Source organism: Centroberyx affinis, unplaced genomic scaffold (genome assembly GCF_046629955.1).
Source record: "Centroberyx affinis isolate AG114_WGS23_722 - 3 ecotype Tasmania unplaced genomic scaffold, CSIRO-AGI_Caff_v1 ptg000314l_1, whole genome shotgun sequence".
In the NCBI taxonomy this organism is placed as follows: Eukaryota; Metazoa; Chordata; class Actinopteri; order Beryciformes; family Berycidae; genus Centroberyx; species Centroberyx affinis.
In genome coordinates, this window is record NW_027278991.1 from 452 (window position 1) to 72,540 (window position 72,089).

The 72,089-nt window shown below is 40.3% G+C and overlaps 2 protein-coding genes across 2 annotated transcripts; both read right to left on the bottom strand.

Annotated features, from left to right (window-relative positions):
- Window positions 1–22,618: 22,618 nt before the first annotated feature.
- Window positions 22,619–54,218, bottom strand: tmtops2a (teleost multiple tissue opsin 2a). The gene is made up of 4 exons (XM_071515146.1): window positions 53,849–54,218; window positions 36,859–37,184; window positions 30,332–30,565; window positions 22,619–22,870 (listed from the first exon to the last, which is right to left on the bottom strand). Exons 1-4 carry the CDS (start codon window positions 54,216–54,218, stop codon window positions 22,619–22,621), a joined length of 1,182 nt encoding a protein of 393 aa, XP_071371247.1.
- Window positions 54,219–68,264: 14,046 nt separating this feature from the next.
- LOC139640945 (uncharacterized) lies at window positions 68,265–72,011 on the bottom strand. The gene is made up of 9 exons (XM_071515148.1): window positions 71,916–72,011; window positions 71,247–71,444; window positions 70,824–70,881; window positions 70,665–70,741; window positions 70,355–70,541; window positions 70,068–70,189; window positions 69,569–69,797; window positions 69,135–69,281; window positions 68,265–68,583 (listed from the first exon to the last, which is right to left on the bottom strand). Exons 1-9 carry the CDS (start codon window positions 72,009–72,011, stop codon window positions 68,321–68,323), a joined length of 1,377 nt encoding a protein of 458 aa, XP_071371249.1. The 3' UTR covers window positions 68,265–68,320.
- Window positions 72,012–72,089: the final 78 nt, after the last annotated feature.

Consider the following 72,089-nt stretch of genomic DNA (forward strand, 5'->3'; position numbering starts at 1 on the left):
AAAGATAAACTGTCCTTCAGCTAGACCAGTGATTCTCAACCTTTTTCATATCATGGACCCCTAATTTAGTCCACATTAGGGCCACGGACCCCCATTTGATTAGATTTTTCTCTCTGACCCAAATCTGAGAATATTTTTGTTGTTAGATACAATTTTGTCCAGAATTCCATGACAATCTGTATTGTAGGCAGATTGTAGTGAAGGAAAAGTATAGTTGCTTATAATGTTGACAATTTAAGAATTTAAGTTACTCCATGATTTGTTGATGATTTATTTATGATTATTTTCTATTGGTTGTAATTACGGGCTGTCAGTGTCACATTTTCAAATGTCACCACTATTGCAAAGTTAATATACCCATCTACATCAAACGTCAGCAATATATTAAGACTTCTTTTAGAGCTGCATAATATGAGTCAATTATTTTGGATTAAATTGTCAACTAGAACCTTCAGATTCCAAGGGTACAATGTCACTCCAGGATGAGATAAATGTAGAGAAACATTTGTTTTTGATCGTTTAGGAGAGAGAGAAGAGCAGGTCCTGTTTTTAGCAGCATTTAAATAGAGAAAACACACAAACAATTGATAGTCTAGTTACGCATACACTACTGATACACTACTCTACAGAAATACAACTATACAGGCAATACATTATTTTAGATATCATTTGTGATATCGTTTATTGAGGAAAAATGCAAGGCAAAGGGTTTGTGGGAATTTGGGGGATGTAAGGGGGTCGGGAGGTGTGGGGGGGGGTGGAAATGGATGTGTGTGTATGTGTGTGTGAGCACGGGTGTCAATGTGCTCACATTGAAGAATTGGAGGATTTGTTGGAGTCTGAGTTGGAAGTCGACTCCATCTTGTCTCCCTTGTTCTTCTTCTTTTTCTCCTTGCGTTTCGGAGTAAGGGCATCAGCGAGTCTACGCTTCTTCTTCTTCTTCTTCTTCTTCTTCTTCTTCTTCTTCTCCTTCTTCTTCTTCTTCTTCTTCTTCTCCGTCGCCTGGACTTGGGCCTGTTCCTGGGCCTTTTCCTGGGCCTGTTCATGGGCATGGACCTGGGCCTGGACGTGGACCTGTGCCTGTGCCTTTTCCTGGGCCTGTTCCTTGGCCTAGACTTGGGCCTTTTCCTGGGCCTGTTCCTCTGCCTGTTTCTGGGCTTGGGCCTGTTCCTGGGCCTGTTTCTGGTCCCGGGCCTTTTGCTGGGCCTGTTCATGGGCATGGACCTGGGCCTGGACCTGGATCTGTGCCTTTTCCTGGGCTTTTTATTTTTTTATTTTTTGCAGTGCATCCTCAATATGTTCTTTTGTTGTAAATATTCCAAATATTCCAAATGCTCTATTCTCATCTATATCCTATTCTTTTCTGCTGCAATGATCCAGTTTCCCCCGTTGGCAATTTTCCTAGAAGAATCAGTAAAGCATCAGGTTATTATTAAATTCTTCTTATTGTAGAGAAAAACAGGAAGTACAAAAACACAATCTACATGCTTTCACACACCTCACACACACACACACACACACACACACACACACCTGCCCTTACATCTTCAGCATCTTTATAAAGGTCTGATCCTCGCAGTATGTTCGGCCGCGGGGCTAAAGGTGCCGGATCTTCTCATTACATCTGGTTCCTGTTTTCCTCATGCAGATCAGGTTCGGGTTACATGCGGCCCGCCGGCAGGAGCGGCTCCTGTTCTCCCGCTGAGGTTCGAGTGACGCTCATGTCTCCTGTATTTAACTCTGTTTTGTTGCACTTGACTGGAAGCATAAACCGTAACAGGTGGCAGAAACAACATATGATAAAGTTCCCACAGCCTCCTCATGACCAAAGTATGAAAACAAGTCGATGTTTGCAGCGTTAAAGGCATTTCTGCGCCGGAGGCTTTTTCTGGCTCTAATAAATATTTGACTCGGTGTAAGAATTTAATGTTTTCAGTATGCTTTCCCCTCTGGCACTCTTCTGTACATGTTTCTGGACTGAAAATTACATTACACAATTCAGTGTTCCCCCTGATTTTTTATTCTTTGTATGGTGGAAAAACCTCTAAAACATTTAGACCATCATGGGACACTAAAACTAACATAACTCTTAGTTGGGTCAGCATCATATTGGCACTGGGCAGTACTGACTGTCTGATGTCTGTTTTTTACTGAAAGGCCAATCGGTCCAGTATATCGGCGGTCTAACCCAAACATCACTCATAGAGCTGCACCGATTAATCGATTAATTGATTAGTTGTCAACTATTAAATTAATCGCCAACTATTTTGATAATCGATTAATCGGTTTGAGTAATTTTTTAAGAAAAATAAGTCAAAATTCTCTGATTCCAGCTTCTTAAATGTGAATATTTTCTGGTTTCTTTACTCCTCTATGACAGTAAACTGAATATCTTTGGGTTGTGGACAAAACAAGACATTTGAGGACGTCATCTTGGGCTTTGGGAAACACTGATCCACATTTTTCACCATTTTCTGTCATTTTATAGACCAAACAACTTTATAGACCAACAGTTGATTAATGGAGATTAATCAACAATGAAAATAATCGTTAGTTGCAGCCCTAATCACTCATAACTTGTTACGTTCTAACGCCCGGGCTTCTTGTTCCACCTCTCCCTCTCCAGATCCTGGCTCGGCCCAAACACCAGTTCAACACCAGCTCTTTGTACCAGGATGTGACTCTGGTGGCGTGGGACCCCGGCTCCCTACTCCCTCGACCTGCCGAAGGTACGTAAGCTTTACTGCCCCCCACACACAACAACAGATAAATAAATGGACCTCCTGTCAATCTAAGATTTAATGTCACGTGACTTTCAGTTGGGCCAGTACTACTACAGCCAGCTGATACAGTAACTTCGAAAAACAATGAAATGGCATTCAGCTTGTGGCAAACATCCAAGAAAAATAAATCAGTCATCTAGTATTTTGAAGGTTTCTGGATTAACTTTACATTTAAATATTGTCGTATTCCAGGTATTATTCCCATATAGTAAATTAACTTGGCAGTGGACAGTAGCTGGCGTTAGCTTAACCGCTAACTGTGGACTGCTTATGTTACGTTAATATTACACCACAGTGAAGAGATTTAACACTCTGAATCCCCCACTTTTAAACTAGATGTTAACACTGTACATAATGTAATGTAGTTGTACAAACACTGTACAACTTGATGTCAACAATGTAAATAATAATGTAAAACATGACTTTCAACCGTTTAAACTACTGTAGAGCGTGATGTTGCGTGTGGATTTGATTACAGTTGAAATGCATTGTTTAACAGTAAAATGCATGAATAGTTTAATTATGTAACTCCGTCTTAAAAGACTCTAATTGACATGAATTACACAGCAGTGGTTCAACTCTTTCCGGAGACTGTCGATTTTCAGGTACGCTCTGTCATTTCTGCTCAATAAAATGCCGTTGGTCTTGTGTCAGCGCCAAGGCAAATTGCTGAAAATTGTTGCAGAAAGACAAACGATACTTGAAATCCTCCCATTTCCTGCACCTGAGGCCCGGTGCGAGGCATTTCTCGGCTCTGTCATACATCCATTACACTGTCAGGGATCCATTATCACCTCAGCTGTAATGGCACAGTGTTCCTGATGAACACTGCGGGAAGCCGTGAAGGTTGAGTGTAAGGTGAAAGGGTTTGTTTTAGCGCAGCATGAATTGATGCCTGCGGTTCAGGAAACTACATGACAAGTCATCACTGCAAAACATTCAGACGATACTGCAATGAACAATGAAAGGTTTAGTTTTGAGGTAGCCTACAGTGTAGGACATACTTTTGTCCATAACGATTCCCTGTATCCAAATCGACTCTAAGCTTTATATTCTTTTTACAGATGAAAAACAGTCCAAGACAAAAGTAAACCTCATCAAATGTTTGGTGATGTCTGCATGAAAAACTGGCTTAGTGTTAATGGCTATTGAAAAGCAATCTGGTGTTAGGAATGCTAGTCACAGGGGGATGAATCATTTTCTGTCAAAATTACATTCAAGTCTTTTCAAACTGTAGTTTTACTCGTTACATGCTTAATATTACTATATATGAATTAAACCTCAGTGGGCGAAGCCAAAGAACCACAGTTTTTGGGAGAGCAAGCTCTCAAGTTAGTTAACTGGTTAACAGGGAATCTGGATGAAACATAAATAAAAATAAAAATAAAAATATAAATGGCAATGACTTCTTTTTTTCATTCATTCATGATGTTGAAGGTCAACAGCTAGCTAACTAGCTTACCTAGATAGCTATAGGCTAGTTTGAACTTGGAAGGTCAGCTAGGCTAACTAGCTAACCTAGATAATAGCAGTTAGTAGCAGAGTGCTAGGCTTCATAATTTTAGCTTCCTCTTCTCTTACCTCTTTTTCACTGGGCTTCAGTCTAATGTTACTTAGCCAGAAAAACTGTAGTTCTTCGGCTCCGCCCACTGAGGTTTAACTCAACCAATCAGATTATTTTTGCCAGAAAAGCTCATGTTTGTAGAACTAAACCTGGCTAGGCTAATTTGTCAGGGAACCAGCGTGAACTCAATTTTAGAGCTGCAACAATTAATCGATTAGTTGTCAACTATTAAATTAATCGCCAACTATTTTGATAATCGATTAGTCGGTTTGAGTAATTTTTTAAGAAAAATAAGTCAAAATTCTCTGATTCCAGCTTCTTAAATGTGAATATTTTCTGGTTTCTTTCCTCCTCTATGACAGTAAACTGAATATCTTTGGGTTGTGGACAAAACAAGACATTTGAGGACGTCATCTTGGGCTTTGGGAAACACTGATCGACATTTTTCACCATTTTCTGACATTTTATAGACGAAACAACTAATCGAATAATCGAGAAAATAATCGACAGATTAATCGACAATGAAAATAATCGTTAGTTGCAGCCCTACTCAATTTTACGTCCTGAAACGAAGCTTCTCTAGTGATGATTAGGATCGGTTTACAAAAACTCCTGAACCTTCCTGGTATGAGACAAAATGCCACAGACAGTGACTCTACTGTCTAGTGTATCTAAGTCGGCTGATGACCACACCGTCTCCGGTCTGTGATGAATTGCGGTCAGGTCGTCTGCCTAATGAGGGAGCTATCCATGGAGCCTTGATGAGGAAGAGCTGGAGGATAATTCCCGGCGGTCGCTCTAATGGCATGTAAAAAAAAAACACAGGATACAGAGTTATGTTCTGCCACAGCCGAGGGAGAAATATGGCTTCCACCTTTTACAGCATTCAGGGTTGAAGCCGGTATATCTTAAGGCAATTTACAATTCAGACAGTGTATCCGAATTAACATAAAGTGTTTTATTGATTTTCCGTCATTGTGTGACTGGATAAGAGTGTGGACTGAATTCCTAAACGGAATGATTGATTGCTTGACTTTAGTTTCTTAAATCAATATATCAATAAATTATGAGTCAGTTTATGTTTTATTGGCATTGGACCAATGTTACCCGGGGATGATTTGTAATTGCGGAGATCATTGGTAATTCTAATCCCATACGGCTTGTTTGTTTTGCTGCAGACAGAGGTCCCCTAATAAAACCAACACTGTGTGAATCAAACGCTCAGTAATTTCAGCAATACGTTTTGTTTTTTTTGCTAAATGCTTTACTAAGTCAGGAAGTGCCAAATAGTAAACTCTTGACCTTATATAATTATTTCCAAGGCATCTGTGATTTCAGCAAGTTTCATTATCCTGTGTGAATGTGTTTCACAAAACACATTCCTTAAAGGACTAGTTCACCCAAAGATAAACATTTTGTCATTATCTCCTCACTCTCATATCAGTCAAAACACCAGTGAATATTGTGTCAATATAACACACAGGGGGTTTACTATCGCTGCTCCGTATCAGCCTTCTCCAAAAGAACTAAAGTGGCTGGTAACTGGTTCTTTAGTTCCAAAAAATGACCATAAAATGACTCCAAACAGCATAATCCAAGTGTTCTGAAGCCAAACGATCACACTGTGGATCCAAAAGTCCAGTATTTACAGTATTGTTTGAAGCTCTCTGATGAAGGACAATGCTGAAACACGTTGGAGTGTTGTAAGTGTTTTCAAATGTCCCTCAATGAGCCCCAGAAAATAAAAAGCTTTCAAAGAAGAGTGCCTTGGACTTTTGTTTCATTCATTTACAAACTCCAAACCAAAGAGCAAGTTTTTTTTTTACGCTTTTGTGTGACAAAAGCACATTCTTGTAGCACTCTCTGTTTTTCTTCTTTGTTCGGTTAGGGTTAGGGTCATTATCTTCTAGATTTTCTGCACTTTCCAGTTTCCAAAATCGTTTTTTTTTTTATCTCTAAAGCCGTGGTTCTCAACGTGGGGTCCGGGGACCACCAGGGGTTCTTGAGGGGGTTCCAGGGGGTCCCCAGCCACTTGATGAATTGTTAAATTTCAGCATTATTTAATTTACAAGCAGTTAACACAATTAGAGAATGTAGAAGAAAAGACTATTTTGATAATAGTTTCTCTGTTATCTCTCTACCTACATTGCGAATAGTCATGGAATTCTGGTAAAAATCATATCTGACAATAAAAATATTCTCAGATTTGGGTCCGAGGGACAAAATCTTATCAAATGGGGGTCCGTGGCTCTAATGTGGACTAAAGTAGGGGTCCATTGTATGAAAAAGGTTGAGAATCACTGCTCTAAAGAACCAGGACCAGGCCACTTCTGTTGTTCTGGAGAACCCTGACATGAAGATGTGCCAGCTAAATCTCTGTGTGTTGGCTAGTGAAGGACATGAGGATGAGTAGATGACAATTTTTGGGTGAACTATTCCTTTAATTACATGAGTTCCACACTTAATACTAGTCCCGTGGAGAGAGCGTTCTCCGACTCGAAGCAGTGATGCCAGAGAAAATGAATGGGGCAACTGGATGATGAAACAAAGTGTCAGTGCCTTAATAGATACGGTAAATCAGTAAAACAGCGGGGAACTGCACATTCAGGAACAGGATCAAGACGCATGTGCCTCATTTCCTCTTCTGGCTTTTTATCTCGGAGTGAAGAGGATGTGACAGGGAGGCAAAGCATCGTCACCGGCATCTTCCCTTCATGGTGTGCGCCGCTGAACAGTCTCTCCAAAGTCACAATATCGCCGCAGCCTTGAAAGCAAATAGCTGCTCTGGTACTTTGTCATGAGGCGGGACGACTGTTCGGCTGCAGGCAGGATGCTGCTCTGCTCACTTTTCACAGCGATAATGTTCATTTCTTGCAGTAAGTGTGAGTTATGAGTTTCTGCTTTCCTACAAGATCTATAAATTAGGCTGTTGAGTCGGGGTTTGACCAAACAGCTCATAGATTAATAAAGGAAAAGCGTACAACAGTAGCTACATACCATATAGTTTTGTTCATTTGTTAAGTATTGGATTTGCTTTTTCTGTTTTACTAAGTGGGTTTTAACAGTCTGTGGGCTTTAAATTCACACTGAAAAAATGCCAAAATTCATGTTTTCTTGTATTTTTATACCCAAATCTTGTTACTTTTACTTTACATTTTGACAGCTCCAAGTGCCAGCAGGAGAAAACATAATATTTGAAAGTTTGAACCACAGCAAACCGCAAGCTCCTCTGATTGGGGGAAATGTAAACTAATGAAGCCAGTAGTAAATGAGTTATTATAGCTCTAACTGACACTGGTATTCTCCTTTTAATTAGAGAATTAATTTACAGAATGCCAGTACTAACTGCACTGACTGGTGACTTTTTTTTATGATTAATAGTTTTTTATTGTTTTCATGATAAGCAAAACATATGCAAATATTTCAATCACAAATGACAATATCAAGTTGACATGGAATATTAAAATAAAATAAATGAAAATTATAATAAATACAAACACGACCACAGACAAAGACTAAAATATATATATATATATATATAGAAAATAAATCAGTGATGCACGAAATGCTTAAAAGTTTACAGCATTGCTTGTCAACCGATATTCTAACAAAATGTACCCACCCTTCAGTTATTCGCATTTTATATGATAATTTACTGCTATTTTTATGAGGTGGAAACGCCATTAACACTCAATATATGAGTGGTACCGCCCCCATTTCAAGTGATACTCCTCCACCTTATCAAGCAGCCTATATGATAACTGTTCAGGGCAGCCAGCTGACCAAGAGAAGTGTGCCACAAAGATGGTGCTGGTGCCGAGGAGGCTTTCCATTCTTTGACCAGAAGTTTCCGTCCTAACATAAGGGCAGTCTGGATCCAATCGGCGAGTGGTGGAATCAAGTTACTTAATGCAGAGGGGTCACCCGAAATAAACAGACTGGGGGAGAAAGGGATATCTAGGCCGATAATTTTTTCCACAATGATATTTATAGCAGACCAAAACTCCTGAATTTTTGGGCAACTCCAAAGCATATGTACTAAAGTACCATCTTTGTCAAGACACCTCCAGCACTCTGAGCTGTCGACCAAACCCACTCTATGCAGCCTGGATGGCGTCTGACTCGTGACTCTTTGAGACGATCAGAAGATCCTTCAGCAACCGCTACAGAGTTTCCCTTGAGCAAGGCAGTTTTCCCCCGTTCTGTGAAAGGCTTCAGCTGTATGAGAGCGAAGCGCGCGATGCTGAGTCGGCTCTCTCTGGATTAATGAGGGAATGAAGATGAAATCCTCAACTCTTCCCAGTCACGCAGTGCGCTGAGTAATGATTTGCTCACGGTTTTCACCGCTATAAATATGTTAATCCGCCATACATTTTGAGATCCATCATTTGCTGTGATGGATTTACTGGGATGTTTTCTCCACCCCTCTCTCTCTCTCCCCCTCTCTCTCTCTGCCTCTCTCTCTCTGCCTGTCTCTCTTTCCGTCTCCTGCTTTCACTTTTTTTCTGAGATTAACTATTAGGCGGTATTTATTGCTTCATTATTGTTTTTTTTGTTCTGTATGTAATAAAATGTGCTTCTGCTGCCTTGGCAAGGTTTCCTTTGGAAGACAAATCCTTTGATCTAACCCTGTTCAGTAAAATATGACTCTCACTCTCTCTCTCTCTCTCTCTCTCTCTCTCTCTCTCTCTCTCCCACTTTTTCTCAGATTGTCTGTTACATGTCAATGAGTTTATCGCTCTGTCTGTAAAAATAATACTGCGTTCTCTAGAAAAAAAAGAACCTTGAAACCTTATATAAAGGTCCAGACCAGCATACTGTACATGCTGGTTAACTGTCGCTCAGTTAAGTAATGGATAGATGTAAATAGGTATAAGTGGATGAATGAATGACTCAGTGGCCTCTGTCTGCTCTTGTTAAAGCTTGAATGTCTCTTTTATCTCAAGAACTGACGGTGATCATTTCTGTCAGGAGTTCCCAAACTTTTTTCATGCCAAGAACCCAAAGATCTTTACACTTTCAACCACAGAACCCCATTTTTTTGTCCTGAGGAACCCCATCTGATCAGAGCCGAAACGATTAGCAGATTAGTTGATTATAATTTTGATAATCCATTAAACGTTTTAGTCTTTTATCACGTAAAAACATCAAACATTTGCTGGTTGCAGCTTCACAAATTAAAAAATTTGCTTCTTTTCTCTGTTTCGTATCATTTTAAAATTAATACTTGGGGGTTTTCTTAGCTGCTGGTCAGACTGAGGAAGAAATTTGAAGAATCACTTTGGGCTCTGGGAACTTGTGATGGGCATTTGCCTTTTTTTTATATTTTATAGACTAAATGATTAATGGATTAATCTAAAAAATAGTCGATAATGAAAATAATCGTTAGTTGCAGCCGTACATGTGATGTTAAGTGTCTCTTCTGTAGCTGGGGAGACACAGTAAACCAATCTGATCAGATACGCTCTTTCATTGTGTTAACTTTTAGTGAATGAATTAACGCTGAAATGTAACTAATCATTATTTTGTTGGGACCCCCTGGAGCCCCCTCAGGGACTCCTGGGGTGCCTGGACCCCAGTTTGGGAACCATTGGTTTGTGTGATGTCAGTAGTCTGTCAGTAGGACAGAACTGGGTCAGTTTTGAAAATACATAGCCTACTTTAGTTTTGAATTTACAGGATCTGGACAGATAAAGTCAGTTAAATTGTCAATAACAGAAAAATACTTCTTGGTAGCTACTCACTGTGTTGAAAAAAGATGTTTTGAACTCGAAAAGCAGGCTTTCCAAACCTTTTTTGTTCGTATTTTGCTATTTTTTATTTTAGTAACTAGCCGAAACGTTTGTGCATGATGATTCTTCTGCATTTATAAAAAAAAAAATGAGCATAATGAGAACATAAAAGGTTTGGAAATCCTACTTCTTTTTGATTGCAACCCATCTTTTTTCGACCAAAGATATTTTACTGTTTTTTACGCACTAAACAAAATAAGGGTGAGGGCCGTGATTCCTTCTACAGTGTGTTCTCCTATGTGCCAAGCCCCACCCATCTGGCACTCCAAACAGGGTAAAACCAACGCTATTAATTATTTGCAAGTAATATAATAAGTCCGTGAAGTTGCCGCTCCACTGGCTTCACGTCACGCTGACATTTTCCAGTACAGTGCAGAGGTTAAAAGGAAAGAAAAGCTTTTCTTTGACCTGTGATGGAAAATTGATTGTGTGACGTTGAGTCTGCTGCTGTTTTGTGTGCAAGCCTCACAAAACTCTGTCTTGAGTATTATTCCAGTATTATTCCAGTGTTTAGTGTAGTGATATATGATGATATATTACATATTTTTATAACATCTTAATGTAATGTGAGGATTTGCTGTTTTGCTTCGTATCTTCTTTTAAATCTTTTTACAACACATTTTAAACAAAATGTCTTTTAACATCTTCATGCTGTGTGGGGCTTTCCGTGTTTCAGTTCCTTCCTTTGGTCACACTTGTACTGCCTGCTCTTACCTTTGTTTTATTCCTTTATCTATTATGTTTATGTGGTGTTTTACTGTGTTTATTTTATTTATTTTTATATTGTTTTATTGTAAAGCACCTTGTGACCTTGTTAAGAAAGGTGCTATAGAAATACATTTTAATAGTATTATTATTATATTACCTCTTCACTTCAGCGAGCTTGCTGTTCTACATCAGGAAAATGTGACCAAAGTGGAGAGAAAGATGTATTTTTCTATTGAACATGAGCAGTTTCATCAAACATTCATCAAAGTGCTTGGTGTCTGGAGCCTGTGTGAGAACAGACTGTGTGTGTGTGTGTGTTTGTGTGTGTGTGCCTGCGTATTTATAAGTTATATATCTGTTTACCAGTGTGCATGTAAGTGAGGGCTTTGTCCAGTCCTATAAAGAGATGCGTCACAAGAGGAGACTTGTGACACAGGTTAAAGGTCAGAATATTTTATTTTTAGCAGAGCAGCAGGAGGGCACATTTACAAGAAAGATGTCTAATCAATCATTGTACTTATAGAAAGGCTGCATTCATCCACTGAGGCTCTGACGCTGAAGCACTTGATCATTTTCCTGCACGCTGTCCTGCTTGTAGCTCAGTAGGTAAAACATGGCAGCAGCAGTGCCCGAGTGCCGGGGTCAGGCGGCGGTCACACTGATCCATCAGAAAACAGACGGATTTATTGATGATGGATTTGTGTGTGTCGGTTTGTTTTGAGCGTCAACACGGCGGCGAGGCAGAGGAACAGGAAGCTTTGCTCATAACGAAGAAAAAAAAGAGTAAAAAATGTTGTGTTTAAAGCCGTGTGTGTTTTTTTGTTACATGCGATAAGATACAGCACAGGAATATCAAAATAAAATGTAATAAATACAAAGGTGAATGTGGCTCTCTTCTCTTGTGTGGACATGAGCTTAATATGAAGACTTTCAATCGGGCCTCAGCCAATAAGATCGATCTCTTGCTGGGGGAGGGGGGGGCGTTTGATTGGTTTTAAGGTCCCTGGCACTTCATGCAATAACATAATAAGAACAGTAACACATTTTTTTTTCTATTTTTCAAAAGTAGAAAAAAATCCTACGCCAGGCTTTCTCTGTTTTATCTTTGTTTTGATCGGACCGTCGTCTCTGTGTTTGTCATTATTTCTTCCAAAACAAAAGTAGGAACGCCTCTGATTGGCTGACGAATCCGTCCGTCCAGAAGCTGTCAGTGGAAATGACAGACGCAACGTCCATCAAAACTAACCAGCAATACAAAAAAATGTGCTTGGAATAAATGTGTCCACCAAATGGTCCAGAAATAGAGTGTGTGCATGAAATCCAACGGAACAAAGTGGGATAGTTTAGTGCTTGAATTCTCGACTTGTTCCTCGGCTCTCACTGAGACAGAAATACTGAATTCCTTTCATTTTTTGCAGCTCATAACTGCAGATTGACTTCACGCATCCTTCAGATTCTGCAATTACACACTCAGCGTTCGAATTCAGGTTCAGCCGTCTGACATTTGTCAAAACGGAGAGGGCGGACAATTAAAAACGACAAGAACGAAAGGGCAGAAAGAAATTGTTTGGAACGTAACGATAAGGAAAGCATGAGCCGACTCTGATGACTGTGAAACACTTCTGACTGCCAGAAGACGGGATTTTACGTTTTCCAATTCCTCACAGCAACCCAGGATTATGTGAGAAGCATAAGTAGTAGAATTGGTTCATGTTTAGTGGAAAAAGTTTTTTCTGTTTTTGGTGGATTAAAGAGAGGAGCAGACTGTCATTTTTATTATCCCTCACAGTTGAATGTTTCCCATAAAAGATAACTTCTTTCAGTTTTTTATCCCTATTTAAGGCCTTTGTTGCTCTGTGAGTGTGTGTTTTCTATTTTGTTAAACGCACCTCATGAATAAGTTTGAATGAACTTTAACGACAAGTGTGGTGTGGTGGTGCAGGCGATCACAAAGCCGCCTCGCTCATTTTTCACCATCCTGAGGAAAACCTGTGACGGAGATTTGTGTTGATGCAGCAGCAGGTTTAAAAATGAACGATTTCACTAGCAGATTTCTTGACTTGACAAAAAAAATGAGACCTCTGTGATGTCTAAGTTCTGTCCACTGTCATGTCTCACCCAAAGCATGCAGATTTCCAGTCCTTGAATCAAACAAGACCTTAAAAGTCATTGAAAAGTCCATGAATTTGATTTGATGTCCAAGTGAGTGAGGGAAACCTGCTGAAAAGCCACTTTCATCTGATATCTCCAAGCCATACATATAATATGTTGATTAATGACATTATGCAACACCTTAAAGTAGAAAAGCTCAGGCTCACTCTTCATGGCTCCACTGATCCTTTTTTCAAGACTTGTATTTATAGATTTATTTCACAAAAAAACTCATACCAATTCCTTTCACATCTGTTTTGTCATAGCAGACTTATCCTGTCAAGCAGCTCCATGTCTCTATTGTCTAGGTGTGTGTGTGTGTGTGTGTGTGTGTGTGTGTGTTTGTCTGAGGGGGAGGGTGGCGGATTAGTTGGGTAAGTGTGCACTGTAATAATACATTACTTATATGGACCATTCATAACTGTGACACCTTCTGTTTTGTTGCATGTGTTGTCGTGTTTGTGTTCAATATCTTCTTGAAAAGCCAATAAAAAAAAGAAAAGAAAAGCCATTTTCAGGCAAACAGGAGGATTTAAGCATGTGGGCAGACTGATAATGTATAATGCATCCTATTTATTTATTGTATTGTGTTGTATTTATTATGTGGACAAAGTTGCATATTGCAGCTTTAATGCCAGGTGGAATGAGGCAGAAGGGTGAAAAACCAGATCTTGTATCTTATGGCAGCCGTCTGGTTTCTCTCCCTCCTCTCTCTCTCTCTCTCTCTCTCTCTCTCTCTCTCCCTCTCAGTGGTTCGAGAACCCGGACTACGACCTGTTCACGCCGTACAGCGAGCGCCGCCGCCGCCGCCCCGACCAGCCCTTCTACATCCTGCACCCCGGCTTCATCTGGCGCCTGTGGGACGTGATCCAGGCCAACACCCAGGAGAACATCCAGCCCAACCCGCCCTCCTCCGGATTCATTGGTACGTCTCGCCGTCAATTCCGGTTCAGTTCCTGCAGTTGGAGTTGGAGTGTCAATGTCAGGAAACGGGGGGGCCAGATTCACAAAACCCTCTTCTCAAAAAAATCTTCTCAAGTGCCATTTTTTTTAATATCATATATTTAAACACATTTTAGACAAGTAGGTTGTAGTTCAAAGTCTTCATAGGTTCCCCTACACCTAACATTAAGATGAACATTTATTGTAAAGCTTTATTTGGTGTAGGGCCAGGTAGGCCTCTGTCTCATGTATTTTACAGTTACCAACAGCAACCAATGTTTAAATCTTTGCTCTAGTTGCCCTAAATAGGTTTTTCCCCAATTGTTTTATAGATGGAAGCACTTTGGGTTGCCTCCTAGCCTCGCCTCCTAGCCTTGTCTCCTAGCCTCACTGGCAGTAAGCCTAAAGTTTATTAACCAGAATTAATTCAGGCCATATTTTGAGAAGTTCTTAAGTAGGAAAATTAAAGAAATTCGTAAGAAATTAGACTGTTACTAAGAAAATATTGAGGAATTGCACTTAAGGGCCTTCTTAAGAACTTCCTAAAATGTCCTCTTATGTCATTTCTTAAGATCTATCTTAACAATACATTGGTGAATCCGGCCCCAGAATGGAATTTCTTGATATGTGGTAAGAAAAACCCCCCCAAAAAACCATGGAATTTCACAGAATTAAATTCCTGAAATTCCAATTCAGTTCCAATTCTGTTTCCTGTATTTTTTCAAATTCCAATTCCTCAGTTGAATCAGAATTGGTGAGTCCATTCATGGATTGGATCTCTCCTCTGTTGGTGTTTGAGTTCTCGAAAGGCAGTTTAGGCCCTATGCAAAAAAAAACAACTGTTCAGTAAATACAGATAGACACACTTCCTCTTTCAGATGCAAGGTTCAGTGAAATTCAGAGAGAGCAAACATACAGCCACAACACTACTCTCCAAAAAAAAATATATTTTTGCAAATTGTTATACAAAATGACAACATTCCTGCCATAGTGGGTCTTTATCGATTATATGTCTTTCGCTTTGCAGAGTGTGAAATATTTTGTATCTGGTGTCCTTAAATTTGACATTTACTGGTAATCCTGAGATCCGTGTTTGTGATTCTTATTTTTTTTTTTTGCACTGTTCTGCTTTCACATTGCTTGTTCCAGTCTGACTTGCAAGCTGGGCCACAGCAAGTGAAGAAATCGATGGGCAATTTTGTTGATTTTGGGGTTGCCGAGCCTTACAGACAAAGGCTTGAACAGCAGCTGAGGCAGAGAGAGAGAGAGAGAGAGAGAGCAGCTGCATGTCCTGAGAGCTTTTACAGTCTTTTCACAATGCTTTTTTACAAGCTTTTCACCAAATTCAGCAGCTGGCTCAGCCTTCGCATAAAAACCAGGAGTGGAATTCGTTCAAGCAGCTTGTCCTTAAGGAAGGGAGCATTCAAGGTGACTCCGTACATAATAGACACATGACAAAGATTAAAATAGTTTGGTTTACAGCAGAAACTCCTGTCTCCTCTAAACGGTGGGAGGGGCGTCTCTGCCACGAACAGACGAGGGACCAGTTCATCGAAGGCTTTAGAAACTGCACTGATCTTTTTATTTTTATTTTCCTTGCGTTTGTGTCGACTTTTGTTCTAATATCCATTCCAAACTGCACAGGTGGTAGAAGTACACAGATTCCTTACTCAAGTAAATGTGAAAATATTCATCTAAAAATATACTCCGGTATAAGGTGAAGTACCATTTCAAATCCTTAACTCAAGTCAAAGTATAAAAGTACACCGTCTTAAATCTTCTTAAAGTATAAAAGTAAAAGTAGTCCTCTAAAAAGTCATTTCTAATGAACTAAACTGGTTTTCTGTTGAGCGTTCCTCTCAATCCCAGATGAGAAAGGGTCTGACTAACGAGTCTGTTTTGAAAATGTAGTGAGTAGGAAATATAGATTTTGCGTAAAAGTAAAAAGTCTTAAGTGAAAGAAAAACTGGAGTAAAGTAGAAAGTGAAAATCTCACTTAAGTACAGTAACAAAGTATTTTTACACTGCAAAAATAATTTGTTTAAACATTTTTTAGTCAAATTCTCTCACTGCACTGGTTTCAGTAAATGTCACTTGATTCATGCCAATATGACTTCTTCTTTCAAGAAATCATCATAAAACAACGAAAAAATTGGAAACAAGAAACTTTCTCCAAGACAATTTCACTTTTACCAAGAAAATGTCCTGAAACAAGTTACATTCTCCTGGAAAAAAGTCACATTTGTTGAAACCGGTGAAATTATCTGCCAGTGCAGTGAGATGATTTCACTAAAAAAATCCAAGTCTGGATAGAAGATAAAATAACTGAACAAGTTTGTCCGTTTTTGCAGTGTACTTTGTTACTTCCCACCTCTGCCAAACGGCTCGCCCCATGCTTTCCTGCATGCAGATCCAAACTGATCCACCTTGGCAGCAAGCCAAAGGATTTCAATCAGCGGACCGAGGGGTTTTCCATATCCGAAAGCACTTGACCTATTCTTTGGAAAGCCCATGAAAATTAAACGCTCTAGAAATAGCTGTGACATCTGTCAGAAGTGAGCCAGGGATGTGTTGTTGTAAATGTCAAAGACCTGTAATGCACAAATATGGAGATTTTAGTGTAACAAGACACATGTTTTATGGCTTATCAACCCCCCGCCAGATGTGCAAGCCTCCCCAAAATATCCTGAAATTCTGTGGGAAACACCGTCATGTCATATAAATTTAGAAAACCATGCTTTCCCTAAGAGGCTTTATGGAATAAACCGATCTGAAAGATTTGGCTCAGACAGAAACTTTGCGCTTAATCATCCAGATGAGATTCGATTTTTTTGTATTTATTGGCACATAATGAGAAAGTTACCTAAAGCACTAAAATAATTGACAATAGACATTAATGAGATTTACAGATTCAAGAAATCTTTTCTTATGTATCTGTCCTAAGAACAGCAGATCTACTATACTTATTTGTTGTTTTTCTTTACTTGACTTCTTGAGATCGTCTTTACCTACAGACTTCCCACAATAGCTCTGGCACTAAGAATTATGGGTAATGTAGTCTCACCACGTCTAACTCAAATGAACAGGTACATAGTTCCTTTTTCTTGCTACCAATCAAGTTAACATGCAAATCAAATCATTTGTTTTAACATTTAGCATGACGTATCTCTTTTATAATCCACATCCATAAGTCACAACAAATACAGAATATTAGTTTAGTTTCACACAGAAACTTCTGTCCAGCTGCTGAGTCAGACTCAAGTCACAGTTTCAATTGCTTGAGACTTGACTTGATGCATGAAGAGAAGATTTGAGACTTGACTTGACTTGGGTTCTGGTGACTTGGGACTTGACTTTGACTTGTACTTTGATGACTTGAAAAGGTCATCAAAACTTTACTTGAGATCTTGTGTTTGTGTAAATGACTTAGACTGAAAGTGATGAGATTTGTTCCAGCAGACGACTGAATTTAAATTCTGTTTTCTGAATTTGTATGGAATGATTGAATTTATTGAAGTAGAAATCAAACTCATGATGCTCTTACCAAGTTTTTATCCTATTAAAACCATATTGCATTGAAAAGTCCTAGATATTTAGTTTTCTTTAAGATATTAAATTGATACTGGACTCTTGATTTATTCTGACTTGACTTGCTGTTCTACATTTAGACTTGAGACTTGACATTAATGACATGGACTTGACTTGGTAATCTATAGTACATTTAGACTTAGGACTTAAGTCTCAAGTTGAGACTGACTTGGGACTCGAGCAATATTGACTTGGTCACACCTCTGTCAATCATGCATGAATACAGTAAGCAGTGGTAGCCATTGTAGAAGTCAGTGTTTTTTTAAATGTTATAGTACAGTAGAACCACAAAACTCTAGTTCCTCTCAAACAAACTAGTTAGCAGACTATTCCTTGAAACTTTAGGGAACAAAACTTAATCTCTTCTTCATTTTTTTTTTTTTCGTTTTTTTCTCAACACTTTCTGGTGCAGCCTTAGTTCAACTAGCATTCAATGAAAAGCCGGACTTCTCCCCTTCACTTCACTTCACCTCTGATCTCCAGCTTTGTCCGTCTGTGTAAAGCTCAACGAGCTTCCTGGTCAGTGTTTTGAGCGGCTGACCTGAGGTTGATGTGTTCGCATTGTCCAGCGCCGCCGTTCATCTGATGTCTGGGTCGTCCATCTTTGACCCTCCAGCGGATTTAATCAGTCGCTTTGATTCGTCTTTTGTGCAGAGAGGAAAAGGATAATAATGTGTCTCATTCTGTGTGGTTTGTTCTCATTGAGCCGCTGTGGGTCAAATAAAACCACAGCTGGTGGATGAATCTTAATTTTAACAACAACACACGAGTCAAGACAAATGCTGTTTGGCCCAGGTCTGTAGATTAGTTACAAGAAAGTTTAGACCGATATTTATTTAACCAATGAAGAACAATTTCTTACTTGCAATGACGGCGAAACAAGAAGCAAAATGCCTCTTGAGGAAGGAATCTGAAAAAACTTCTGGATTTGCATGAAATTGGATGGACAGATCGGCTTTGGGCCAAGGAACAATTGATTAGGTTTTTGGTAATGATCCAGATCTGGGATTTGTGCCATTAGATGCTTATCATGTTTAGCCATAACTATAAACCCAACAGAGATAGAGACTCGATTCCTAATCCTAAGGGGAAGTTTGCAGGGTCAAGAAATCAATTTAACTTAAAACTGAAGTGGTAGGAATGATGTGTTTGGGTGTTACAGCGAGTTGGAGGATTGTTGAGCGTTGGTGGAGGTTTTGCGCTCTGTGAACTGCTTACATGTGAAAGAATAAACACTGGAATGCAGTTATCAATTAGTGGATTCAACTGATAAATACTTGTCAACATGACTGGACATTTGTTGAGTTTTATCACATTAGAACATGAACTTTGACTCAACTATTGTTGTAGTGCTATTTAAATCAACTTCCAATTTCAAGGCAGCACCAGAAAAGTATGTTTTTACGTCAAAATGCCTTAATATTTTAACAGTGCAAAAAGTCACAGTGTTGCTATTTTGATTACTTTGTAGGGGGAAAAAAAACATATTTCATATTTTCCGCAAATCAGGGATGATGATAGACATCTGTGATTTCAAAACAGCAGAATGGTTCATGATAATTATTGTGATATGGATATGCATGTGGTGTTTGCTGCGCTCGACAGCTGGACAAAAGGAAAAAGCCAGCTGCAACATGGTGAACACTTCATGGAGAAACTTTAATTGTGAAGCCTGGCCTTGATGAATGCTGTGTCGGCTTTGTAATCACAGTGACTTCGTTAACATGTACTTTGCCTTTTGTTCAGTTCACTCTAACACTATGCACAGAGCACTTTGCAATACAAAGAATCTACCAGACAAAGTACAAGTGTGTGTGGGTGGGGATGCTGCCTCGGCAGCCCAGCTGTCACGAGCATCGATCTTTGGATTTCTCACTTGAAGTTGTACCGCACAACTAATTCTGTATGACTGTGTGTCACGATTTTAGTTTCCTCAAATAATAATCATAGAATATTGGAACATTCAATCTCAGTTATAGTTGAAAATAGTCACGATTAACTTTTGCTGATATATTGGGCACATATTGGGCTTTTATTAAAAATATCAGATATTGGCCAGTAAATGTCATTCACCTCTGATGTGATGGAGGCTGTAGTTTGACATTGAAATAGATGAAAATAACTTCTACTGTGAGTGAAGTTTTAATTTTCTAAGATTTTATTTAACACTTTAACCAATCTTACCCTAACCAATCTGTTTTAGTTTCCTAACCCTAAACTTAAAGGTTAAATGTGTAATATTTCTGCTTTACTGAAGCACAATATCTGGATAAAAGCGCTATATAAAATGCAGTCCAATATGATTAGTGAATATGACTAGTGAATCAGCAGAGGTTGTTGAATGTTAGTGAGTGAAACAAAGTAAACAGCCGGCGCACGCTGTGGAGATTTCTCCATTCAGAAACACAGGAGCGGGCCGAGGCTGAAGGCCCTCCTACCAGACCAAGGTCCATTCAAAAATCTGTCAATTTGTTCTTCCTTGCTTACCGGCAAAAAACACAAATCGGGAAATATAATTTGAGACTTTATTACTAATCGGTAGGGTGTTCTGGTAAATTCGGCATGTATATAATCCTCCAAACAGCTTGAATTTTAACGGGGAAATGGTGTTACTTCGCACACAAAATAGTGACTCCTTACCTTCGATGTGTTCCAAAAATCCACAGACAGCAGGACTCGTGGTGATGTCAGGATCCTGATCACGACAAGCATCCATCGATTAAACTAAACCGCTCTACAGAGGGCAGAGTGTTGTCATGACAACGCTGAGTGTTAAAGTGTGCTAGGGTGGATTTTTTTTGTCCAGTGAATTCATGATTTGAAACAACAGATCGACCCGTGTCATGCAGCTCACAGCACTTTATTCAAAACTTGCCCCAACAAACAGACACAACGACGGCACCATGAAGCAGCTTCCTTTCAGATGACAGACAGCTTCGGTTTGAATGCACACAGAAGTCCATCAAGCAAGAGACGATATATAAAAATATACACATTTCATTTAGGCACATAAACAATGAATCGTATCGCTGCCAGACTGTGATGCTGTGTGTTTTCACCTTAGAGCGGCACTATGTAGTTTCAAGAAATGACTCTGAATAACCATCTGCAAAGGCTTGATAGTTATTTTGAATCTCAGCACAAGTTGAGAAGAAATTATGTTTTGAAGTAACTTTGTGAGCCAACAAAGATGGGTTTTTGGATTATAAATAAGGACCACCACAGCAAGAGAGACCCCATTTACACCTGGTATTAAAATGCGATCTGTATCTACATAACTGGATAAGTAAAAATGCATGTAATGCGACTTTCATCATTTGATCATGCCAGGATGCATTTAGAGACAATTCTGGATGCACAAAAATCAGATTTGTTCACACTGCCATCTGATTTCAAAAACCAGATACTGAAGTGGTCCGAATTCTACATAGTCTGGACACAATCCAGCCACAAGCAAATGGAAAGAGATGGAGAGGGAAAGCAGGAAAAAGTAATGCAGACCGATTTAAAGAAACACAGCCACAGGAGATGCATAAAAGACATTCATCAGATCAAGTGTGGATGCACAGGGACCGGATTTCATGAAATCCTATCTTTAGAATCACATCTCAAAAATGCCAGGTGGAATCGTAGCCTCAGTTTCACCGAAGGACTCGAGCACAATCCGCTCCCTCCAGTCAGCGCTCCTTTCGCTGGAACAACTTGTCCTTGTTTCTTTTGCCTCTGACGAAAGAGTGGCGAAAAGATTACCCTTTCTTCCTCAAATGAAAAATCAATCCAGGCTGTACAGTATCACGACAAAGGACCCGTCACCCGCCGTTTGGTTTTGCATGGTGCGCATGGAAAATTAGATCTGATCACAATGCAGACAAAGAGAACGCATAGAAATACCAGGTGTAAATGCAAAGGGCGTGATCGGATTGATTATTATCCAGATACCGTATCTGGATACAGATCGCATTTTAATACCAGATGTAAATGGGGACAAAGTTTCTGTCTAGGTTTGAACCGTGTTCTGGGGATCCAATGTTTCTCTCAGGACACTTTGGGTCCAGTACTCCTCAAATCAACCCCCGGGTCCAGAGTACTGCTGGTTTTCTGTTCTGCCAGGTAGTTTTCATTTTATCTGTCTAATCCGGGACTGATTTAGACCTGGGATGCCAGCAGTACTCAGGACTTTGAGGACCGGATTTGAGTCCCACTGCTTCAGTCATTCAGTACTAAAGCTACAGTAGCAACTAGGGCTGCAACTATTGATTATTTAGGTAATTTTACTTTATATTACTACTAATCGATTATTTCTCTGTCGATCGACTAATTGATTAATCGACTAATAGTTTCAGCACTAGTGGCAGCCGCTGTAGAAGCCCCACTACATGGAATTATCCTGCATCTATCCTGATGTACTGTACTGCAGATGATTGTTTCTTGAATATTACAAAGTAGACCCAAATTAGTGTATTGTAAACAAAACTGTGTTTCATAGCCAATTACCATACAGTACTTTGTAACTTGTAAGAGCAGAATAACAACAGTTCCCCTTGGGAATGGAGCAAAATGAGCTCAGCCAGCATGCAGTAAGTGGATCTTCTACAATGGCTCTATCTGTATAGTGCAGATTGTTTTGGCATTCCAGAGGTTCAAATTCCCCTCCTAAAACTACATAGCGCAGCTGACAATGTAACAGACCTAAAATGGACAAATCAAAGTTTATGGGGTACACCTTGCAACAGTTCCTGAACAGTTTGTCCATGAGTTCTTGCGACACAACAACGGTAAAGAGTTCTCGACACCCCCGGGACGGTCACGGCGTTGAGACTTTGGGTGACACCTCACACGATCACTGCACCGAGACTTCAGGGTGACACTAAGCATAAACCATCGTCGAGTTTTCCGAGGGGTTGATGGTACTGCAACACATTACGAGCCTTCAGTCAAGCGATTTAGGGCGGACAATCCCGTCCCGCTCCGTCCAAAAGACCAAGAGTTCTGAAAGACAGACCACTGAAAGGCAGATCACTGTCACACTGTAAAAGGGGCAAACGTAGAGATATGGGGGCGTCTCTTTGGGATCCATACTTTCACCACCCTCATTGCGCGATGTTGGGCAGAACCGACGGCTCCGGAGGGTCCAACTTGTCTGTCTTCTCTGATGCCGCGGTACTGGTACACTCCTTGTTGTTGGTGCAGGGCGATCCAGAGATGTGAGCCGTGGCGGCCGGGGTGCTTTTGTACACTCGTCGGTTCAGCTGGACGACGGTGGTCTTGGACGGCACGGACGACTGGCCGTTCTCTGCCATATGGTGCTTGCAGTGGAACAGGATGAGGAAACATCGGTAGAACTGGGTGGGAGAGAAAAGTAGAGAGGGTGAATGTCAGAGAGGAACATATGAGAGGGTGGGAGTCTAGATCTAGAAAGATCAAATCCTAGACACCATACTGAACTCTGTACCTATATTTACATTCATTCTTAATAAATCTCAGTATCAAGTTTCTAGTTTGTTTATTTATAAAGCCCTTAATCACATTGTCGCTGTCGAATGAAGACCTTGTACCTCCCAAATATCAACTTTTCAGGAATTAAGAAGCCTTGCTTTCAGATTGACCACCATGCATTTTAGACTTTACCCAGTGGGTTTTGAAAAGATTTCATAAGGCCAAGGGGTTGTAGAATTTTGTCAACCCGTAGAAGAACATGTAATCAACCAAAATTGGAGTTACAAGGTTTTCACAAGATAACAGCAACATGCATGTCTCAAAGGACTTCAAAGACAAAGAGCCTAACTAGATCTAACTGATCGACAATCAACCATAGAAAAGAATGATACAGGACAAACATCAGTAAAAACAAGACACAAAAGCATATTTTATCAGGACATAACAGCCTATCTATTCTACATAGCCAACCTTATACCTTGAAAGCATACGAGGAAAAACTTCCAAGAAAAACTTGTGACCTTTTGCCTTAATTTGTATTCTAGATCCAAAGATTATTACAAGGCATCATATATAAACATGACTATTCATCTCTTTATTGTTCTCTGTTTTGCATACATATTACTTCACCTTTATAGGAATAAAGTAATTTCCTGCTGTTATAATTTTGTTATAAAGTCGGGGTCAAAGGTGGTTGAGTTTATATTGGTTGCACTCCACTATTGTGCAATGGCTGCATTATTCTCGCTGTGTCTCCCTTTTTAAAATAGTTTTCCTAGCCAGAAAAACTTAAAAAAGAAAATGATATACCACATTTTATATTTACAAAGGGCTGTAAAATAAAAATAGCAAAACATAGGGACCAATATCAGCATATCAACAATCAATCAACTAGGAGATAAATCATAAATAATAATAAAAAATAAAGATGTGGGAGATTGTTCCCATGTTTAGGGGCCAAATTGCGGCTATTGCCTCTTAAGAAGCCAAGAATCTTTCAATAAAAGATGGTTGAGCATGACATCTTGCTGATGCCTTTTATTGCATGTGGTTTCTCCTCACAGTAGTTCACTGTGAAGTTAAAGACCTCAGGAAATTGTGAACAGTTGAAAAAAGTCACGTCGAGTCAGCTGTAGGATTACAGGCACAAGATGAACCGTACACACTCCAGCCGCAAATACATCCTACTGTTACAGACATGGTCACACTTATAACTGTGAGCTTATCATTCATATTTGTGCTGATTATTCCTAACTGCTTGTTGTGTGACAATTCTGTAATTACGCTGGTAGTGAAAAGGGAAATCCAGTTCTGTCACTAGTAAATCTTCTTTACGGGCAGAGCAGAAGCAATAGCTGATATGCTCCTGTTATGTTGAGTTACACCCAATGTTCCTTATATTACAGATTATAGTCACAGCATCTCTTATCTTATCATCTATCATATCTCATGGCAGCACGGCGCCTTTAAACTTGCACAGCAGCTGGAAATAATTCTGATCGTTTTAACACACTTGAAGTACCAGATGCAACAGGAAACTGACAAACTTGTTCAGTTACTTTCTCTTGTCTCCAAACTTATCAAGCTTATTTCAGTATTTATTCATGAAAACATCGTGCTGCACTGGCAGATAATTTTACTGGTTTCAACTACTTTTTTTTCCCAGGAGAATGTAACTTGTTTCAGGACATTTCCTTGGTAAAAGTGAAATTGCCTTGGAGAAAGTTTCTCGTTTCCAGATTTTCTTCATTGTTTTATGATGATTTCTTGAAAGAAGAAGTCATATTGGCATGAATCAAGTGAAATTTACTGGAACCAGCAGATTATCTGCCAGTGCAGTGAGATAATTTGACTAAAAATATCATGAAATAAGCTGATAGGTCTGGAAACAAGATCAAATCACTGGACAGCTTGTCATTTTTTGCAGTGTAGTATAAGGTATCTATGTTGTCAGAAGAGTTGACAGAAGATTTGTCTGCTAGATTCAAGATATTTCAGTTACTTTCCACAGAACAGACACCAGGTCTGGTCTCCCAGGTGGTGAGGCAGGTCAGATTCACCTAGTAGCCCGGTGTAAACGCTCTGTGTAAACCCGCTTGTTTGTTTCCGCTGCAGGCATCCTGCTGATGATGGCGCTTTGCCGCGAGGTTCACGTCTACGAGTACATCCCCTCCGTGAGGCAGACGGACCTGTGCCACTACCACGAGCGCTACTTCGACGCCGCCTGCACGCTGGGCGCCTACCACCCGCTGCTGTACGAGAAGCTGCTGGTCCAGCGCATGAACGTCGCCCCGGAGCAAGACGTGAGGAGGAAGGGCAAAGTCACGCTCCGCGGGTTCAGCACGGTCGACTGCGGGCCGTGAGCGCCCGGGGTTTGAACTTTGACATTTTGACCGATATATCGGGCCGATTTTGGCCTTTCAATAAAAATCAGAAAGTGGTGAGTCAGCGTTGCCCACTGCTGATGTGACAGAGCTGAGGATTTTACTCAACGCGCTTCAGAAGTGGCAAAACCTGCAGTGAAACCTGCCTCACCTGCCTTAAGGAGCAGATTTAGACGGATAACCCACCTAAGAATTTCATTAGCATGGGTTTCAGTGGAGAGTTTTAGTGTCCCATGATGGTCTAACTGCTGTTTCAGAGGCTTTTCCACACTACAGAGACAAAAGACTCGGGGGGGGGGGCGTGCTGAATACTTGGATCATTTTTGTTTCATTTTTTGTCATCAAAATGGTCAAACTGATATATACAGCATAAAATATCAGCTGTTGGCAGCTTCACTTCAGATATATCAGTAGTGGTATCGGCCATCAGAAATTCATATCCGTCAAACCTTAGCCACAAAGAGGAAGGATCGCAATAAGTATCCGCTGTTCAGCTCAAGTCCTTCTCTTTCCTTCAACACAGATTTAGGAGCGGATGACTAACGTCTCTTCCTTTTTAAATCCACAAGAAAATAGGGGGCAAATGTACTGCTGAAAGGAAAAGATGGTGAAAAACGGAAAGGAGAAGGTTTGAACTTATAGGGTGAAAGGCCAGTGATTTAATCAACGGCTGTCATTCTCTGCCTTAACTGTCAGATCTCAGAGTGTCGGCGATGGCAGCTGAGCCAGTAACAATCAAATTCTTTTTCCTTTTTTTTCCCCCCAGTGTGACTTTTACAAGCGCACATTTAAAGGCAGATCTGACAACAGGGGTGTAAAAATAGTTATAAGAGAAGATAATTCAAAGAAATGTCAGCTGATTTTCTTGGGGCTGGGGAAAAACAACAGCGATCCCTCTAGCGATAGCAGACATGTAAGAGGATTAAAGGCATGCGGGTGCCATGTTGTTGTATTGTGTTCCCAGTGGAATGGCTCCTTTGTTAAAGCCCCAATCCAGATATTTTTTCAGTTTATCCAAGCACAAATCCTGCAGGTTATTGCAGAGATGGGACTTCTTACAGAAAACCAACCTCTTCACAACTTTCAAAACCTGCTGATTCAAAATTCAGGTCGGTTTTGCTGCGGTGACTACAGACAATACCAGTGCAAAGAAAAACGGTTACAGGTCCAAAACACATTTAAATTATGCATTAACTCATGCATTGCTATTACTCCTTGTAAGAAGAGCTTGGTCTATCATTTCAAGAGGGAAAAATGTCTGCAAACCAGAGAAATAACGAAAACCAATAGGGCAGCAGTCTTGTTTCAACAGTTGGTGCTATACGTTCATTCTGGATTGGGGCTTTGAGGTGGATGGTTAAAGCTGCACTAGGCAATTTTGCACTTTGGCGGCCCCAAGTGGCGGATTTTAGAAAGTTTGAAGTACTTCATTACCCAGAAATCATGTAAGGTGATGCAAGTAAACTAGACGGTGATTCCAGTTTTCTCTAGACGGAAAGCTTGCTCGTTCTTTAGGAGACCGTTTTGTATTTTCCCCTCTTAGGTTTTGATTCGTCACTTTCTGTGTGGAGAGGATTCCCCGCCAGTATCCCTAACAGACACCAGAATTTAATTTGGGCAAATAAGGTGAATCGACGGCGTCTCAATTACCAGAGATGGGACTTCTCTGTTGCAGCCCAATTTTGTAATTTAGACTGATAAGACGGATGTATTTTTTACAGAGAAATCATGCTTAGTGGAGCTTTAAGGGGTTTAACTTTATAGCCAGTGACTAAACATAGTTTCTCCGCTTAGAATGGAATTCAAATATATACTTTTGATTGTATTGTTTGTCAGTGTGAGGTAAGTTCAGTTATGCACAGACCCGTGTTTTGGGAGATTTTTGAGGAGTTCTGCAGAACCACAAGAATGTGATTGTGTTTTATTTGTGGAGAGTTGATTGTTGTCAGGGGCCAGCGTTGGTCAGCATCTGACTTTTCTTAATTTTATTATGTAATTCAGGGATATTAGCTTATTGTAGATCAGGGAGCATGCCTTCAGATCAGTTTTGGACATTTTTTTTTTTTACACATTTGGGCTCTGAATCTGTGGCCGTCTAGACACTTTAATTGAAAATCCAACTCCATCATTTTGGTTGAAAGCAAGCATGAAAGACTTCAAATTGACTGAAGTAGCCTACTTATTTTTTTAAGGAAGATTGATCTGATGTAATACTAGTCCAGACACTGGTCAGATCCTTATAGGGGGATTCTGCCAAAACATGACTTTTAGTTGGTTATTCTGTAAAAGTAGAAATAGTAAAACATGTTCTGAAATTTAGATTTTTTCAGTTGATTGAGTTCTGAGTTACAAGCGCTGAAGTCTAGGAATGCAATCCCACAACACAGAGGTGGGGAATCGAGTCACATGACTTGGGGACTTGATGCATGAAGAGAAGACTTGAGACTCGACTTGGGTTCTGGTGACTTGGGACTTGACTTGACTTGGGTTCTGGTGACTTGGGACTTGACTTCACTTGGGTTCTGGTGACTTGGGACTTGACTCTGACTTGTACTCTGATGACTTGAAAAGGTTTCTAAAGTCTTGACTTGAGATCTTGTGTTTGTGTAAATGACTCAGATTGAAAGTGATGAGATTTGTTCCAGCAGACGACTGAATTTTAATTCTGTTTTCTGAATTTGTATGGAATGATTGAATTTATTGAAGTTGAAACTGATTATAGAAATCAAACTCATGATGCTCTTACCAAGTTTTTATCCTATTAAAACCATATTGCATTGAAAAGTCCTAGATATTTAGTTTTCTTTAAGATATTATATTATATATTTGTTCTGACTTGACTTGCTGTTCTACATTTAGACTTGACATTAATGACATAGACTTAACTTGGACTTAATCTACATTTAGACTTGGGACTTGACTTGAGACTCGATTGGTAGATTTCCCCCTGAAAGACGGCAGAAAGCCTTGCAGAGAAACACAAACACCTCGACAGGAGAAGTTCTTCTTGCTACAGTCTGCTGCTTGTTCCTCATCACTGTATGATCACACTCAGACTGATACGGCTTTGTGTTCACTGGCCTCTGGAATCAGTCTGTCTCACGCATGCTGTATATAAATGACATCATTGACAGTTCTTACATGTGCATTGATTTAAAAGGAACAAAAGGACCTGTGTGTTTCAACACTGAACAGCCAATTTCTGACAAGTGCGTCACAGATAATGACGCTTGCCTCTTGTTAACGCCTCTGATCTCCACAGAGTGTAGAAAGTACTGTTTACCCACAATGACCCGATTGTAAAACTTACTGCTGTTATTTCTCATGGCCTTGGTGTCCTAATATGGCGCACTGTGTAAACATGGGGGTAAATTTGGCTTATTTCTCTTCGGGAAAACAAGTCAGCTGTAACAAAACACAGCCATAAATAGTTTGGAGGCCTCTGGCAGCGATAATAGACTTGATATTGTGCCAAAATGATTGCTGGGTGAAGCCTTTGCTGCTACAATGAGTTTTACAGGTCCTAACCACTATGTCGCTGTTGCTGGATGAAAACCATGTATCTGCAAAAAGTACAGTAAGCCTTTCAGGAGTGAAGAAAGGAATTCACATTTTCTCAAGGATGCACATGCATTTTTTAAATAACACATGCAATGGGGTTTTCACAGATTTGAACTGCCCAAGATTCATAAAACTCACTCCAATCATATCTGACAATGTGAGCTTTCTATTCAAGTAAGAAAAACAAAGAACCCCAAAATTGCAGTTACTTATTTTTTTTCCACAACAGCAGCCATATATCTCAAGGCGCAGGCTTCAGCGTGTTGTAAATATAACGGAGTCAAATCTGCGTCTCCATTCGTTGGTGTGTATTATTAATGATTGCACAAAAAGACAGCAATAGAATTGTCCTTGTTTTTTTCTAGTGTAGAAAGCCTCCGTAGGCACTAAAACAAAGTGCAGTATTTCACATTTGGAACTCAGTATATTGTTTTATACTTAGACTAAATAAAATTGTACTAGCTTGTAACACTTGTGTATGACTCTGCTTTTTGTAGATTCACTATCACACACTCTCACACACTCTCACACACTCTCACACACTCTCACACCCTGACGAACGTACTATTCAAACTGAAACGTAGCGCTGCACGATTATGACAGAAATAATAATCCTGATTATTTTGCTAAATATTGTGATCACTAGACTACACAACACATTTAGTAGCAGCAGTTAGAAAGTCTTGTTTTCACTCCTTCTGTCTCAGTCTTATTGTGTCCTTATTTACAACACTCAAATCTTCTCCAGATGGAAGACGATGATCTACTTTTAGGAACTAATATTCAGGATTTTCCTCTCTAACGTCAGGCCGATCCCTTCTTTTTCACTTTACTTGTTTTTACTGCGTTTTTCCAAAGATGCCCTATGTAAGGTTTCTCTGCTGCTTCACCATCTGAGCTTTAGTTTTGGCCACATGGAGCACGTTGCACAAAGGCTGTGGTTGGTCAGGTAATGGAAGCGCTTGATAAACTGAACCGGGACTTTCAGGAGAGTCGCAAATATAACAAAGACTTCAATATCACTGAACTACAGGATTATCAATCATGGAAACATAAAACCGTGATATCCGATTAATCATGCAGTCCTACTGAAATGTGTTGGACAGTTTTAGTTTTTAGTTAGTTTTAGTTTTTGGACTTTTCAGCGTAAAAACCTTATAACTTTTCAGTGTGCCAATGTAAAATATAACGTTTTAACTTTTGCTATCACATCAGAGAGCCTCAGACCCTCTTTGGTTTTTAACATATTCTTGTAGTATTCGTTTCAAAGAGCAGCTATTGATTGCTTCCTACCATGGACATTCCTGCTAACAACTACAACTGACAAATCTTTGTCCTTTTCAACAACAACAGTAACTAGCCAACGCTGAACCTGAAACTGGCCAATCCGTTTCAGGAGAGTAGTTTTCCGGGCCGGCTCACCTGCTTGTTCATGAGGATGTAGATGACGGGGTTGAAGACGGTGCTGCTCTTGGCCAGGATGGACGGCACCACGCTGGCCACCGGGGTGATGAGCCCCGGCCGGCCGAAGGTAGCCATCATGGCCACCACGCCGTACGGCATCCAGCAGAGCAGGTAGCACACCACCGTGGTGATGACCATGAACAGGATGTGGAACTCCCTGCGCCGCGCCGCCGTCCTGCGGATCCGCCCGACCTGCGGGGAGGAACGCAAGAGGGAGAGGTGAGCCTGTGGGACGGGTGTAATGATCACTGTGTTTTTTTATGGTGCTTTTCTTAAAGGGGAATATCCAGAAGGAATTGGATATCAGCAGATCTTATTTCTTCCTACATGACCGTCCGGCAAAGCCCCCCAACCCCCCAACCCTCCTGTCCCATTGAGCTACGGTGGCCTGTAATTGACAGAAACAATAAAGTCACAGTTTACCAATGTAGAGGAGTAAGCTAGCTAATTAGAGCAGAGATCCAACAGAAACATCTAGTGAAGAGCTGATATATAACCATGCTGAATACTGGAATAATAATAATAATACTGCTTTGGCATTTTTGTTTTTTGTCTTGAGAATAAAGCTTTTTAGCCTTCGAAGCTGAAATGTCTTGCGGCATTACTGTTCAACAGTAATATAATGTAACAGTAAACTTCAATAGGTGGAGTTTGCAAAACCTCCAAAAATAAAACTCCAATTGGCTTATCTTCCACAGCAGAGGACAGACTGGAAAGTGAGTTTTGAAACCCAGAAATCAGCTGCCCAAGTAATCATTGAGTCACTGGTATTGATCAACAACTGAGCAGATAGTATATTATAGTCAATTTGTGCTACAGGGCAGTGAAAATCCTACTAATTCCCCCTTTAACAAGTCACAAAATGTGTAATACAAAAAAACAAAGAATAGTAACAAATAAAACAGCTGTAATAAAGGGAATAATTACTCTCGTACCATTGGAAAAACTCTGAAACCAGAATGAAAACCAAGCTGAAAATGAACCAAACTCCCAAGACAATGAAAGCAATAGGTTCGAGCTGCGACTCATACCTATTGTATCAGGTATTACTGCAATATTTGACCGTTTTTTTATTATTGCATGATAATCAGTTGAACCAGAGGAATGTATGGAGCCACCTGTCGAAGTGTGTGTGCTACAAATGAAGCAGGAAAACCATGTGACTGCTTCGCTCCGCTCTGCTGCTTCCTCCAGCTAATCCTTTGAGAAGCGAATGAAGTACGAGGAAACGGGAGTCGTGTTGTTGAGGTGGGTTTTTCTTCCTCAGACTGCCCTCGCCGCTCTAATCCCCCCCCCCCCCCCCCCCTTCTTCCTGGAGGATTTAGCAGACATGATTGAACAGGTTGAAGGTACAGTTCTGGTACACTGCCTTCTCCTGTCCTGTTATGTAATGACTGGATGGAGGAGAGAATGAATGCAGGGGGGGGCGGGGAAGGCTTTCTCAAGGTATTCACAAAGGGACAAGCTTGCGTCTGGCAGTACAGGACCTATGGCTTTAGGCTCTCAAGCTCTATATTTTTGGATGGTAACCCGAGGGAGGGGATGGGGGGGTCACATGTCCAGTTAATTAAAAGACAAATTTCCATGGTGGGTATTTGGGATAAAGCCAAAAATAATGTGTTCAAGAAAAAAATCACATCACCTGCTACTGTTACTTTCCTCCTCTGTTCATGCCTGATGCCTTGGTCGCTTGTAGTTTGTAGTTTGCTTGTAATCTAAAATGTAATCTGTAATCTACGGTGTAATGTACAACGAAAAAGAAATCAATTCAAGAATGATCATAATGTTATTCCGAAGACACAAAACAATTTTATGAGCCTGAACAATACTCCCAAAACAGAATCCAGACAGGTAAAACCTTGCGTTTTTTCCCACTGGACTTCAGTCTAACGTAACTGTAAGAAAAACTATTAGTTCTTTGGCTCCGCCCACTGAGGTTTAACTCAACTAATGAGATTACTTCTGCCTCTGAGAAAAGTCTGTAGACGTAAAACTCCAATCTGCCAACACAGACTGATTTTGTGGACTCATTGAAAGTTTATTTCACGATTTTTTCACACGAGTGCTACGGTTACATGTACAAAAACAGTCATTTTTGCCAGTAATATTAATCTTATTAACCTATTTTGAACGGGGAAATTGACCAAGAATATGTTCTTATTTGCACCAGCATCTTGGGAAAGTAGTTTAAGAGGGCAGGACATTTACACATATTCACACACTCAGGCTGCTGCCTTGCTTAAAGGCATCTCAACAGCAACTGAATGTTCAATCACCTTCCCCTCCACCCTGATTTCTCCAGCTGATGTGGAGTAGAAACCTGCTTCACCAACCTCCAGGCTGCTGTGGTCGTCACTTTTAATCATGCAGTAACTTTCCAGCCCTAGTGTGAGATTCCTGAACCACATTTTAAAGATTTCACAGAGAAAAACTTCGGAAACATCTGTCAGTACACAGCGCTAATGAGATGTTTACTTCCAGGATTTTGGGTTTTAATTGCGAAAAGTTAAAGGGCAAAATGTTGCTGTATCAATCATTTGAGTCCCATCTGTCCATTACTGTGACTGACTTCTTCTCTTGTGAAAAGGTTTGCTTTAAGTCAACAAACCTTATACATAAAAGTTGAATTTCGCCTGATATAATGAACTGGCCACCTGTCGCTTCAGCAAAGTGAGAAGGACTGAAGACTCACTCAGTTTCAATTTTCAAATTGCTTAAATAATACTTTTTACTTTATCTTACTCTAGTACAAATGATACCATCCAGTTACATTTGAACCAAGTCCAAGTGAGTGTACTTCAAATTACTTCAAATTGTCTCCCCAAAAACAAACAGATTTTGGTGTGGTCCTTGCAAATAATTGAATGGGTTGGTATCAGCGTAAGGTTTGGTAATGCTTAATTTTTAACTCAACAAAGCTATAAATAATCAAAAATGTCTGGACAAAGGTAAGTAAAAGTAGGGTTAAATACTTCAAAAATCACTCAAGTAGAAGAACAGACTGGAAAACACTCAGAAGTAGTAGTAGCAGTGGCTCTAAAAATCAATGTTATCTTTATTTGTTTTAGTTTTGGCACTCTATATATAAATGCTATCTTTGTCTGTTTCAAAAGGCTCTTCAGAGAGGTGAGAGAGAGAGGGAGGGAGAGTGAAGTTTTATTTATAGTAAAAACAGAGTTGAAGAGGTCAGTTAAACTGGGTTTCTTACATAAAATACTAACGTTTGTTTATTCTAACAGCCACGTCAGTGAGGTGTGGAAGAGATGAAGAAAGAGTGAAGTTTTACTAACTGTAGAAATCTCTCTTTAGTTTAAATGCGATGTTTTGTCTATTCTGGTGTAAGTCCATAGTAAATGTAAATTTATGTTTTTCATATATTCATGTAGGTTGACCAGCAGACCTCTTAAACGACGTTTTCACACCTATAGTTTGTTTGCTCCGGTCCGAATCAGTTGATGAGTTTGTAAACTTGGAGCGTTTTCCCCCTTGGTTCGGTTTCTTTTCACACGGAGAAAAATCCAAGCGAACCAAAATGCATCACTACAAACCACGTAGTGGCCCCCACGGCGGGGGCAAGAAAGTAAATACAGGAAGAAGGTCCTGTGTTCTGGACTAGTGCACATTGCCATGCAACATGGAGCAACGGCAGAGTTGGCATTTGTTCATAACTGTTGTAATTATCTGGGCAATATACCAGGCAACACTGTACCAGCAAAATGCCCAATGCACTTTGAGGAAACGTCTTGATAATGCTATACTTGCTATACCTGCTATACCTGCTATACCTGCTAAACCTGGCTATACCTGCTAAACCTGGCTATACCTGGCTATACCTGCTAAACCTGGCTATACCTGCTATACCTGCTATACCTGGCTACAGGAACCGTTTAGCTCAAACTTGTGGAGTAAATTGAGTACACCTGGTAGTTGGGACCGGACCGAGTCCACCTCCTCTAAAGGGTCTCGGTGCAGTTGTTTTGGTCCGCACCCGAGTGCGATTACTGTGTTCACACCTGCCCAAACAAATCACACCCAGGGGGAAAACGAACCAGAGTCCGATTTAACCGGACTAAAAGCGCAGGTGTGAAAACGCCCTAACTTGTCAGTGATCTTCCAACATGGCGTCAGGTTTGGTTTATATGGTATTTGAAACAATTCTGCAAATTGCATTTTCTGATTTGCACCCTGCCTGAACAGTCCTGAGGTGGCAGACCCCACCCAACTGGCACTCCATGCGGGTTAGAACAAGCACTCAGAATTATTTGCCAATAGGGAGCCGGAACAGAAGCGTAGGCCGAAGCCTTCCCGCTGTTAACGCGATTTTCATGGGCTGCAACTAAACAAAGAAACGAATGGAGTTAAGATTCACCTCTCGACTCTCTACACAGCATACGCTTTTAGACGATCTGCACGTTTCCGTTATTTTAGGGCAGAAAAACCCCCCCAGAAAAAACAGAAAAGACTTTGTAACGATGGAGAACTAAGAATAACTAAGTATTAAGAACGTTTTAATGTCTGGTTCTTCTATGGCATCACTCCGAAGAACCATTTTCGGTTCCAGTTCACACCTTTATTTTTCTGTGCATGTCTGTTGAAAGTAGAGTAGAGCAACCAGATGTCACTTTCAGGCCCAGTAACCCAGTAACACAAAAATACCTGCCACCTCTGTAGCTGTGTTTTTCCCCTAATCAATCCCTTCCTTATCTGCAGGTGAAACCCTGACCTGAAGGCTAACACTCAGGGTTTGATGCTGGTCACACTGTCACTTCTACTACTACTATCATTTGTACCTCAAACACACACACTGTTTTTACTTGTTGGAGTCCTTCTAGTTTTAAAGCCTTTGAAGTCAGTTCAGCAACACATTAGACCACCATGTCATCAGGGGTTCATCAGGGGTTCAGCTTAGCTCTCTCTCTCTCTCTCTCTCTCTCTCTCTCTAATTTTGATAATCGAGTAATTATTTAAGTCATTTATCAAATAAAAACACTAAACATTATCTGGTTACAGCTTAAAAATATGCTAAGATGTGCTTCTTTTTTCCATTTCATATCAGTAATACATCAATACTTTGGGTTTTTTTTGGCTGCTGGTCAGAATAGTAGGAAGAAATTTGAAGAGTCACTTTGGGCTCTGGTGACTTGTGATGGGTGTTTTATACACTAAATCGATCAATTAAAAAAATAATCAATAGACTAATAAAAATAATTGTTAGTTGCAGCCCTAATCAGAATGCTGGCTCCCTGCTCTAATTAGCTAGCTTTGTCGTTTCTGTTGTGAAAATGTGACTTTATTGTTTGAGTCAATTACAGGCTGCCGTAACTCACGGGTTACTAGACTTGTCGATGTTTATGTGGATTTATTTCGAACATGTAACAACAACATAAAAAAGAAAAAAAGAAAACAAGAAAATCCATCCAAAATAGGCAAAAAAAGAAACAAAACAAAAGTAGCCAATATTACATCCAAAAGGAGTAGGAAGAAGTAAAAACTTATTTTGTTCACCCCTCTTTTTAATTATTTTTTTTTTTGTAGTTCTTCTTAAACTGATTTATATTTGTACTTTGTTTGATTTCTACATCTAAACAGTTCCATAGATTCCACAGAGATGTTGTTGCAATTCCTATCGGTCGCCAATAGAGGGCGACAAGAGTCATGTAAGGGATAATGTACAGCGAGCGGGTCATTACTGCAAAATAAACCCCGACAGGGTGATGCAGGACCCCGACACCGAACCCCTATGGGTCCTGCATCACCCAGAAGGGGTTTATTTTAAAAATGATTTTATTGCTTCCGCTACAAAAAATAGTCTGTTAGATTCTACGGTTGGAACTGCGTCCATAGCAGCGTTTAACCACTGTTAACCACTGTTTAACCACAAAGTTTAGCCACGTTCAACCTTTAAACACTGCCATAGCCCATAGCGTGTTCTGTTTGGTGTTTATTTCATGTCTGTCTTCTTCAATTTTGTCAATTTCTCTGTCGTCCAGCTCTTTGTGTCTTACTCTCTTTTTTTCGCTTTTTCTGCTGTTTTCTTGTTCTCTTTTTCTTTTCTTTACTGGGGACAGTTCAGCCATTAACCATGAATCGAAAGTTTCGTGCTCTCCAAATATATTAAAATTAATATTAGAAAAGCCTTCCATGGTGTTTTCTGATGGAGTAACGGAAAGCTAACGTTTTGTTTTGTTTTTTGCCACAGGGTGTCGCGAATGAGCTGACGTTGTTAAATTTAAATTAACCGTTAAATTTACCGGACTTCTTTCTGCGGATTGATATGATTGGACGTGGTCCTCCAGAGTCTATGATCAGAACTGCGTCCATAGCAACGGTCTGTTATTCATAGGAGCGGTCTGCTATTCAGAAATAACAGACCGTAGAATGCCGTAATTGACCAATCAGAATCGAGTATTCAACAAAGCCGTGTAACAAAGATTACTTAACGCCCCTTTAAAAGCATACATATCCGTCTGGTGTGTGTGTCCCACCTGCTTGACGGCGTACAGCAGCCGGCCGTAGCAGTAAACCATCACCAGCACCGGGATCCCCAGGCAGAAGATGAACAGGCAGATGATGTAGGAGTGCGAGCGCGGCGTCCGCTCCGTCCACGTCACCGAGCAGCTGGTCCCCGCCCCCTCCAGCCCGTAGCTGCTCCAGCCCAGCAGGGGGGGCACCGTCCAGATGAGCGAGTAGAGCCAGGCCCCGCCCACGGCCAGCAGGGGCTTGCGGTAGTCCGGCGCCCTCTTGTTGTACACCATCAGGGTGCTGTAGCGGTCGTACGACAGAATGGCCAGCGAGACCAGAGACACGATTCCTGAGGAGACAACGGCATCGGTAAAACATGTAGGACTCGATCGTATCTTCATATAAACAGTGGTGGAAAGCAGTGATTCTCAACCTTTTTCATATCAAGGACCCTAGTTTAGTCCACATTAGAGCCACAGACCCCCATTTAGTCAGATTTTGTCTCTCGGATCCAAATCTGAGAATATTTTTTATTGTTAGATATGATTTTCTCCAGAACTCCATGACTATCTGTATTGTAGGTAGAGAGATAACAGAGAAACTATGATCAAAACAGTCATTCTTCTACATTCTCTAATTGTGTTCACTTCTTGTTAATGAAATAATGCTGAAGTTTAATATTTCATCAATTTGCTGGGGATCCCCTGGAACCCCTCTCAAGGACCCCTGGTGGTCCCCGGACCCCACATTAAGAACCATTGGTGTAAAGAGTACTAGAATGTCCTGCTCAAGTAGAAGTACTGTTACTTTGATATTTTACGTAGAAGTAGTTTGTTTTTAGAGAAGAGAACTTTGTTAGCTGTGATCTTTTCACTTTCCCCTTAAAATAACCTTACAGTTACATTATTTTACATTAATTCACCCCTTAATTCACGCAAAATCCTCTTAAAATTAATTAAGGGGGTTATTAATGGAGGAGATTCCCTCGAAACCTCCTTAAACTCCCCTTTAATCTTGACTCCTTACTTTCTAATTTAATGAAAAATAGAGACAGGAACTTTCCATTAATAACTCATTAATAACCTGTAAACCTGCACAAAAGGCATAAAAAAAATCCCTTAATTACTAGTGTTTCTGTGAACCCATGAATAAATCCCTTAAAAATCCATGATACTAATCTTACTTTTTACATGTTATTTTTAATGGATGAGAAAGTTAAGGACATTTTGGGGATACAATTAAGTGGTTTGGTTTGTGGTTTCGTAGTGAAATGCAGATATGTGGAAAATCACTGTTAAAGAATGTAATTTAAAGCAGTGAAATATTGTCTTCAGACTTGGGAAAATGTGTTTAATGCAACTTCTGTCTTAGGCATGTTCACTTTTTTCAGTGAAACTACCCAAGGCGTCCAGCTGATCCATCGCTGACATATTAAATGCTGTTTCATCAGTGAGCGGCTCTGATCAAATCAGACATGTATCCTGTCAGCGAGGCAGGCGGGGCGCGCCGGAGAGAAAGGACTCCTCGGAAAAACTCTGAGCACCTCGGCTGAAAGTAATTGGCAATCGCTCGCTGACGATTACAGCAGATCTGATTGAACACGCTTTATCAAATCGCATCAAAGACTTATAACACATTCTTGGCCCGGGAGCAATTACCATTAAACTCTGTGAGCTACGTGCTAAACCGCCGTGTTTTATCATGGAGGGATGGAGTACAGTCTGCTGTTTAAATGTGGAGTGATGTAAAGCGGATTAGAGTTTTACAGCCAATTCAGACCAACAGCGACACAGCGGATTGGCTGCTGAGGTTCGCCCATACAGAAAAACCATGTGAATTTCACATGTGGAAAAATCCCATGTGAAGACATATTATCGCGTCACATCTGTAAATCCCTGACCAGACGCATTTACTGTTCTTGTACATGTAAAAAAATTCGCTTAAACACGCAAAATCATGTGACAGGTAATTCTGCTCTCTGATTGGCTGCTGCTCTGAACACTCAGAGGAAAAGTCGACTAGCACTCCTCCGCTCCTTTCCACTGTTTCACATAGGAAATAAATTGAATTTCTTCGTTTTGCCGCGGTTCATCGCTGCAGGTTTGAATTGGGTGTTACAGCTGCTCTGGAGGTAGAAATAATTGCTCATTGGTTGAGTTAAATCTCAGTGGGCGGAGCTAGAGAACCACAGTGTTTCTGGCTAAGTAACATTAGCCTGAAGCTCAGTGAAAAAGACAAGAGGTAAGAGAGGAGGAAGCTAATATTATGAAGCCTAGCGCTCTGCTGCTAACTGAAAATATACAATCTATCCATACTAAGTTATCTAGGTTAGCGAGTTAGCTAGCTGACCTTCCAAGTTCAAACTAGCCATACTAGCCTATAGCTATCTAGTTAAGCTAGTTAGCTAGCTGCTGACCTTCAACATCATGAATACCATGAATGACTGAAAAAAAGTCTGTGACATTGATTCATATTTTATGTATATTTTGACCAGAGTTGCTTCTTTGCCATCTAAGTTTGCCAGTTAGCTAGCTTGCGCTCTGAAAAACTGTGGTTCTTTGGCTCCGCCCACTGAGGTTTAACTCAACCAATCAGATAATTTCTGCCTCCAGAGCAGCTCTGCTTCTGAAAAACTTTGTAGGCTAAAACATCAATCTGCTGATATTGTCTGCTGTCCATAGCAGATTGGAGTTTTAGCTATACAAACTTCATTCTGCTTATCTATCTCTATCTATATAGAGTAATATCTACTCTCTCTATAGACTGATATGTATAGTCTGCTGTCTATATGTACAGTAACATGTTTTGTCCAATGTCTATCAGTCGATCACATGCCTTGAACTGTATGTGAGGTCTTATTTTCCCTGAACTGTGTGTCAGTACAGTCTGTAGGCCAACTGTGAAACTCTTGTTGTTGTCAATGCGTCTCTGACACTTCTGTCTTGACTCGGCTGCAGTCCAACTCATCTCTGAAAGCCTCCAGTGGAGCGGAGTGTGTGGCGTTCACAGAAACATGTGACTCATCTCGCTTTAATCTCAGTGGGAACTAGGCTGACGGGGAAAGGCAGGGGATTTGTAAACGAAGAGATGTAGAGCGCTGCAAGAGGGGAAATATTTTGTACTCGCATTCAACCCAACTCAAACCTCAAATGTGTTGTGTTTGAAAGTGTGTTTGTAATGGTTTAGTGTCATTTTAGTCTATTTGCAGAGAAATACACAAGATTAAAAGACTAAATAATCAACTAATTATAAATCTAAAGATGAGAAGCAATGTGCAGAAGTGCTATGAACTCTGAGAGGAACTGTGCAAGACTTCCTCTGGAAAAACACTAGGAAAAATCTAATAATTATGCAGGAAGATGAAACAAGAATGAAAAAATAAATTATATGTATGCACTCTAACTTTCACTGTTTGTTTTGCACTACTTTACAAGGTAGCATCAAAATTGACTTTACGTCATTTTCAAAAATGACCCGAAGACAATCTTTGTCCCTGATAGTGTAGGCTACAGCTTATAAAAAAAAAAATTAAATGTTTCACTTTTTCTAATTGTAGGATCACTCCAGGAGAAGTCATCGAATTTCATGCAGAAAAAAAATAAATGTAGGAGGTTTTCACTGCTGTTAAACTCAGAAACGGGTAATTTTCGACCCGAGGACAACACAAGGGTTAAAGCACAGCACGAAATGGCATTTTGAGAGTGGCTTGTTTCCATAATTGAGGTGTGCTGAGGAAAGCCTGGACCGCAGCAATCATGGAAAGTGTTTCAGAAGATCTAAATGCCAGCCTGCACTCCGCCTCCAACACCTCCATCACCCCGCTGTTGGAGCAGAAAGCGGACGAAACCCTCTGAGAGCTCAGAAAGTGGAAGAAGAGGATGATTATGTCTGCGGTGCTGCCACTTTGTTGGCGCCTTGAAAGATGTAAAATTGCAGGTTTTATATGATGGGATGAATTGTTTTGTAAATCTGCAGCAACCACAAAAAATATGCGGTTTTCCAGGACGGAAAAGTAGTGGGGTTTTGATATAAAAACGTGAAAATTGTGTTCATTTTTAGGCATGTATTGTTACATATGTGTACGTTAAGACAAATTAAGCAAATGTAAAAGCTTTCCTGAACTGGATATAGGTCGGATCACTGTTGTGTTAAATCAATCAGCAACAGAGAGTAGCAGAATAGATATTTACTTATATGAAAAGTGAGTTTTGTTTAACGTAATAATCTTCTACAGTCACATTGTGTGTGTGAAATGTAATAATTGTTCTCTACCTGCTCAGCTGTTCGTTGTGTTTTTGGAGATGTAGTCGTTTGGATTTGCTGTGGAGCCCCAGGTGGGCTCAACAGCTCATTTATTAAAAGTTCTGCTGCTCAACAGGAGCACAAACGCTCTGGTAATGGGACAATTTGGAAAAATGAGGCTTGTTGAATACGGAATATGTGCCAATCGCTAACTGAAGTGTCCTGCTGTGATAAGTGGCTCGCATTTGAAACTGAAATTTGTACTGACATTTAGGTGGGTGTCATGGTGGCTGTTCTCCAGACTCGTGGTTGGAAAAATATTATCTCTACATTGGGGACGAGAAGAGCTTTGTGGAGGGGAATTTGGGTTGGAGGCACTCAGTCATACATTATAATAATACACTTTATTTGTATAGCAGTTATCTAAAAGCTAGAGTTTAAAAGGAGCTTGACAACTGTGTTACACATGATCGTTCTCAGGAATATATCAGGAATATTATTTATAGTTATTATTTTCACTCTGACCCTTCACCTTCTTACTATTGATCGATTGATTGTATTGGTTGGTGAGGTAGGAGTTAAATCCTGTTTTACTGTTGCACTTATCTCAAGTCATTGTGGATGTGCCAGTGCCAGCTAAATTGATAAAATGTAAAAAAGGAGACCTGGAAATCTACAGATAACGAGTGCTGATATTTACAGAGTAGTTACAAAAATCAATAGTGAATTGCAGTGAAGGAGCGATTACAGGACTGTTAATGTGGGACTCAGCTGCTGTTGTCTCTTTAAGCCTTTTAGCATTTCTCAGTTCTTCAGTCTTCTGCCGACAGCAGAGGCAGCCATGTCATGTAAAAATCTGCATGGCCACCTCTGACATTCCCATTTAACACTTGAAAAGCAAAGCCACAGTCAATCAACCGCTGTTTTGAATTTTAGCAATGAAACATCTCAGCTTTCAAAATGTCCCTCTAGAAATTTCCCTAAATCGACTTTATGTGCGAACCAGCGTTGTTCGCACATAAGTTAGATGATGATAGGTTAGATTGTTAGATTTACCAAATCATACAAGGAAATAGTAGCCATCAATATATTCATCCTCTTCGATTAACGGCTTCTCTTAGACCGTCAAAATCCATTGACTTTTTTAGTGGTTAACAGATAATAAAATGATGATAATAAACATTTTTACTGCTGCTTTTCAATTCGAGTATTTAGTCATAGCAACGCCCCCCTTCTCAAATATTTAGTTCGCTGTTAGTCTCCTTTAATAATTGTTAAAAGATGTTTATTGTGTATTAATGATGTAGAAATAAAGGGTTTGGATGGGAATCTACTAGCAGGGGATGAATTCTTAATCCCACTTCACCCGCCTCTCCCTGTGGAGCTTTCATTCATTATCTCACACACAGATACGCTCAACATTTCTGTGTGCTAAATGTCTATTTATATCATAAAGGTTTTACTTAACGTCATCAAAATTTGAATTTGCATGGCCAGTAAATGTCTACTTTTGCCTGGTAAAAATGCAAATCGCAATAAAGTTTTGGACATTTTTTCATGTCTGACAAAAAAAAAAGATTACCAATCCCATTGTTCAACAGCATCATATTTCTATTTATTTATGGGTTTTTTTTTCAAGTTTTTATTTAATAGGGACGGACACAGTAAACATAGAGAATTGTAGAACAATTTTCCAATGTAACGCATCACAGCATTTATAGCTAATACTAATTTCCAATGCTCATACTCCTACTTAATGACAAAATAATCCAAGAAAGTACGACTTGTATGTCAACTAAAGGGGGAAAAAAAAGTCTTGTGACGAAAAGGTCGCTAGTTCAAATTCTGTCAGATTCCAGAGCGTTCCAGATCGTCCTCACCGGTCAGCGCGCTCTAATCTTCAAAGCTTGTTTAACTGCCTGTATTTTAGTGGCTCAGCATCATCCTCCAGGCAGAGATCTGACCCATCATGCTCCACTGAGCCACAGACATGAGCTTCACTCCAGATAAGAACAAATCCATACTGCTGTGGATCAGTCAGGCAGAGCTGGACAATAATAACATTTGGATGGAGAGCTTGTGAAACTGCGATGGTCAAGCGTCTCATTAGTGATTACTACAGCAGAATAAAAAGGAGATAATATCGCCATTTATTTTTCTGCCCCACGATACGTATTGTCACATTTTTGCATCGCGATATATTGAATTTCGATATATCGTCCCATCCCTACATTTTTAGGAATTTAACTAGCTGACGTTCTTAATCCAGAATGATCTACAATGAAGTCAAGACTATAAATTTAAATTTCTCAAAAATTACAAGGCAGCAGGATTGAGGCTCTGACAATATTCCTGTAGCTTTAGAAAGCTTTCATGTGATGTGAGACACCCTCTGGCGGCCATATTGGATGAACTAGATACAGGCTGATTTCTTGTATTGTGCCGGTCCAACAAAACATATTTTCTTGGGATGGGGCTGCAACATTGTTTCTCTTAAAACAGCCGCTTTATTGTTACAAACTGACACGTTTTGACTTATTGTCTTTGTCCAAGTACCAAGATATAGGCTGAATCACTATTGTGTTAAAGTGGATACAGACAACAACTTTTCAACTTTCCTCCCGTTGTCCCCCCCCCAGCGTTTCCAAGCGTTGCTTGTGCTGCTGTCACAAAGACAACCGGATCACTTTCTGTTAGAGCCTAGCTCTGTGCAGCAGAACAAACCATCTGTCTGCTTATCAACTCCTTGATCATAACACAATATAGTAACTTTCACCACTGCTCATTTTAGAAAGGCCACTGCAAGAAAATGTGTTCTTTGTTTAGATTATCAAACGGACAATGGATCATTTGTTTGTTTCTGGCTGCCAGCGTTAGCTAACGCTAACGCTGGCAGCCAGAAACAAACATAGTTAGATGTTTGTTTCTTTGTTCTGGCTGGTCCTGGCTTCCTTGTAGCTCCTGGTTCGTTTTCTGGCTGCTAGCGGTAGCTACCGATAGCTACTGGGGAAAATCCTATCCTATTCCTCTTTTGGTTGCGCGATGGATGACGCACTTCCCTTGTGCCGTAAGTCGAGCCTTCATTCTCCCGGGAGATCGTACCCGGTGGCAGACAGAATTGCATAGTGAAAGCGAGGCTTATAGGGAACCAATCTAAACGCCGATGGTGTCATTATTCTATAGCCATTACACTGTGTGAGCAACATTTACTTCATAATGATAAGTTAAAGCAAAAAAGTTGTCTATAGGGTCTTTAAATCAGTCTGCGATAAAGGGGAAGAAAACTGACATTTGTTTATACTCTAGGAGGTAAGCTTAAAATTTTAAGCACAATCCATTTTTTTGCCCAGAATAATAAGTGTACTGTCAGTCATTTGGTGATATTAATGCAGAGACATACTGGCAATACTAATAAGAAGAAGACAGTCTGTAATTTTGTAAACAATGGACTTAAATTGCTTACAATCCCAAGCCACAAGTTGTTTTAATTTTCCAATATCACTAGTTTTGTCTGAGCAGGTCACATTTTTCAAATGACGAATGCCTCATTTTGTACTGAAAACATAAATTTCTGTATGTTTACTGTGCTTGTCAATTAAAGTAATTCAGATAAAATAAGTTGTCATGTGTGTCATGTGTGGGTTTCACAGTGTTTCCGCCTGTTTTCCCCCACTGTGATCAGCGGAGCCGAACCTCCCACTCTGTCTCTCAAAGTCAGGCTGACTTTGCCTGGCAGCCATCAAAGACCCCCCCCCCCCCCCCCGAACAAAATTATCAATTATCAAAGAGGAACGACTACATTATTCAACACCAGCGCGATTAGGCAGAGTTCCTTGGCTTTGATCGACGCAGCGTTCATCATCCGTTTTGACTGGCGAGCGCGGGACGGGAAATTGGGGTCTCAGAGAGCAGATCCTGGGATATTACTTCACTTCCTCTCCGGGGTTTGAGTCCAGTGTCTGTGAGAGGTGAGGAGGGAGACGATCGGCCTTTGATGGGAACATGAGAGGGAGGAACACGGGACGGAGAGGCGGTTAGAGACTCTCTCCTGCAGTGGGGGGGGGGGGGGGGGGGGGTCGCGGTTTCAATCCCAGTCCATCAGAAGCCGCGTGTCTTTCAAACTTTCCTCATCCTTGTAAATCGCTCTGAATAAAAGCATCGGCTAAATTTTTTAGATCTACCGCACGGCAGAGATATCCATCTTAATTTGCATGGGACTAGTATTACATCGAGACCTTGTGTAATTAATGAATTACCCCCCCCCCCCCAGGCTCTGCCTTTCATGAGACACATTTGCATAGGATAATGAAATTCGCTGAAATCCCCACAGTAACCTGGATACTGTGTAACTGTATAAGGTCAAGCTTTTTAAATTAGTCGCTTCCTGATTTAGCGAAGCAAAACTTTAAAGCTTGTGCCGAAAACGCATTAAAAAACCTTCAGGTAGGTAAAAATTGTGCGTCTAGATGAAGAAGAAAAATAGATTCTGCACCAAAAAGAGTTTGACTTGCATGGGGTTTATTGTGGGATGGGATTATTATCAGAGGATCTTTGTCTTTACCAAACTTTTACTTAAAGCTGCTGTAGGGAAGTTCGGGAGGAAAGAGAAAGCCAAATCTCCAGAAATTCAAACCAAAACAAGGAATGCCACGCCTCCCACTCCTTCTAGTGCAGTGGTTCTCAACCTGGGGGTCGGGACCCCCCAGTGGGTCGCAAGATCATTTTGGGGGGGTCGCGGGGTGATTTATGGAATAGGAAAAAAACATATTTCTACTATACAAATGTTTTATCATGTCTATTGTTTCTGATTTTTCCCTAATTTTTGCTTTTTTTCTTGTAAAATACTGAATTGTTTTTAGCCTCTGTGCCTCCTCTGATAAAGAATCAAATGAAACAACCTGAAAAGGGAAAATCATTCGTTGGTTTAAACTCTATATGCTTGTGACCGGGATTGCGAGTAGACATCGCTTCGTTTTAAGGGGTCATGAGCCAAAAAGGTTGAGAACAGCTGTTTCAGTGAGTGACAGGAGGAGTGATTGACAGGCCGGAGTCCCGCCTTCTGCCTCAGACTTCTTCCTCATTGGTCAAATGGGTTTCGACATATTTCACTTTGAAATGAGCAGAGGAACGGAACTGCGGAGCTGTTTCTGAGATTCTGACAGATTATCCTGCTCATCTCCGGCCTCCAAACGTGACGATTTATTTTCATTACTTCTAAATAAATGTTAATCCATAAAAGTTATCTACTGCAGCTTTTAATTTTTTACTTACAAGTTACAGACACGGCAGATTCGCATCGGGATTAAAATCACCAACGATGTCTGCGATTATTACATGTTGTACCTTTTTGGTCTCAGCTCTCCTAACTGGAATCTCTTCTGTTGAAGCGTTTTCTACCCACACTCTTAATAAATGTTAACCTTTCCTTCTTGTGAGGTTCATTAGTTTACACTGCAGTAAGTAAGTAAGTGCAACAAATGAATTTACATGCATATACAGTATGTGTGTTATTTAATAGTGCATGTGACTGCAGGACAAGTAGCTACCCCCCCTCCCTCCCCCCATCCTGACATTGTGCATGCTTGTAACTGGATAAAAGTCACTATTCTCTCTGTTTCCTCCACATATTGTGTAATACTGGCTAACTTATCTAATGCATCACGGGGCAGCTTACACCGATTACCACACAGTATATCTGCAAAAAGTCTATTTTTCAGGACTGAAGAAAGATGGTTTCAAGTGCCTCACTCAAAAAAAAAAAAAAACGACCATGTAAACTCTCCATTCAAGTAAGAAAAACACCACAATTGCAGTTGTGTGGTTTTTCCCGCACTGTCAGCAGCGCTCTGCTGAAACAAGCCCACTGAGACAAAGTGCTCAGCAGCTGATGAACTAGATACAGGCTCTGTGAGGCCGCGGCTCATATCTGAAAAGCTGTTTGACCTTATCAACTGCAAACAGCCTCCAGTCAGTTGGCAAAACAGTCCAACTCAACCTGAAGATACAGAATGACCTAGTAGTAGGACAGGCAGTAGTAGTAGTAATCATAACAGTGGTTGAAGCAGTAGTAGTAGTAGTAGTAGTAGTACTAGCAGTAGTAGTAGTAGTAATAGTCGTAGTATTAATAGTACACTGTAAAAACTCATAGTGCAATTTAGTGAAATCAACTCATCTTTATCCATTAACACAATGTATAGATGTGTTTGTCAATTTCAACTTAAAAGTGCTAATTATGAGCTTCATGACTTAAAATACTGAGTTCACATCTTGTGACTTAAAATTATGAGTTGAAAGAACAGGTTATAAAGCATTCACTAAACTCAACACTGTTAGATTATTAGCAGACTTCCCAGCATGCATTGCATTCGGTTTAACTCTCCAGAAACTCTTCCTTCTTCTGGTTTGAATGAAGTTACAGATAGAGACTTGTTATGTATGTATGTTTGGTGAATCATAGGTCAATTTCTGATAAAAAGAAAATAAATAAATACAAAACCATGATAGAATCTACTATCTATCTTATCTATGTATCTGGGAATTCACAGTTATGTAAGTTTCTCTCTGATGCACATGGCAAGTACAATCCACTACAAGTAAGTGTATTGCAGCTGCAGACTATATGCTGAGCTGTGTATTAATCATGTGATACAAGAGGAACTTAAACTTAACAAACCTTGTGAAAAAATAAATAACACTGGATTTCACTTCATCAATTAATGCATTTAACTTAGAAACACGAATCAGCATGACTAGACATTTGTTGATTGAACTTATTGTCTGAAGTTCACTCAGTTAGCTTTTCTACATTAGAACTAACTAATAATCTTTGACCTAACTATTCAGTACTACTTCAGTCAACTCACAATTTTAAGGCAGCGCGGACACTAACTTTTTTAAGTTGAAACAATAAGTTTTCTTTTACAGTGTAGTAATAGCAGTACCAGTAGTATTACTGGAAAATGTCATAAGCAATAAGTGCAACAGATGATACACATAAAATACACATAATTACAATGTACTGGGCCTGACTCAGTTACATATCTGATTTTCAACAAGTTGTTTGTTCTGCAGCTTCAGGGTGGTGTGTGTGTGTGTGTGTGTGTGTGTGTGTGTGTGTGTGTGGGTGGGTGTGTGTGAGTCCGTACAGATACAGCGCTGATAGAGAGCGTGATAATGCCCCTTAGAAGAAGAAGACAGAAAACAGGAAATGTAGACAGGGAACACTTAATTATAATTCCTGTTCTGCTGATTATTAAACCCAGACAGTGAGTCATTTTATTAATTATTATATAGTTATTTGCATAGTCCTTCATCACTGTTACAGTGTCCAGACCCACACACACAGCGCCCACATCATCAAACTATCAAGTGAAAACAAGACATGATCACGGAAATTAAAACACCTCTAACCTTAGATCCTCAATGAGAACAAAGGAAAAAACCCACAAAAAAACCTTGTTAGGAAAATCAAAATGTGAGACGGTCTGGAGTGCGATGGGTGCAGACAGAGTGGGCACACAAAGATGAAATACTGCTAAGAAGATAGATCATTAACATAATACGCTCGGGTGAAGCGTCCGGTCCGGTCGCCCTCGCCGCTGACATCATCATTCGGGACCTGACCTCCCTTTGTCGCTCCCAGACCTGCCTTTGGCACGTTAACTGGAGCGAGACGTGTCGGAGCTGCTAATTCCCCTCGCAGGTTTCTGTGGCGGTCTGCACACATGGCCGCTCCTGAAAGGCGACGAGCTCGGGCCGCATACCGCTCCTTTTTACAACTAAAACGCCCCATTGTGTTGCGTTCAGGGCCACGCCGGCAACCGAGTGTCAGGTTCCCATCGAGCGTCCATGTTGAGACTGAACCTTCATCTTTGTGGTTTTCATCTTCTTCGCTTTTATCCAGTCATGTATACACTGACTAGAATTTTTTTTATTTTGCTCTTTTTCTACTCTACTTGATGTAAGATTTCATGCATTTCTCACTGGGCTGCGCATTATTGAACTCTCCACTGTCGTAGACATATACAAGTATCTACTTACTTGTATATGTATTCTAATGTTTTTCTACAGTTTTTTCTACTCTGTGAATATTTACATTAAATCTGGTGACTCATTGAATATTGTAGGGCTGGACGATAATTCAATATTATCGTTTATCGTCTTTCAGTGGGATTATATTGTGATGATATGGTGATTTTGGGATATCGAGACGCACAATTCTGCTGTCTGAACTGATGAGAACAAGCTAATTTTATTTAGAAACTCAGACAAAATTAAGTATGGTATATTATTATTATATATATTATATATTAGTATGGTATATTATTATAATATATATAGTATATTATTTGAAAATTTCAGTTTAGTTTGACATCACACCAAAAATTACCATTCGGTTCAATATGATGAACATTAATTTGATTATTTAACGTGATTTCGCTTATGTCTTATGTGAGCCATATCGTCATATATATCGATATCGAAAAAAATCCTTATGATTATCGTGATATTGATTTCAACCATATTGTCCAGCCCTAGAATATTGTAGACATTCAATATTATCGAATATCGGCCCGAGCTTAATGTCTACGGTAAATATCGCGATATTTTCTGCGATATTTACTTTTCCATACAAATTACACCAAATTACCATTGTTTTCGCTTGAATAGTGAGATCAAATTTCTAGGCAAGAAATAATATGGTATATCGCAATATTTTGGCGTTTAACAGCATCGCAATGTTAAATTGTGGAATGGCCTTTCTAGACGCTCTATTTCTAGGCCCATGCTGACTGGCCTGTGATTTGGAACACCTGATGTTTGTAGACTATATATGCCGCTGAGATGATGTGATGTTTTATCCCAAACTAGTGCCATATATGTTGATATAGGTGTGTGTTTTCTCTTCTCTTCTTCAGTTAGCGCTCTACCCATTGAGTTGCACAGGGCCGTAACTTAGATGACAAAGTTAAAAAGAAAATCCCCCCTCGGATCGTCATACCCTGTTAGATATCATCAATGTGTGATGTTCAGTTCATTCCAGGAGTTATTTTGTGATGAAATATTGTGATTTACTTTTTTGGGTGAACCCACTTTCCCTCAACCTGCCTCGTCTAGTTCTACTTTATTCCCTACATTTCCCAGAAAAACCATCGAAAACCCCCAGAGAAGAGGCGGTGACTTTTAGCTTTTCGATCAAAGGTATAAAGAAACCATCTCTTCCCTGTCAGTATTTTGTGTGTGAATAGCAGATGCCATATAATCTCTGTTTCTAAGTGACTTTCAGTGGCCTGAATGCTTACATTTTTAGTACAGGTGGTCCCATTATAAATCAAACCGCTAACCCTGCTAATGTTAGTGCCATGCTCTACTCAGTGAGCTACACCGGCCCACAGAAAGTGGAGTAATATCTCTTGAAATAACTCATGGTGGGAAAATGAAACAGAATATGAAAATGTAGCATCAACTGCCACAAATCCTCCATCTAAACTGGGAACCTCAGGCATTTTATTCACCTAATTGGATGGGATGGAGAGGGGGGGAAAAGTGCAAGTTTTAAACCCTCTGGAAGTTCATAATGTTTTTCTGTTTTGTTCCTTTTCATTTCAGCCTTTGTGTGTGGAGGAGGAGAGTGGAGATGCAACGTTAAAGGTTTTGAAAGTGATTTGAAAGGAGCAACATGAAAGGTAGAGAGTCTGTCCCGTACCCAGAGGGTCGCAGGTTCAATCCCGGTGTCCACATGTGTTGAAGAGTCTTTTAGCAAGGCACTGAACCTTCTACCTGCTGCAGGACCCGCTCAGGTTAAACCCAATAATCTGCAAATACTGTTAGACCCGGATCAGTTTGAATGTGCAGAGAATTAATCTACATATCAAGTAGATTCTGTCTTCACACCATCATTCTTCTCACTCTTCAACAAAACTATTTTGGGCAATCTCAATGGGCAACGCTCCAGCAACAGGCAACAAAGTGAGAAAAGGGTTGAGACTGTATTCATATGTTTCCTGGCAACAAGTTGCTCTTGTGTGATTAAAGCAACAAAGCTGGTTCTTCACTAAGAACCAGGTGAAACTGGGATGCATAGTTTTGTTCTAAGGTAACAATACATATACTACCGCTTCAGTTATCCACTTTTAAGGATATATAAGGTTATTTTTGTTTATTTGCACAATATAAAACTACTAAAAATGTAGCAATAAAATACGATAGCAGAAACAAACAGGAGAAAGGAAAGGAGGAAATAAACGGGAATAACCTGTTTTACAATCCTTGGTGTAAATTGCCTTAAATCACATTACATCAACAACAAGTCTTTAATTCATGCTCCAGGAAGATGATCTGCAGCCCATTTGATTTCACACTCAGCCCTGTGACTCCCATTGGTTTGTCACTGTGAGGTTTTGCTGACACTCGTAAGACTGTTCAATGAAAAACAGGCTGTACATCCCAGTTCAATATCATAGATTACTATCAGGTCAAAGGAGCCATCTGAATATCACATGTAAATTATGAATTATCCTTTGATGACTTGCATGTGAAGCAAAAATAACATATTCCAGTGCTTTGCCTCTTTCTTCGGTGTATAATTTTAACTTTTACTTATCCAGGAAAGGTTGACTGAGCAGGTTGTTTGTCCAGGTGAGAACGATGACCTTTGACCTCTGGTGGCACCAAATAACGGCACAGAGAGTCTCAGTCCTCTAACAAGAGAACTGCGGTGCGGTTTGTTAATCCAACCGACTACAGGAAACCACCCCGAAACGCAAGGGATTATGGGTAGAAGGAGACGGATGCTTGGAAAGCCTAGCAGAACAAAATGAAGTCTGGACTGATGCTCATATTCAGCTATTTCTTCATGTGTTCTTAACTGGTGTGAACACCACAGAAGAAGAGACAGACAAGTCCATCAGGCTGAGATAAAGTTACAGGAACTGGAGTCACATTTGTTTTGAATTTCTAACCTGGCGAGGTTTCCAAAACTCTGTCCAATAAACTTGAGTCGTGAATTTTGTTTACAAGCCCTGGTTGGCTTGTGATTGGTCAGTAATTGAACCAAATACAAACATGGAACAAATTAAAGTTTTCCACTGTGGTTTGGACCAAAGAAAACAAACTGTAGGTGTGATGAGCAGTGACAAACACGGGAACATTTTGGGCCTCAGCATTGCCAGTGTAATCATACAGAAGCAACTTATTTCCTTATTGAATACATTTTTGACCCCGTGTCTCACTTTGTCGCCCGTTGCTGGGAGCGTTGCCCATCTTCATTGCCTCAAAAATTGCCTTGTGACATCATCATCCTAAAAGGCTTCAAGCGCTAAGACAATGTTGACACCAGTAAGTGCAGTAGAGCAGTAAGGGAAGAGTATTCATGAGTGTGCAGAAAATACTTAATATGGCTACATGGTATACGGACTAGGGCTGCAACTAACGATTATTTTCTTTGTCGATTAATCTGTTGATTATTTTCTTGATTACTCGATTAGTTGTTTGGTCTATAAAATGTCAGAAAATGGTGAAAAATGTGGATCAGTGTTTCCCAAAGCCCAAGATGACGTCCTCAAATGTCTTGTTTTGTCCACAACCCAAAGATATTCAGTTTACTGTCATAGAGGAGTAAAGAAACCAGAAAATATTCACATTTAAGAAGCTGGAATCAGAGAATTTTGACTTATTTTTCTTAAAAAATTATTCAAACCGATTAATCGATTATCAAAATAGTTGGCGATTAATTTAATAGTTGACAACTAATCGATTAATCGTTGCAGCTCTTTGACACTTATTGCATTCGCGATATGACTTTAAATATCTATGTCTATCGGCAAACAATAAAGTCACAATAAAGACAATAAAGTGTGTGTGTGGGGGGGGGCATTCAGACTCAGCAGTGGTGGATTGTGGGAATGCCTCCCACTGGACCAACCTCCTCATACTGTTCAGTATTTATAGACTTGAAGCTCTTGAGACTCAGAAAATGCCCTGAAAAAGCTACATAGTGCCTTTCCTTACAGGCCACTCAGCTGTCACTGGGCATTACAGTGTTAATTACCATATTCATTCGTTTTGATTTGATTGGTTAATTACCTATCAGGGAGTCTAATTGACCTATGCCGGCTAATATACCACCTTCCTCACATTTCCCATTTGATAAGAGCCTTACTATTGTTTGTATAGGCTATGGGGGGTGAATGCAACACACACACACACACACACAAACACACACACACACAAACACACACACCCCTTAGGACATTATGGCATGTCAGTTCTGATTAAGAGAGGTAATAAATGAGTTTGGGCAGCGGTTCCCAAAGTCTTTGAGGTTTTCCCAGGTTTCCCCCTCCATCAAAATTCCACTACTGTTTCATGTAGTTAGTTACAGAATGAGAAAATAACAGAATGTGTGAGAAAGACTTTTCTGATCAGAGGTTTCGCTCTCTCCACTACACTGCAAAGAATATCCATCTTAACACGCCGTTTTATCTAGAACTGAGTCTTAAAATCTTATTTTTCTTCACACAAGTGGGAAAAATCGGCCAATGGGATGAGATACATTCCTGAAACACGTGAACTGCACTGAAAAGAAATGGGATTATTGGCAGATTTTTCACTTGTTACGACAAAAATATGATTTTTACACTGAATATGAGGCTGAACGACATTTTTTGCAGAACGGCACCCTTGACCCGATTTTTACCCAATTTTGAGAGAATGGAGGTCATTTATATCCCAAAAAAAAAGCTCGGACACCGCTGAGTTGGCGCGACTTACCGAAGCAGGAGTTGACGAAGCCGTACCACATGCAGCCGTGCCGCCCGTACAGCCAGCGCGCCCGCAGACTGGAGGCGAAGCTCAGCGTGGTGCCGCAGACGCACACCAGCATGTCGCTCACGCTGATGTTGAGCAGCAGCATGTTGACGGGAGTCCGCAGCGTTTTGAACCTGCAGAACAGAATCAGCACCACGAGGTTGTTGAGGAAGCCGAAGACCATGATGGAGCCCAGGAACACGGACACCACCCGGTGAAAGGTCCGCGAGAGCCGCTCCGCCGGGCCGTCGCTCCACTCCTGCTCCAGCGAGGTCAGCGGGTCGTCGTCGCTGAAGTTGGCGGTCAGGTTGACGTCGGTCACTTCGGAGAACATGGTCGGCTGTGGGTTACACGCGTGGCATCGCCTCGGTTTGTTGGATTTCGGGCTTGCGCGTAAAGTGGAACAGCTCGGTTATCCAATTACGCACGGCGCGCTGAGAGCCTCGGTTCCCCTCGCAGAAAAAACCCCACACAGTCTATAAATTCACATATTGATGCAATGTCGGTGAGTGTTGAAGTTGAAACAGTGCTACTCGATATCCAGCGTCCTTCGGCAGCCTGTAGCAGAGCCGCAGAGCATTTCTGTTCCCGCGGCAGAAGAGTTCAACTTCATTTTCCCAAAACGCGGCGTCAACCCGGCTGTAGAAGAGTTAAACAGCACCCGATGAGGATGAGGCAGCCGGTGTAACTGAAGCCCCCACTTCAGGTCAGCTGTAACTCCTCGGTTTGATTAATCAGATTTAATTTGTGTTCAGTCTAAACTCCACTGTAATTGGCTGCTGATGCTCGTAAAGCCTCGTTTCCCACGTTCAGATGAACTGACGGCTCCTCTCCGGCAGCTCGCTCATTAAATAGGCTGTTGGTGCGCGCACTGCAAAAAATGACAAGCAAGGAACATGATTTTATCCAAACTCACCGCAGGAGGTATCCTCAGTCAAATATAGGCTGACTGTGCAGCGGGAGATCATTTTGCTGAGAAATTTCACTTGATAGACACTAACGAGTGTGTGTGACTTCCTTCAAGGATCATTAGGATCAAGTTACATCATCATTAAGTCTGATTTATTGAAACCAGTGAAATTATCTGATCATGTTAGCTTAAGTTTAAAGATAAATAAAATAACCTAATTAATTACATAAAGTATTAAAAAAGTTTAAAAGTGTAAAAATAGCCTAAGTAGCCTATACAAAAAAAATAAAAAAAATAGTAAAGATAAATAAAGATTAAAATAAAGAACCAAATTAAAATGATAAACGTAAAATAAGGTGTGACAGTGTAAAATCGAGTATGATAAAGTCTAAAATCAAACTGGAGATAAAATAAAGCTAAAATCATCTCGTCAAGCTTGTCATTTTTTGCAGTGAGGCTGCAGTCTGCAGTGATGCGGCATAATTCACTTCTGTCTTCTCTCTGAGGATTTATGAAGAATATGACACCCATCATGACACCCATCAGGACACCCATCAGGACCTGCAGACTGTGTTTCTCTAGAGCAACAACAAAAATACAACAACAAAATAACAAATGTCCCTCGTGAAAAAGAACTGCAATAACCCTATAATACATTTTAGAAGGACAGAATATAGGTGTCACAGCAAAACTCAAAGTCACTGTAGAAATATTACAGTAATACATATAGGATTATTATAAAATATTTATAATATTATGGACTATTTATCACAGGGGATGAAAAGAAAAACAAGTGCTGTTTTTTTCCTAATGTTGGAAATCGGAAAAATATCAGAAAAATTAGTTTCCTACTTCCTAAATTTCACATAAGCGGCATTTAAAGTTGGATGATAAAGTCATAAAGTCAGAGAAAATGTTGCTACTTGAGTTGCCGAGTTAAGGCGCGATGATAATAACCTTTAACCTTATCAACATGTCAGAAAATACTAACATACTAACCTTTATTACATGTTTGTAGCAAGCCAGACTAACCATCATATAACATTTTAAAAGCAAATACACATCATCCTTTTCTGTGTTTGTTTTGTCTTCCTGGTTTGACTTTATGACAAAATCACACCTGAATGCAGCCGATGTCGGACTTTCCCAGCAGCACCTGAACGCACTCTGAGACGGTGATCTGTGACATCATGCTGATGATGTAAGCTACAGCCTGGAGGTTTTAACCTGACCTGATGAGAGACAAAACAAACTTGGTGGACTCTCAGGATATTTGAAACCAAACATATAGATTCAGTGTTTCTGCAAAACGAATGAATGATCTGCTGCGTTCTTCCTCCGACTGCTTCTTCAGCGCCATGTGGCAGCCTCAGGACGGATGACATCATCAGGATGACTGACGGGGGATGGGGGCGGGAACTCGACCCACTGAGGGGGAGGAGTGAGAGAGAGACTGTGTTTTTTTAAACTATACTGGCAGAAATGTGAAAGTCCTCTCTCCCACCTTTTTTCTCCTATTCCCCGGATTTCAGTGTTCCACTTGTTCAGACTGAAAGGCAAGGCAGCTTTATTTGTATAGCACATTTCATACACTGGGGCAATTCAAAGTGCTTTACAGAGTGATAAAAATACAGTAAAGGTAAAAGATTTACAATTAAAAAGTGCAAAAGTACAGACAAGAGATACAAAAGATAAAAGACTTTAAAAGTAAACTAGTGCAGTTCAAATCAAATGAGATAGAAAGATGAAAGAACACAACAAATACAACAAATACTTTTAGACGCACATTGTGAGTGAACCCATATGTTTTTCTGTAATTTTCTTTTCCCCTGTCCTTCCTGATTCTACTCTTGATCTGATATTTAGGTGAAAGGCTGATGAAAGATTTAATAAACAATGAACAACAATAAAGAAAGAGATTCACTTTCAAAACAATTCAGCAGCATGACTAGTTTTTTATATATTAGATAGATATAGAATGGAGAGAGAAAAAAAACACACAATTCTCCAGTCTCCCCTACCGGAGCAACAGATCACAGAATCACTGATTTTTGGGGGTTTTTTATCATGGAGGAAGAGACACAACCCAAGGTACCAAGATGGATGTATTTGTGGTGGCATGAGCAGCTGAAGGACGGGTGACGTGACGCAGGGAAGGATGCCCTTGTGTGTGTGTGTGTGTGTGTGTGTGTGTGTGGAGATGCTGTTAGCATTGGATTTACGCTCCACGCACCCCATCCTTTATGTCTAGTCATGCTCCTGCAGTCGCCCCGCTCCTTATGGATAAATTCTATTTCTGAAGGCCTGTAGGCTCGGTCATAACGCATCGATTAACCTTGTTAGGTTTTCTGCTGTGTGTGTGTGTGTGTGTGTGTGTGGATGACACTAATCGAAGCACGAGACAATATATGGGCCCGGCTTGGAGTGCGCCCCGTGTTTACGCATGACCTCACCAGGCCTCGCAGCAAATTATACCCCATGAAATTTGTAATGTGGAATAATTCATGTCTGTGTTTTTAAAGGAGGGATGGTGAGAGGAGCGCTTGACAAAACAAAGGACGAGCAGGAGGAAGATAAATGGATCTCTTGAAGCCGAGCTGAATTGATTGAACACGGGACCGTGAGGCGTCGCTGCACCCGGTTTTGACCCCCAACTGCTGTGTGTCTCTGTCTGCTTAAAGGACAGAGACAAAAGGTTTTTCCCCTCATTTTTTTTTTTTTTTTACATTTTCCATGCCTTTAATAATTAATTCTGACAGTTTTTACCAGAGGTGGAGGACTCGAGTCACAAATTTGAGGACTTGAGACTTGCTTGACTAACATTGATAAAAGACTCGACTTTGACTTGGTATTCATGACTTGAGACTTGACTTAGACTTGAGACAGATGACTCGAAAGGACTTGACTTATTATTTTTTTTATTAAATATTTACTTGTTGTTCATTTAGGAGGCTTGTTATTGATTGCGACAAAATGTCAAATATCAGTAAGATTTTTAAGATGTGAGCAGGCTGCAACAGTTTTCGTTAATGTTAAAAATAAAACTCAACTTTTCATGACCACTGTCTTTTAACTGATTTAAATGTGAAACTGAAACTGGGGTAGATCATCAGAATTTCATATGACTTGAATTGTGTCTTGCTTGACCTGAGCAATGACTTGACTTGTCTTGCTTGACTTACAGCAGGGACTCGACTTGACTTGGCTTGATTCTCACCACAGTAACTTGGGACTTGCTTGGGACTTGAAGGTTAAGACTTGAGACTTGCTTGTGACTTGCACATGTGTGACTTACTCCCACCTCTGGTTTTTACATGCACGCACCACGATTAAAGATGCTTTTAAATCAGTTTTGTCAAATCTCTTCCGGCTCATTCACTCCCATTCAATTCCAAACAGCACAGAAAACAACTGCAGACTCAGATTCAGTCGATAAAGGCGATCGGTGATCCATCACTGTGAATGTGAAGCAACAATCTGCATCAGAACACTAATATCAGGCTGTAAACTTTTACATTTTAAAAGAAGTTGAGAGAGACGAGACAGCAGGGGGCGTCTTCTTTCTGTTTTCTGCTTCTCTGATTTCCACGTTTTCCTCTGCAAAGTAAATCTTTCAGCCAATAGCAATTGTCCTCTGTGGTTACGTTAGGCCCCGCCTCCTGTCAGTCACAACCCAGTCAAACCAACAGACAAACTAAACCGAGACGCTTCCGCCAGCTATAGTCTGTAAAATGAAACAGAAATTAAAGCTAGATTTTACACAATTACGTCTTAAAACTGCTGCCTTCTTCTTTTCTAGGAGTAGTCATAATATTTAGACAGCGTTTATTTCAAAATATTGAATTTGAAAAAAAAACTAGATGAGAAAAATGGCAAATATCTCGTAACATGATAAAAACACTGGAAAACGATCTACAGTGACTACAGTACTAAAGCTGGGGACACACTACATGACTTTTAGGGTGGAGTCACACCTACTCTGCAAAAACTGACAACTTGTGAAATCATCTCGCTGCACTGGCAGATAATTTCACCGGTTTCAACAAATGTGACTTTTTTCCGGGAGATTTCTTGGTGAAAATTGTCTTAGAGAAAGTTTCTTGTTTCCAGATTTTCTTCATTGTTTTATGATGATTTCTTGAAAGAAGTCATGGAACATACTGAAACCGGCAGATTATCTACCAGTGCAGTGAGATAATTTGACTAAAAATATCATGAAATAAGCTGATAGGTCTGTTTTCTTTGGTCTGAACCAGAGTAGAAAAGTAAATTTTGATTTTTGATTTGTAGAAAATCAAGTCTCACGTAACCTAATTTATGTACTATCCATAGAAGAGATGAAGGCAGCTGATCAACTAGTAGGGAGACTTGATTTGTAGAAAATAATTTTTTCCACACCATGAAGAAGTTTGGTTCATTTGTGCATAATGATGTTTTTGCCATTCACAATGCTTTGGGGAATTACGGTATGCATTTTTTTTTTTTTTTCGAACATTTATTAAAACAGGTTCTTTGATAATGAGTCTCACACAGCATGACATAGACACAAATAATATTGGTATAAAAAACTAATTAACAATACAAAGACTTAAGATAGGAGAAGAGGGGGAGGGATATCCGTCTTTGTATGTTATATAGACTTTCACATTCACCCCAAATTATCCAATTAAATGATTACAGTATGTTCACTTTGCTAGATACATTAAAACAGAAGACCATTTTTCTAAATAAATGTCCATCCGGAGTTGTAGTCTCGCCGTTATATTTTCCATACAGTTCACGACCTTAAGTCTTTGGGTCCATTGGTCCAAGGTAGGTGGGTGGGGCTTAAGCCAGTTTATTGTAATCATTTTATGGGCTATTAACACAAGAGCTCTGAGCATATACAATGTGTTTTTCCCTAACCCCCTTGAAGGTATGTTGCCTAGAATTAGCTGCTGTGGTTCAAATGATCTGTCTAAATTCAAAAGTTCTCCTATTGCCTTTTTTACTTTCTCCCAAAATACTTGTAATTGTGAAAAAAATGTGTGAAAAGTCTCCTATTAGACCACATCCTCTCCAACAGAGAGGGGTAGATTTCTTGTCATACGTTATGCATTTTATAAAGTCACATAAAAAAAAATGCAAAAAATAAACTGACTTTTTCGCCATTTTAGCTAATTCTAACTATCATACCATACACCTATTTGACAATTTTTACCCCCAAAAATGCCAATAATTGTATCTTATCATACTTTTATATTAAAATCTGATTATGTTTACTTCCTGGAAAACAGAAAATCTTTACTAGTGACCTCATCTTGTACCAGGACGTGTAAATAAAAATTCCAACCGATAAAACATCACAGATTTCTGAACAATCACAACCACCACAAACACCTGGGCCTTGTTCAGAGGTTGTTTTCCGGGTTTAGCTCCCAACAGTGTGAAACATTTTGCAACGGATTCTGAGGTGCGTTTGATCCCGTTCGGGGCGATTCTGCATATTCATCGGCTACACACAAACGCCTGTCATGCTCATGATCTGCAATTGGCTCAGAAAATTATTCAAAGAGGATGCAGAGAATCGCCTTCTCATCCAGTAACAACCTGTAACAAACTTTTTCCAACAAGACGTTCAATTTCTTATGTGATTTAGTGTTGATTTGCTCTTTAAATTCCTTGATTTCCAACAGTACAAGCGACCATTAGTACGATGTGAAAGGATCAAACCAACAGACTGTATATGTAATAAACATTCCTGTGTCTTTCAGAAGATTAGAAGAAGAAGAAGAGGAGAAAAGGTGAAGTGCTTGATGGGGAAATCAGGGCAGAAAAGGTTTTAGTTCAAGCAGACAGGGTGAAAGCAGAGGAGGAGGGAAGCGTTAAGTGTCACATCCTGCGAGAGAAAACGAGTGCGTTATAAAACCCTCCCCGAGCACTCTCACCTCGAGGACTCATGTTCTATTCCGTTTCGGGGAAATGATTAAGTGGAGACGAGGCATGAGTAATCTGTTTGAGTATCTCTGCGCCTCTATGACAGACAGAAGAAGAAATCTGCTTAAGATCGCAGGAAACTAAGTATAGACCTGTATCTGTCTTCAGAGAAGTCTGGGCTTCAGTAATAAGAACACAAAAGCCCGGCTTCTTCTTGTACAAAGAAGCCACCGTATTCCCATTATGAATAATTCAGTCTCACTCAGCCGATAGACAATAGATAGAGTCGCATATTTTCATTTTTTTCAGATGAAGAAAGGACGAAGGCGAGGAGTTCCCGGGGGTTTCGCCCTGCAGTGATGAATACCGGAGTGGATGTAGCGCTCGGCTGGAAGGTGTCGCAGTTATCCAGACCCGGAATTAAGATGTGACAGCTAGGCCGTCTTATTTAGCCTGTCACTCAATATTATCAGACGCCGAGCGGTTACATCAGCAGCCGCCCGCCGGCTGCAGACGCAGAAGAGGCGGTGGCATGCGGAAGCGCCGATTTCCATGTTTATGTAAAGGCAATTTGCTTTCATTCAGCGAGAGAAAAGAGGGAGGGAGAGAGAGAGAGAGAGAGACAGGAGGCAGGAGAGAGCACACCTTCACTGTTATTTATGTTCTGTCTTTTGTAGATCATGTAAGTGCTTTACATAAAACATTAAAAGCATCGAGACAAAGTGGAAAAGATAAAATTCATATAAAAGAACAAGCAAAATGCATTGCATTAAAAGAATCAAATCAAGTAAAATAGAAAGATATTTTTACCCCCCTAGAGGAAACACAGAATCAAGCGGCGTTACTTCTTGGTATTGAGTAGTCACTCACACTGTCAACCAGTATACGATCAGTGGTGGAAGAAGTACTCTGATCCTTTACTTAAGTAAAAGTAAAAATACTCCGTTACAAGTAAAAGTCCTGCATGGAAAATCCTACTTAAGTAAAAGTACATAAGTATTAGCAGCAAAATGTAGTTAAAGTATTAAAGTAAAAGTAGTGGTTTGGTCCCTCTGACTGATATTTTATTATATATGACATCATTAGATTATTAATACTGAAGCATCAGTGTGTAAGCAGCATATTACTGTTGTAGCTGCTGGAGGTGGAGCTAGTTTGAACTACTTTATATACAGTTAGCTAGTTTAGTGCAGTGGTTCCCAACCTAGGGGTCGGACCCCTCCAAAGGGTCACCAGATAAATCTGAGGGGTCGTGAGATGATTAATGAGAGGAAAGAAGAAAAAACAAAGTTCTGATACACAAATCTGTTTTCAGTTTTTGGACTTTTTCTCTAATCTTTGATTTTTGCTGAAATATTGGATCATTTGAACATTTATTGAAATGAAACCATGTGAGGTTTACAGGGAAAAATCACTATTTGGTGGAGCTGTTAACAACTCATAGACATCTGAAATGTGACCCGACTACACACTGCTTTTTGTAAGACGTCAAAAGCCAAAAAGGTTGGAAACCACTGGTTTAATCTTTAACAATGTGTTGTATTTTAAAAGCTTGTTATATTATCCATTGTGTCAAATCTCGATCTGAAAAGTAACTAAAGCTGTCAAATAAATGTAGTGTAGAAAGTACAATATTTCCCTGTGAAATGTAGTGGAGTGGAAGTATAAAGTAGCATCAAATGGAAATACTCAAGTAAAGTACAAGTATCTCAAAATTGTACTTAAGTACAGTACTTGAGTAAATGTACTTAGTTACTTTCCACCACTGTATACGATTAAGTGTGCCTTACCTCTTCAAAGATTATCAGAATTTAAAAGACCTTTTGTCGGCCTCACTGGATAAAAATATGTATAGCGCTATAACTTTTTGGAGAGTGAACTCCCTCAATTCTTCCTTTCAAAAGGAAATCAATTTTGATGAGATCATGAAGGATTCTTAGAAGGATCTTAGATTATTTCCGGTGGTCTTACCCCCACCCCATGTAGCTTTACCTTACTTGAAGAAAGGAAACAAATGTAAAACTACAAACCTCCACCAACGCTGAACAATTCTCCAACTTGCAAAGCAGTAGCCTCTGCAATGCTTTAAGTTTGTTTATCATTTGTCTTCACAGGCGATATGGAAGTCTCGGATGTCGGACTTTCCCTCCCAGTACATGAACAGAGCATGATAGTTACTGGCTAAAACACAAAAATTGTCTAATGGCTGGACCAGACGCTCTCTGTCCACCAGATTTCAGCCAAATTTGTTTGTAATGTTTGGAGATATTGTGCTAACAGACACATTTCTGCACTCCTAATTAGACTTACATTAGACCAACAACAGTTACAGGCTACAGAGGAAAATTACTCAAGTGTGCAGTAATGAGTTACAGTGATTTTTAATGGTAAGTGAAGATGCAATCAACAGTTTAGGGGATGTAACATTCAGTGATGTAGTGGTAAATAAAAAAGGTGGGTGAACTTTGACCTTTAGTCAATGATCAAACAAGCAAAAATCTATTTTGTCAGATAATCATTACTTTATGTTTACGGCAGAGGTGGGGACTCGAGTCACATGACTTGACTTGATGCATGAAGAGAAGACTTGAGACTTGACTTGGGTTCTGGTGAATTGGGACTTGACTCTGAATTGTACTTTGATGACTTGAAAAGGTTTCTAAAGTCTTGACTTGAGATCTTGTGTTTGTGTAAATGACTTAGATTGAAAGTGATGAGATTTGTTCCAGCAGACGACTGAATTTAAATTCTTTTTTCTGAATTTGTTTGGAATGATTGAATTTATTGAAGTTGAAACCGATTATAGAAATCAAACTCATGATGCTCTTACCAAGTTTTTATCCTATTAAAACCATATTGCATTGAAAACTCCTAGATATTTAGTTTTCTTTAAGATATTAAATTGATACTGGACTCTTGATTTGTTCTGACTTGACTTGCTGTTCTACATTTAGACTTGAGACTTGAATTAATGACATGGACTTGACTTGGTAATCTACATTTAGCCTTGGGACTTGTGCCTCAAGACTTGAGACTGACTTGGGACTAGAGCAGAGTTGACTCGGTCACACCTCTGGTTCCTTTTTAATGGTTTAAAATATTTAATTATACATGTTTGGGGTGAAATTGTCTTTTCATCCTGCAGGGAGATGTGAGGAAGTGAGAGTCACACAAAGGGCAAGCCAATCTGTGTGTTTCTTTCTTTCTTTCTTAATTCTTTCTTTCTTTTTCTCCCTTTCTTTCTTTCTCTCTGTAAAAAGTGACACCCACTCAAAACTTCTGATCGCACAAAATTCAAACGAATGAAAGGTTTCACTCCAAATCCCTTAATATCCATTTTTAGAGTGCGGCGCTGTTGGAAACTCATCGCTCAGAAGTGGAAAAACCTCTCAAGTATTCTTCAAAAACACTTGAATTTGACATGCGGAGGTCTGAAAAAGACTTGAATGTGTTTTTTTTCAAAATGAGTATCACTTTGATGCCAGCAATTACTTTGTAAGATCTGGAAAAGGAAACTCTTCAAACGATGGCAGTTTTTAGAAAGATAGTCGGCATCTTAGGTCCTTTTAGAGAAATTATGAACTTCTGCCATGTTTTTCCTTTCAAAATGGGCGTGTAGCGTTTTAATGAATCCTCACACAGGGCTGCAAACTGCATCGCTCAAGCAGAAGTGAAGCATATGAATGTGTTTTTGAGATGCGCGGCTTTATACTCATGAATTGCATGTGGCCTTGGTCGGTGCCGAGACGCATCGACCAAACTGAATGCTTAAGCGGGCCGAGACGTCGGAGCGTACGTTCCACGCAAACATCGATCGGTAATTACATTTATACCAACGAGTCACCCATCTCTCGAGAAATACACTCTCTGGATCTGGGTGAAAATATAATAGCGGACCTGATGTTGTTCTCGGTTTGTTCTCCCTCTCTCTCTCTCGTTTTCTCTCTCTACCTTTTTCGGGGTTTATTATGAAATGTTTTCATTATGTCTTGTTGTTTGGTCTCCCGTAGAAAACACATCCTTGACCTAAATGGGACCAAACTGAATAAATGAATGAGTGACTGAGTTTCTCTTTTCAGCAGGGAGGCAGTGTTTAAACATCAAAACACCAGGTACTAAACATCATTTGGAAGTCCTACTCTATTCTTATCTTTTACAGTATGTGATTTTGTACTCTACTTTGCTTGTGCACATTTTTGTATGTTGTTTGTCGGCAACTTTTACGCTGCTCTCTCAGACAGTTCTCCCTTGAAAAAGAGATTTTTAATACACCAGGTTTTGGGGAGATTAGCCCATTGGTCCATTTAGCCATGAAATGATGAGAACATAGACACCAAAATCACCCATGTGTCCCCATTTGCTCTGGTGCTCCATGCTAACACTTTAGCGTACACAATGTTGAGTGATATTAGCTCCATGCTAAGGCTTTAGCATACACTATGTTGGGCGATAGTAGGCTCCATGCTAACACTTTAGCATACACTAGCCTATGTTGAGTGATAGTAGGCTCCATGCTAACACTTTAGCATACACTAGCCTATGTTGAGTGATAGTAGGCTTCATGTTAACACTTTAGCATACACTATGTTGAGTGACAGTAGGCTCCATGCTAACACTTTAGCGTACACTATGTTGACTGATGCTGAGGCTCAATTCAGTACAATTCAACATGCTTTATTGGCATTCCTACAACATTTCTACAAATAGTCTGACCGTGGGTTACTCTAAACCAGGGATTCCCAAAGTGCGAGCTGCCTCTAGGGGGTGCGCGAGAGGAAAAATGTAATGGTGGTATAATGGTGTAATAATTACACCATTACACTGTAATTTTTTCAAGTGGGATTTTCTTTGTGGGATCCTCTGTTCGTCCATGTTATCTGTTTCTGAGCCTATGCATGTGTCATTCTCTTTGTTCTTTACTTGGTGGATCGTGTGTAACTTTATTGCAATTTGATTCAAATTACTGGTGTTCTAATTTCCGTAACCGCTATGTTATGTATGGTTAATTGCAGGGGTTAAAGTGGGCCGGAACGATCCGGAACGGCGTTCCGGCACCTTCGATAAATAAGTAAACAAATCTGATCGGCAGTTTCATACATAATAATGTCACGCGAGTTCACAGGGCTGCCAATTCTCACGCACTGACTGTGAGACTCACGCAATTGACATTTATCACACGCTCTCATGCCACAAGTCCATTTTCTCACGCAGTGAAAAACAAATTCATAAACGTTGCGGCGCGAAGACAGAGCAGCACCGTGCAGCAGAGTTATTCAGACAATCTGAATAGCGAGAAATATACACAAATGTATTATATTGTAATTTATTCCCATGCATGCTGCTCAGAGTAATCTCAGTCTGCGTCTCTCCCTCTCCTCTCGCGCTGTGTGCACCAGGCAGGAGAGTGAGTTGCTATGGTTACGGGGACGCTCAGTGTCTCTGTCGCTCTGAAACTTTCTCGCGATTCCCAATAATAGATTTTTAGGTTAGTATGCCTATGCAAAATCATGGATGTAAGTACCTCAATGCTGAAATCCTCTTTGCTCTTTAAAACTGACGCTTGTGCGTAACTTTGTTACAATTTATTGAAACTTTGTTGCAGTTTCAGTTTCATTTGAATGTGAGAGCGCATTATTGTGATCTCTTGAATATTTTGTTACGTGTGTTCTGATTATTTGTGCATGATTAAATTTGATGCCTTTAATGCGGCTATAAATAGGATATGTTGCGTTTTTTTTTTTTTTTTTGAAGGTGCGGGGGGATTGGGGGTGCGTCAACCCGGTCGGGATGTAGAAGGAGGTGCGTCGGCTAAAAAGTTTGGGAACCGCTGCTCTAAACCATGCTGATAAAAATATTAGCCCTCTTTCCACTGAAGGCCAAAAGCTGAAGAACTTTGGCCAAGGAACTCTAGCCTGGAACTTAAAGGGTAACTTCGGTATTTTTCAACCTGGACCCTATTTTCCCAACTGCGGGTGTCTAAGTAACTAATGGGAACAACAATTTTTGAAATTGGTCCAGTATTGAGCAAGATCGCTTCAGCCAGCAGCCGCGAAACGGGCTGCAATGTAATCCGACGGGGCAAATGCGCACCGTCAATGTACGTCCACTAAAAATGCTTGTTTTTGCCACTGACTGGCTCAGATTGTTATTATAAGAGTCTGACACAATATGGAAAGGACCCTATACAGAAATGAAACGTACTTCCTTACCTTTAGCTTGATCCCGTCTGTGTGTAACCAAGTCTCGCTCAAGTCCCGCGAGAGCTTAGTTGTTGCAGGAAGTCACCTGTGGAACGTGAGTGAGCGTTGGAGAGAGGAGTGCCACCGGGAGGAGTTTGTTGTGTTGGAGTACAGAGATCGTAGCTTAGCGTTATCTAAAAGATTTTCTAAGTCATGGCTGAATATTTACCTGATTTCGACAACGTGGAAGAGGCCTTTGAATTCGATGGCCGCCCGTATTTATTTGAGCCAGAGTATACGGATGAAGAGCTCCTACAAATTGAAGAGCGGACGAGGAGAGAGAGAGAGGGGCAACAGGCAGAGGAGGGTGAACCAGCTGCTGCAAGGCCGCGAAGCTCGGGAGACTGGTGGTGTTCCTGTGGGTGCTGTGACCCGATGCCCACAGAGGAAGAATGCCTATGTTGTAAGGAGTGGGACCTGCTGCCTGATATTGGTGGTCTTGATGTGTCCACGGATGAGACCTCGGACACTACACAACTCTGTGTCACCACGTCTGAGGATTTCCCCCCTCTGATCAACAGGACTGTACTGGAGACATTCTTTCATGTGCCCAAAATAAACTGGAAGAGCCAGCCAAGACCACAGGGACCAAATGGGCAACTATCCATCGAGTAAGTATCTAACATGATAACTAACATGTTTACATGCATGTAATTTCTTTACCTAGATATGTCTCTGATTGATGAGTAATTACTGTTGCATAATTTAGTTTGGCTTCATACATTTCACAAACCAACTTGACCCTTTCCTCTCCTCCAGCCAGTACAGACTTGTGGCCTACCGTGTGGTGCTGGAGTGGGTGCTCAAAGGAGAGCGCCTTGGTCGTGGTAATAGAAGAGTATTGCCAAGCTGCATCATCGCTGCCATCAGAAGCAAGTACCCCTCCCCCACCGGCACTTACATTGGATTCAAGGAGGCAGAGGACATGTTCAGAATTCTGTGATACAATTCTGTATACACACCTATCCTACGAGTGACTTCAAAAACTGTACTTTTGACTGTACTGCTGAGCAGTCTGTTGAACCTGTTCCATCCTTTATAATAATAGCAGGACATCTGTTTGTCTTCCATTTCAAATCTTTGAATACAGTCACTGTAAAAGCAAATAACAGTCCCCTAACTGAGTTACATTAGGTTCAAGGAGGCAGAAGACATCCTCAGAATCCTTGTTTATAATACTGTAACATTCCATCATTTACAACAATAATAATAATAATAATAATAACAATAGCACACCTGTGTTTCTGTCTCTTTATTTCAACTGTCTGAATGCAATCATTTTTATAAAAACAAACTATATACAATTACTGTCTTATAAAAAAAGAAGAAAATAAGTGCTGCTTCACAAGCTGTTGGCTAGTCAGTTCAGCTTCACTGTTTGAACCTTGAAGAATGTCCAGCTTGTAAATCTGCCTTATCAGGCCTTGGAACAGGAGCGATGTTGTGAAGCAGTCTTCTTTGGCGTGTTTTACGACAGCGCAAAGGCTCTGAGTAAACCACACTCTGGTCCTCTCTCCTCGTCAGGACACGCTCCATGAGGTCATGACGGAAGGCCTGCTTGGTGCGTTCATAGATGGGCTTTGCAACCCATTGTTGGCTTTGTTTTGAGAAAGAATATCTGTACCGGGATTCTCCTAAGTGAAAAAAAAAATATTAGTGTCTAGTTCTAGTTCACCATCTCATTGACACACATGAATTCACTAGGCAGTTTTAGGTGAATGTGCTTGTCAAACCAGGAAATAGAGTTGAACACAATACTGGTGTATAAAAAGATTTTTCTACATTATCATGAGCACTCACAGATTCAGAATGACTGCTTGTCTCTTCATTTTTTTATACACCACAACATCATAGTAGCTTGCAATAATGCCTTGCGATGAACACCATAAACAGTCAAGAACATAGATTTTTTTTTTCCCACAGTAAAGTATAAACAATACTAACAGGTCCAACTTTGTCAAGGATGTTTCTTCTTTATCTTGCAGATACTACACAGTGGTTACTAGATGTATCATGGATTTCAACATTTCCAAACTTCCCTAATGCCACTCTATATCTCATGAAACATGTTGCTGAGCTCTGCACAGAATATTTTCCTAGCAAGTGAACAATAACAACATAACAATTTAGACTGTGCTCGCTCGATCTATCACTAGACATTCCCAGTATTTTATCACATCTTTACCTTCCTTTGTTGTTGCCTGTGGTCTGCCAACGTTGGCATTATGATCCATGATCGCCAGCTGGGTACGGGCCCTCATGGAGTCATATCTGAAGTGCAGCCTCTTCTGAGCATACTTCAGCATGGAAGAATGGTACACCTCCAGAGATCCTGTGTTGGTTCAAGTTTGAAAACCACAGTTGGTGCTACATCCACAGACGACAAATTACCTAATAATCAAGTTGGTAGAAATATTTGTTCAACTAGAAATAGAGAACGTGTGAGTTTGCTAGCTGGGTGTAAATGTAGCAGCAGTGTTACTACTATTAGTGTGGTGTGGACAGTAGAGCAGTGGTACTAGTCCTCACAGCAGTGAACAATTTCTTTTTACTTGGTAAGTGTTGAACAAAACAGGTGAACTTGAATGAAAAACATATGACTCTGTAAACAAGGCATACCCGTGTGCTTGAAACGTGCCATATGCTTCAAGTCTCCAAGGAGATTCTTGTCCATCACAACTGCTTTGAGAGCCTGGAAAGCAGGTGAATCTGCTTGGAGCCACTTCTTTCTTCTCTGCTGCTCCTCTGTCATGGCTGGGTGATGACAGGTGTACTCAACACCATTCTCCTCCCATCTATGCACGCCACAAATGTGATGCAGCAGCGACTTCCACCGACGCACACAATCCTACAAAAAGGAGAATGGACTCTAAGTGACACATTTATCCTTGGAGAACACAGAGTATGGGAAAGGAACCCTAAATTTGGAGTATGTATCCGGGACAGCAGATTAGGAATAATGTTTTGCCTTTTGGATTATGCCAGTGTGAAAACAGTGTGAAAAAATCTGAATACCATTTGTATCCTGTGTTCTATCAATCATTTTTCTTACATCGATTATAACATGGTCTCTATTCAATTATAGTGTGTTAAAATTACTAAATAATCTCATTATTACCTCCTGATCACCTTTACATGAGGCGCATGACCAATACAAGTGGTCGGAGATTGATTTCAGCCATGGTTGGAGATCTTTGTTCTCTTTCTTGTTTGATGCAGCCACAAGTTTCTTCTTCACACCTAAGTAAAACAACAACAACAAATCATCATCCAAAAAAAAAAAAAGTAGAAGTTAGAATATGATGTATGTAACGTTATACATAACATCAATAAATTAAAAAGCAGTTATGCATTGTCTGTGGGTTATGTAGTAAACTTTGTTGGTCTTTTAGATAGGTTACTTACTCTTGTTGACATGCCAGGGGTCAAATTCATGGTGGATATTGGTGTAGGTATCCCTCATGATTTTCCGGATGGATGGCGATCTGTCTGTGGTCATGACACCTACATCCACTCCCATATACAGCAAGTGGTTCAGCCCCCTCTGGAACCCCATGACCTCCATCGCTACAGAGCTGGATGCTTCTGTAACCTACAGCATAACAATGTCTTATCAGATATGACATATCCACGGTATTGGAAAACCAGTCAAATAAAGTTTCAAACAGATGTTGTATTTTATTTTTACATAGGCTAATACTGCATGCTGAATTACCTCGACCAATTCAAAATGAACAATTTCCTTTGTAGCATCGTCTTGGAAAGAGTAGGTGGAGTATTTGGCACTGTAACCTGGGGAGAAAAACAAAGTTTATACAGTTTCACAGTGAAATGACAGTAATAAACATTTACATGGAGGAAGTAAAATGCTTACCAGGACTGTCACATCTGGCATCACCACAGAGTTCAATTTTCTTTCCAGATGCCGTTTCCTGAGTGAGTCGTCCATGATTTTCTCATGTTGATCTCTGTATGCATACTGAATGATGGGTATGAGGTAGGTTGACTGCATGGCATAAAACTGGGTTTGCTTTGGAATTTGTACATTGAGTAGTTCAGCCCAGTCTGCTATGTCCGTGTGTGTAGCTCCAGTAAAAACTGTAGCTGCGCATATGAGAAGGTTGTTTTCTGCCATCCCTCTTCGATCAGGACATGATGCCCACTTTTCTGAGTGTCCATTTAGGCAGGTCCACTGAAGTTTTATTTGGCTGGAATTTGTTGTAACCTTTTTCTCAAGTATGCTACAGCCACATTTGCTGCATCTTTTAAAAAGTTCCATGAGCTTTGACTCGTTGACCAGCCACTTCTTTTCAGCCCATCCTCCTGGAGTATCTCCATGGGAGCTTCCTGAGGCAGAGCCAGAAACAGATCCTGGGCTGGAAGACGAGGTGGTGCTGGGTGGTGCAAAACTGATGTCTAAGGGATCCAGATCCATCTCCCCGAAGCTCGTGCTCATGTCGCTCACTGCAGTTTCCACTGCGTCTTCCCGTTGAGTCTGAAGAGACAGGATAGTTGTGGAATTTATAACTAACAGCAAAGATGTCTTGATAATGGATTTTGAATCTAACATCAACGATAGTACTATGCATATCTGATAGCTGTATGATGGAGCCAAGTTTTTCCTTTTACAAAGATGACAAGACAAGCCATTCAACTCACTTGTGATACGTCTTCACTGGCTGCATGCGTGAAAGTCAAAGATGTGGTTGATGCGATGGCAGTCCGGTCCTTGTACACACAAAAAAAGAAATACACTGAGTTTCACTCCAGTAATGTAGGAGGTGAATGGTTACTATTCAGTTGTTCAGAAAAGGTGTCAGCACTGCTAAGCTTACCACTGATTGTGCCCAAGTAGGAGGCAGTGCAAGGTACGTCCCAGATAAAGATGGCTTGGTGCGTGGTGTAGTCTGATGTGGACTTGAAAGAAGTAGTGTCAAGCAAGAGGAGACACTAGGCCAAGTTGAACCAGATGGTTCTTGATCTGCTCTGTGTTGAGTCTTGATAGGAGTGGATTGTGGGACTGCAGCAAATTCGGTTTCTTCGGGAGAAACATCACCACCATCACTTCCCTAAAAAGTAAAGAAGAAGTAGGTTTTTCCCACAGCCAAGTATGAACAACATTCCTATTTTACAGCTCCAA

Coding starts and splice junctions, on each gene's coding strand:
- tmtops2a (XM_071515146.1), bottom strand. CDS start 54,218: ATGTTCTCCGAAGTGACCGACGTCAACCTGACCGCCAACTTCAGCGAC. Junction 37,185..53,848: donor CTTCGTCAACTCCTGCTTCG/GTAAGTCGCGCC, acceptor TTGTCTCCTCAG/GAATCGTGTCTCTGGTCTCG. Junction 22,871..30,331: donor ACATCCTCATGAACAAGCAG/GTGAGCCGGCCC, acceptor TCTCCCACCCAG/TTCTACCGATGTTTCCTCAT.
- LOC139640945 (XM_071515148.1), bottom strand. CDS start 72,011: ATGGTGGTGATGTTTCTCCCGAAGAAACCGAATTTGCTGCAGTCCCAC. Junction 71,445..71,915: donor AGCAGATCAAGAACCATCTG/GTTCAACTTGGC, acceptor CTGTCTCTTCAG/ACTCAACGGGAAGACGCAGT. Junction 69,282..69,568: donor GGCACGTTTCAAGCACACGG/GTATGCCTTGTT, acceptor GAACCAACACAG/GATCTCTGGAGGTGTACCAT.